General features: G+C 52.2%; 2 protein-coding genes across 2 annotated transcripts in view; one reads left to right on the forward strand and one right to left on the reverse strand.

Moving 5' to 3' along the window:
• Positions 1 to 7,463: 7,463 nt before the first annotated feature.
• ECHS1 (enoyl-CoA hydratase, short chain 1) lies at positions 7,464 to 26,609 on the forward strand. Its single transcript, XM_050960290.1, has 8 exons — positions 7,464 to 7,588; positions 13,921 to 14,118; positions 18,371 to 18,498; positions 19,158 to 19,257; positions 21,820 to 21,924; positions 23,904 to 24,023; positions 26,064 to 26,131; positions 26,227 to 26,609. Exons 1-8 carry the CDS (start codon positions 7,495 to 7,497, stop codon positions 26,290 to 26,292), a joined length of 879 nt encoding a protein of 292 aa, XP_050816247.1. The 5' UTR covers positions 7,464 to 7,494; the 3' UTR covers positions 26,293 to 26,609.
• Positions 26,610 to 69,531: 42,922 nt separating this feature from the next.
• LOC127054293 (proline-rich acidic protein 1-like) overlaps positions 69,532 to 70,453 on the reverse strand; it is a 12,015-nt gene continuing 11,093 nt past the window's right edge. The window contains exons 4-5 of the mRNA XM_050960380.1: positions 69,811 to 69,917; positions 69,532 to 69,725 (exon numbers count right to left, since the gene is read on the reverse strand). Of these exons, the coding sequence (XP_050816337.1) occupies positions 69,532 to 69,725; positions 69,811 to 69,917 (301 nt within the window). The remainder of the gene's footprint in view (positions 69,726 to 69,810; positions 69,918 to 70,453) is intronic.

Here is a 70,453-nt window from a genome sequence, read left to right on the forward strand (position 1 = left end):
GTTTTAACCAGCCGTTCAACCTGCAGACAGACGCCTCGGAGGTGGGGCTCGGGGCTGTCCTCTCCCAAGAGGTGGACGGGGAAGAGCATCTGGTCCTCTACATCAGCCAGAAGCTGTTCCCCCGAGAGGAAAATTACGCGGTGGTTGAGAAGGAAGCCCTCGTGGTGAAGTGGGCTTGTGACGCCCTACGGTACTACCTCCTTTGGGCCCTGTTCACCTTGGTCACCGACCACGCTGCCCTCCAGTGGTTGGCCTGCATGAAGGACCATAACATGCAGCTGCAGCGATGGTACCTGGCGCTGCAGCCCTATGCCTTCACCGTTTGCCATAGGGCCGGGAAGGATCACGCAAACGCGGACTTCCTTTCCTGCCTGGGGGGTATGGAAGGGTCTGGCCCCGTTGCACCGGAGCCAGCCTTGAGGGGGGGACATGTAGTGAGACGCCCTGGCTCCCGGCTGTGCCTGAGAGGGCCGAGCCACTACCGCCAGTTCCCGCCCCCCAGAAGTCTAGGAGCGGGACAGGAAGTATAAAAGCCCAGCCCCAGTGCTCACTTAGAGGCCAGTCGCCGAAGAGAACAGACGCAGGTGGCCGAGCTCCTGCCCAGCCTGGGCTTCCCCGTGCCCGGTATCCTGAGGAGCTGCCTGAGCTTCCCTGTGCCTGGTATCCTGAGGAACCCATGGTCTGGGACCCACCGGAAGACGCCAGTGAGACGCAGGTACCCGGAGAGGGGGAGGTCGGAAGTGGCCCAGGGGTAGACGATCCTGGTTTGGCTCCCGAAGAGCCTGAACCAATGTCAGTGTGTTGCGGCCAGGATCTCCACTGACAGCAGCGAGTCTTGGCGCTGCTAGGGCCCCAGGCTGGAACGCAGTGGAGTAGGAGGGCCTGTGTTCCCCCTGCCACCCTTCCAAGGGTGGCAGACTGCCCCTCTCGCTGGCCTGGGGAGGCCTTTCGCCTGGGCTTATAGAGATTATTTGTTTGCTCAACCCCTGCTGAAGGGCCTGAGCTCTGAACTGTTTATTGCCCCGCCCTGACTCAGGGCTTGGGCTGGTTGACTATTGCTGGCTTAGCTCCTGCTGAAGGGCCGGAATCCGGAACTATATGCCGCGTGTAGTGAGACGCCCTGGCTCCCGGCTGCGCCTGCGAGGGCCGAGCCCCAACACCGGACCGTTACACGGTCCCACGGGCAGGGCCCCTGCAGCTGGGGTTAGGGGGTCCCGTGGGCAGGGCCCCTGCAGCTGGGGTTAGGGAGTCCCATGGGCAGGGCCCCTGCAGCTAGGGTTAGGGGTCCCATGGGTAGGGCCCCTGGAGCTAGGGTTAGAGGCCGTTGGAGCGAGCATTAGGATTCCCATGTGTAGGGCATCTGGAGCTAGCCTTAGCGTTCCCATGGGTAGGGCCCCTGCAGCTCGGGTTGGGGGTCCCATGGGCAGAGCCCCTGCAGCTAGGGTTAGGGGTCCCAGAAGAATGAATGGATAAATATGGGGAGAAAGATGGGGGGAGCGGTAAAACAGGGTTACATCCAACATGATGTATAATGGCAGAGAGGAAGGAGGGTCAGGGCAAAGCTGGGAGGCAAAATCAAACCAGTATCTTAGATGCCTTTATACAAATGCAAGAAGTATGGGTAATAAGCAGGAAGAACTGGAAGTGCTAATAAACAAATACAACTATGACATTATTGGCATTACTGAAACTTGGTGGGATAATACACACGACTGGAATGTTGGTGTGGATGGGTATAGTTTGCTCAGGAAGGATAGACAGGGGAAAAAGGGAGGAGGTGTTGCCTTATATATTAAAAATGTACACACTTGGACTGAGGTGGAGATGGACATAGGAGACGGAAGGGTGGAGAGTCTCTGGGTTAGGCTAAAAGGGGTAAAAAACACAGGTGATGTCGTGCTGGGAGTCTACTACAGGCCACCTAATCAGGCGGAAGAGGTGGATGAGGCTTTTTTCAAACAACTAACAAAATCATCCAAAGCCCAAGATTTGGTGGTGATGGGGGACTTCAACTATCCAGATATATGTTGGGACAATAACACCGCGGGGCACAGACTATCCAATAAGTTCCTGGACTGCATTGCAGACAACTTTTTATTTCAGAAAGTTGAAAAAGCTACTAGGGGGGAAGCTGTTCTAGACTTGATTTTAACAAATAGGGAGGAACTTGTTGAGAATTTGAAAGTAGAAGGAAGCTTGGGTGAAAGTGATCATGAAATCATAGAATTTGCAATTCTAAGTAAGGGTAGAAGGGAGTACAGCAGAATAGAGACAATGGATTTCAGGAAGGCGGATTTTGGTAAGCTCAGAGAGCTGATAGGCAAGGTCCCATGGGAATTAAGACTGAGGGGAAAAACAACTGAGGAAAGTTGGCAGTTTTTCAAAGGGACGCTATTAAGGGCCCAAAAGCAAGTTATTCCAATGGTTAGGAAAGATAGAAAATGTGGCAAAAGACCACCTTGGCTTACCCTTGAGATCTTGCGTGACCTACAAAATAAAAAGGCATCATATAAAAAATGGAAACTAGGGCAGATCACGAAGGATGAATATAGGCAAATAACACAGGAATGCAGAGGCAAGATTAGAAAAGCAAAGGCACAAAATGAACTCAAACTAGCTATGGGAATAAAGGGAAACAAGAAGACTTTTTATCAATACATTCGAAGCAAGAGGAAGACTAAGGACAGGGTAGGCCCACTGCTCAATGAGGAGGGGGTAACAGTAACGGGAGACTTGGAAATGGCAGAGATGCTTAATGACTTCTTTGTTTCGGTCTTCACTGAGAAGTCTGAAGGAATGTCTAGTATAGTGAATGCTTACGGGAAGAGGGTAGATTTAGAAGAGAAAATAAGCAAAGAGCAAGTAAAAAATCACTTAGAAAAGTTGGATGCCTGCAAGTCACCAGGGCCTGATGAAATGCATCCTAGAATACTGAAGGAGTTAATAGAAGAGGTATCTGAGCCTCTAGCTATTATCTTTGGGAAATCATGGGAGACGGGGGAGATTCCAGAAGACTGGAAGGGGGCAAATATAGTGCCCATCTATAAAAAGGGAAATAAAAACAACCCAGGAAACTACAGACCAGTTAGTTTAACTTCTGTGCCAGGGAAGATAATGGAGCAGGTAATCAAAGAAATCATCTGCAAACATTTGGAAGGTGGTAAGGTGATAGGGAATAGCCAGCATGGATTTGTAAAGAACAAATCATGTCAAACTAATCTGATAACATTCTTTGATAGGATAACGAGCCTTGTGGATAAGGGAGAAGCGGTGGATGTGATATATCTAGACTTCAGTAAGGCATTTGATACAGTCTCGCATGATATTCTTATAGATAAGCTAGGAAAGTACAATTTAGATGGGGCTACTATAAGGTGGGTGCATAACTGGCTGGATAACCGTACTCAGAGAGTAGTTGTTAATGGCTCCCAATCCTGCTGGAAAGGTATAACAAGTGGGGTTCCGCAGGGTTCTGTTTTGGGACCGGTTCCGTTCAATATCTTCATCAACGATTTAGATGTTGGCATAGAAAGTACGCTTATTAAGTTTGCAGATGATACCAAACTGGGAGGGATTGCAACTGCTTTGGAGGACAGGGTCAAAATTCAAAATGATCTGGACAAGTTGGAGAAATGGTCTGAGGTAAACAGGATGAAGTTCAATAAAGATAAGTGCAAAGTGCTCCACTTAGGAAGGAACAATCAGTTTCACACATACAGAATGGGAGGAGACTGTCTAGGAAGGAGTATGGCAGAAAGAGATCTAGGGGTCATAGTGGACCACAAGCTTAATATGAGTCAACAGTGTGATACTGTTGCAAAAAAAGCAAACGTGATTCTGGGATGCATTAACAGGTGTGTTGTAAACAAGACACGAGAAGTCATTCTTCCGCTTTACTCTGCGCTGGTTAGGCCTCAACTGGAGTATTGTGTCCAGTTCTGGGCACCGCATTTCAAGAAAGATGTGGAGAAATTGGAGAGGGTCCAGAGAAGAGCAACGAGAATGATTAAAGGTCTTGAGAACATGACCTATGAAGGAAGGCTGAAGGAATTGGGTTTGTTTAGTTTGGAAAAGAGAAGACTGAGAGGGGACATGATAGCAGTTTTCAGGTATCTAAAAGGGTGTCATCAGGAGGAGGGAGAAAACTTGTTCACCTTAGCCTCCAATGATAGAACAAGAAGCAACGGGCTTAAACTGCAGCAAGGGAGATTTAGGTTGGACATTAGGAAAAAGTTCCTAACTGTCAGGGTAGTTAAACACTGGAATAGATTGCCTAGGGAAGTTGTGGAATCTCCATCTCTGGAGATATTTAAGAGTAGGTTAGATAAATGTCTATCAGGGATGGTCTAGACAGTATTTGGTCCTGCCATTAGGGCAGGGGACTGGACTCGATGACCTCTCGAGGTCCCTTCCAGTCCTAGAGTCTATGAGTCTATGAGTCTATGAGGACCCTCTGGTCCAGTGGTACCACAATATGGAGCGGCAGTCACTGAGCAGTGCATCTACACTCAGAATCCAGGAATCCTGGGTAGAGTTCCAGTTTGGCAGAGTCTTGAGTTCTCCTGGTTGTCTTTGGTGCCAGTAAAATTTTCCCAGCAAACCCCTCTAGTGCCCTCTTCTGCTGCTCTCTGCAAACCCACACACAGCAACAACCTTTATGTTTAACTAGCTACAGCCTCCCTCCTTATTGCAACACAAAGTAACAAGCCCCAGTACTCACGGCCCCATGCAACTCTGGATAACAGTGATATTGAGTTCAGCTCTGGAGCTGTGCTGCTGTAGTGCTTCAGTGTAGACTCCACCTTTGCCAATGGGAGGGGTTCTTCAATGTCTATAATTAATCCTCCTTACCAAGAACCTGCAGCTAGGTTGACAGAAGAATTCTTCCATGGACCTAACACTGTCCGCACCTGGGGTTAGGTAGACTTAATTACACCTCTCAGGGAGTGTAGCTGGGTCAACCTATCTTTGTAGTATCAGAAGGGGTAGCCATGTTAGTCTGTATCCACAAAAACAATGAGGAATCTGGTGGTACCTTAAAGACTAACAGATTTTTGTGGACATAAACTTTCGTGGGTAAAAAGTCCACTTCTGCAGATGCATCTGAAGAAGGGGGGTATATTACCCATGAAAGCTTATGCCCAAATCAATCTGTTAGTCTTAATGAGTCTGGTGGCACCTTAATCTTTTTAGTGTAGATCTAAGAAATGGCAAAACACTAGGAATAAGATATGGGATGTTCATCAAATTCTTCAGGTGCTTGTTCCACAGACAAGATCTGCATGTGGAAGAGCTTCCCACGTTTCTGATTGGCTCCAGGGAACCCCAGAGGTTGACAAACAAAGAGTAGCATCTTGCTTTCTGCTGTAGAGTGGACAATTGACCAATTGTGGGGAACTCTAAGTCAAATGAACTGGTTAAGAAATGGGAGGTAATGTTTAAGGAATAGCTTGCTGTGACACCCAGAAACCTTCCAGAGGTCACACTTTCTAATACCTCAGCAAATCCAAACCAAATAGCTTTAACTCCAAATCTATATCTGTACATTAGTCCACTGTAGGGATCAGGTAGACCCCCCCCCCATATGTGATTAACCTGTCTTGTTCCTTCAGCAGAATGTCTCTTGTTCTGCTGCAAGCACTGAAAGATGGGCAATTAATGGTACTATATAATCAAAGAATGTACAGGCTATGTCCATTTAACTTAGAGGCAATATGAAGGAGGTCTACTTTTCAAATGTCTGTTGTATTATAGAAGTGATACGAATTGCTATCACACCAGAAGGACAAAGCACATTGAAAGAGATAAGCACTTAATCAGTGTGTAACCCTGGAATATTAAAATAAATGGGTAAGTAAAGAGGGATTCCATTTAATAGTAGGGGTTAATAGATTATCCTTAAATGAAGAAAACAAAAAACCTTGCTAAGAAAAGGTGAGAGAAATCCTATCCAACATTGCCATCTAATGGGTACTGATGGAAGCAGCAGAGAAACTGAGCTGAAATCTAAGAGCTCTGATGGCAAGAGTCCAATAGAAATAAGAGGAAGGGGGTATAAAAACTGAAGTCACGAGGTGGGAGCTCCTAGGTGACCCAACCCACAAATAAGCTGCAGAATCTAAAAGTGGTACCAGATACTTGGCTGAATAGGGAGGGACCACCAGTGCTACAATTGGGTTAAGAGTCGTGCATCTGATCCTTCCCTTCCTGGAAACATGAGAACCTTTTAAGATGCTACGTTCCTGGCGACCTAAGATACAAGTAAGTGTTGTTGATGGGTGCATCAAGACTTCTCTGGCCCCTGCTGGAGTCGTTGCAGAGAGCTGACACACCAACCCGAAGGAAGACCAGTGCCTGCTGGGATAGAAGGGGAGGGAGCCTAGACCTCCCAGCACTGCCTAACATCACATGGTCCTCCAGCAGTTAGAAGGGCCGGGAGGGGACAGTACCCAATCAGGACCCATCAGGTGAGATAGGAAGGCCGGCCTCCTCCTCTCAAAGGGAGTGCTGGGTGGCGCTGTGCTGGGAGAGGAGCTGCCTGGTGCTTCCCCAGAGGGGCCAAGGTCTCATAGCCTGGCTGCCTCCACCCAGAGGATTCTGGGGAGCGGGGGAACAGCTGTTTATTGGCTGGGCAGTTCTGGGCCCAGACGGCTGAGCTGAATTTCAGTGCCCTGTCCCAGGATGCAACTAGGACGCCCTGCTCCCGGCACGGGCTGAGAAATGCTGCCCAAGGGCACAACAGATCCGGGAAGGGTCCAGCGTCGCATCAGTAACTAGTGTTCCGGCTCAGCCAGGGCTTTGCTAGTACAGGTGTGAGGGCTCGCACCCGGCCAGGCTAGCGGGAAGTCTGCAGCATCTACCGGCATCTCAGCAACAGCACGAAATTGGCCACATTGACCATGGCTCTCCGATCTTCCCCTCCCGTGAACCCACCCACTGCTCCCCAATATTCCTCATAGCCAATCCACGGCCCCTCGAGCCATCCCACTCCGCTGAACCCGCCCAATTCTCCCCTGAATCTCCCCACGGACCCCCGATCCTCCCCAACCCTCCCAATTCTCCCCCAAGCCCACCCATGGCCCCCTGATTCTACCCCTCTCCTCAGCCTACCAACACCCACCATTCTCCCCTGAACCCACCCACAGTCCCCTGACTCTCCCCCTCCACTGAACCCACCCACAGCCCATCATCCCTGATCGGGTGCTGGGGGCGGGGCAGGGGCGGGGCTATGCCGATCGGGCCCGGGGCAGGGGCGGGCCTATGCCGATCAGGTGCTGGGGGCGGGGAAGGGGCGGGGCTATGCCGATCGGGCCCGGGGCAGGGGCGTGGCTATGCCGATCAGGTGCTGGGGGCGGGGCAGGGGCGGGGCTATGCCGATCGGGCCCGGGGCAGGGGCGGGGCTATGCCGATCAAGTGCTGGGGGCGGGGAAGGGGCGGGCCTATGCCGATCGGGTGCTGGGGGCGGGGTTACGGGTCTCGTGGCTCAGCTCTGCCATGGCTGTCGTGCTCCGTGCGCTGCTCCGTCCGGCCCGGGCCCCAGCTCCAGCCCGCCTGCTGCTGCGAGCCCCGGCTCGGCTCAGCTCGGCGGGTGAGCGGCGGCTGCTGGCCCGGGGCGGGGGGTGGGTGTGCAGGTGCTGGGGACAGTGCGGGGGCGGTTGTGGGACCGGGGTGGGGACCCTTGGGGTCCCGGGGAATAGTGGGGGGCTGGGGGACAGTGGGGTGATTTAATCCCCTGCAGCGTGCTCGGCACACTAGCTCTACGCTCTGGAGCCTGCTGCCCCTCCCCGTCTGGCTCATCGGGCGATGGCTCTGCTCTCTGGCTAGATTTGCCAGTTGTGTGCGTGGTGGTGTGGGGAGCCCCTCTGGACCCTGGTGTGCTGTCTGTGTGTGCTCCCCCACCTCCCCGGGAGAGGGGCCTGCCCCACAGAACTGGCTCCCTGCACTGACCCATCCCGCTCTGTCAGCCTGAGCCTGCAGCCTGGGGATTCTTGCGGGTGGGGGGGTGGGGGCAGTGCCATGCTTTGAGATTGTTGTCTGGAAGTTCATGCCTCAGGCCCAGCCAGTTTGGCCAGCTCTGGAGTTACTGCCCAAAAGCAGAGGGCAAAGTTCTCCTGAGTTGAACTCTGCTCTGTCCAATCTATGTATTCCCCCAGAAGCTCCTGTCTCACTCCCTTGCTGCTTGCTGCCCACCCCTGGAGGTGCCACCCAGGAGCTCAGGGCTGCGTTGCACTGTGGACAGAAGTAATGCCAGAGCTGTGCCTGCTGCCCTATCTCCCCTCTGAGGTGATGGGGGAGCTGTCAGTCCTGTTGACTTCTGAGGCACTCTTTGCCCCCACTGTGCTTTGTGGGCATGGGGCCCTGTGCACCCATGACAACACCTCACAGCTGTCAGTGCCTCAGTCTGGTTCCAGGGGCGTGCCTGAGGACTGGCATGGGGCCACCTGGTCATACCTTCTTCCCTCACCCTGTGCAGACAGCTCCTGCAGGTGATGTGGATATGTTAAAGGCCATGCCAGCAGGGCGCAAGGTGACGGGAGCCTGTATGCGAGGCCTCCACATTCACTTCTTTCTCAGCTAATGCAGGGCTCGCGGAAGGGACCGAATGTGCTGCCCTGGAGAAGGAAAACCTGTATCTAAGGTCAGGTTTAGAATGGGCAGAAGGGCAAGCCTTCCCTGTCCTGCCCCACAGTGTGCCTCAGGCCTACTGAGAGGCAAGGTCAGTCTCCAGGCATGCTGGTAAGGGGACATTGTGATGGCTGTTGGGAGCTACACCCAGGTAGGTTCCTACTGGTCATCGTTTTGTACCGGATTCTTTTCTGACACCAGCCTCATAAAATTTACCAGCGGCCTAGGCCCAAATCTCCTCACCCACGATTGCTATGGTGAGGATGATGGAAAAATAAGGGTCTATTTTAATTGCAGACCAAAAGACTGACCTCTCACAGGCTGGGTTCTGCCACGCTGCTCTGGCGTAGTCGCGGGAATGTTAATTTCAGTTTTGCAGCACTAACTAGCTCAGTGTGTTCAGAGCCTTTTGCAGATTCCTCCTGCTTGTACTGTTGGTTCTCTGGGCATTTGTTGAATGCTCTGGAGAATAGTTTGTGTTGCTCTGTGAAGCGCAGACAACGTACCCGTCATAGTACAAGGCACACGTGACAACAGCCCCAAATAAAATACAGCGTAAACAAGACAGACACAGACTAGGCTGAACATAACTTAGGCTGTGTCTGCACTATACAGCTTTTAGCGACATGGCCATGTCGTGCCACTAAAAGGCACACAGTGTAGCCGTGGTTTGTTGGCAGGAGAGCGCTCCCCTGCTGACAAAAAAGTTCCACCCCCAATGAGTGGCTTGTCGGCAGGAGAGCGCTGCTGCCACTAAGCGCTGTTCACACCCACACTTGTCGTCAACAAAACTTTTGTCTTTCGAGGGTGTGTGTTTTGTTTTAACACCTCTGACCAACAAAAGTTTTGTCTTTCACATGCCAGTGGAGACAACGCCTTTGTTTCATGTGAAATTACTCACTTTTCAGGAGGAGAAGTGAGGCTTCAGGAGAGATTTACACAAAGCGCAGGTAGTGGCTTGGCAGATTGAAATAAGGGGAGGGGATGAGAAATGGAACTAAAATAGTAATGGAGGAAAAGACAGTGCATCCAAGTTGGCATTACTGACTAGGGGAGAGGGATGATGCAATAGGAGCTAATCTGCAGGACCTTGTATAAAAATATTTCTCACATCTTCTCAATTAACTTTTTTCTTTTTAATGTTTAGAAAAGAAATTAGAGCCAAATTCATTTGATTGTTGGTCTGCTGGGGAGTGTTAGTGAGTGGGTTAGAGCAAAGAGGCTTGCTATATTTAGTTTGTGTATATGTATCTGGCAGTTCTAGATATTGTAGCTGCTGGATAATCTATTCTCACAGCCTCTGTAATATGCTTGGTTTGCTTTTCCTCACACGTGTGTGGAAAGTCCTGTGGATTGGTTGTTACAAGGAGGAGGGAGAAGAATTGTTGCTCTTAACCTCTGAGGATAGGACAAGAAGCAATGGCGGTTTAGGCTATACATTAGGAAAAACTTCCTAATTGTCAAGGTGGTTAAGCACGGGAATAAATTGCCAAGGGAGGTTGTGGAATCTCCATCATTGAGGATTTTTAAGAGCAGGTTAGACAAGCACTGTCAGGGATGGGCTAGATAATACTTAGCCCTACCATGAGTGCAGGGGACTGGACTTGAAGACCTCCCAAGGTCCCTTCCAGTTCTATGATTTTATGGATGGGTGTCTGAATTGTGGGTGCATGTATGATTGGCTCCCATATCTTTTGGACAGGAAATGATTAACGTGATTTTTTTTTTAGGGCAGCATTCTTTCAAATCTGACCAATGAAGCAGGATTCAGGCATTGTGCTCTCTCAATGGAAGGTTGGTGCTGAGCAGCATATTTTAGTTGATGCTCCTGGCGTATTTGAGGGAAACTGTAGTCTGAGCTGGGTTGGAAGCTGGATCTGGTTATGCTTTCCTTTAAACTTGATTTCTCCATGTATTCTTTTCCCCTTTTTCGGTTACTCAAGGTAGATGCTAGCCATCATAATGCTTTTGGGCAATAAAACTTATTTAGCCTAACTAAACCTTCTGCGGGGCCTGATGTGTAAACTGGATGTTTGTTCCTTTAAGCATGTGCCTGCAAATGTCCTCACTTAAGGTCCTACTGATCTCACCAGTGGAGGGTTATGATGTCAGTTGTGGAGTAAGCGACCAGAACAATTGCAGCCCCTGCGCAGAAAAGCACACTTGCAATCATTTCCCCTCCTGTTTGTCATCTGTAAAGAGGCGTGATGATCCTGACCTTCCTTTGAAAATTGCTTTGAGAACTATAAAAGCTGTGTATGAATTACACTTAGCACTGGTTAGGTGCAATACAGAAATATTGAGAGACGTGTATGTAGAATGCTTTGATTCTGTTTACACAGGATGAGATCTGCTGGTCTTTTATGAGACTTTCATACTAATGGTGCATATATAGATCAGTTTATTCGATCAGTCCACTTCCATCCAGTTAATTCAGGAATTTGACTTCAAAGGTCACCAACGTCAAGGTCAACTTGAAAATCAACCTTACTGTTGTGCCATCTGTTGTTGAAGTTGTACATAAGGCTCCTGTCCTCCAATATGATGCAGGACTCCTGAACAGAGCCCCTTGTGCAGCACAACATTCCCACAACTGAAGGATTGATCGGGAAAACATATTTTCCTCTCCTTTCAGTTGTGCATTATGCATTTGACAGCATCTTGCAGAGTCAGTTTCACTGGTCTCCTGGCTAGTCAGAGAGGGGAAGACAGCTAATTGGAAAAAGATCCTTATAAAACTCAGCAGAGGAGCTGGAAAACTCTTAGACACTTTTAAATTGGAATTTAAGAATAAAGTCTGAATTTATGGTGCCCCTGCACAGAGCATCAGAAAATGGTTTTTTTGGTGTGGTGTTGTTTTTTTTTTTGACATTCCAATCGACAGTGCCCCTTTAATCAGTGCCTGCAGCCAGGCTCACTGATGGGTCTGTCATTGGTGGTGCTGCCAAAGGGGTCACAGCTGCTGTTGTGATGTAAAGCAGGATCGGGATAGAAAAATAGGTCCTGTCAAGGCCAGCTACAGTGAGGACAGAGCTTGAACCCCATCATTGTCCAGGTTCGCTCAAGCCTGAGGAGACGACTTTCATGAGTTAAAAAACAGAACAATTGAAGGGATTTCTATTCAAGTGCAATGCATTTTATTGGAGGTTCCTGGTTGTGGAGGCTGCACCTTTTAACCCAGAAGTATCTTGGATTATTGCTGCTTTTCTGCAGGCTGCAGGTACTTGGTGGAGGGCTTGGTTATGCCCCCTACCAATGGCATGGGAAGGGGATTGGGTTTACACCATCAGCTTCTGCAGAATTTACAATTTCATTTGTCACTTTTTGCTGGACTAGGATCCAGGACTCCTGGGTTCAGTGCCATGTTCTGCTATTGATTTTTGGTGTGATCTTAGGCTAGTCTTTACCCAGCAAGGCCCATCTGTAAAATGGGATAATGGTACAACCCGCCTTTGCAAAGTGCCTCTGTCCTCTGCTGACAATTGCTAAATAAGAGCTAAGTGTGAATGATTTTAAAGTAGTTTGCTGGCCTCAGTGATTTTGAACAAAACTTTCCAAATGGGATACCAGATTCAGCCCTATCTGCCTGAGACTGCAGACTCCCCAGTGCCTCTGCTGCTGCTGCCCAGAACTTTCCGGAGCAGCAATATAGTGAAATTATCTAGGCTCTGGTTGGTTTGAACCAGCCCCAGCTGTGAAATAGACAAGACTGTGTCCATGTCACTGCTCCCTGGGGAAGTTCTAAACCGAGACTGGCACTAGATAATCCGTGGGGAGGGGGCCAACGCTGAAGGCTGGGAGAAGGGACAGAATAATAGAGATCATCTCTCCCAACCCTCCCTACAACACAGGGCTAAGAGGCTCTAGGAGAGGGTACAGTAAGGGAGAGAGTCCTGCAGCAGTCGAGTGGAAAGACACAGAATGCTTCTCCGTTCTAGCAGGTAGGGAGGGCTTTAAAGAGCTGTCAGCCAGAGGCTGAAATGAAATGTGGAGCCACCTAAGGTACAAGGTGTTGTCACATGCTACCGGTGTGGTGCTCTGCTCTGTTCAACGTTGATATCACTTGGCTGCGTGCGTGTGTTCCCTCTGTGTGCTGTCCCGACTCTTCAAAGACAGCTGACACAGCAGACCCGAAGAGAACCCCCAGTGACCACAGACTCTAGTAAGGTACGAAGGCACGTCGGCCAGTTTTATTGTCAAAGAGAAACACAGTCTCCAGCTCCCTGGAAAACGAAGTCCAAGGTGCTGCTAAGGTGCAACTAGCCAGTACTTATGTGCTCCCTGGCAATGGACTCAGCTCAGTCAGTGGCGGGACTTTCCATTGCCCCCTAGGCTGGACAAAGACACCACCCCAGGGATGCATTCTTATACACAGGTACAAACAAGTTACACATCACTCCTGATGTATTGAGGTGCAACTCCTCTATGTAGCAAGGTACAACCCCTCTACGTAGTAAGGTGCCGCCTCTCACCTTGTACATATTAGTTCAAACAAAACAACTCTATCCATCATATTACCCTTTTGGCCCTGTCATTGGGATGGGTCAGCCTGTGCCTTGTTATCTGAATGTAGTGTACAAGTATGCAAATATTCTGATATCTGGTGTCCAGTACCTTTTTAGGTATGTCTCTTTTTGCAGCATCAGCCTCTTCCTTGCCAGCTTCTGTGAGCAGGGCCTGCCTCTGGCTCGCAGCTTAACTTTGCTTTATGTTAGCAAAGTCCTGACCATTACTTTAGTCAGGCCTTAGGCCTCATACCGGGCCTTGATACCAAGGTTTATATTCAGGGCCTCCTCTTACTACACAAGGTAGGAGATCCAGCAGTCTGGATATGGGATAGTTGAGCTGCATACCAGGCATTGCCCTGGAGAGGATGCCCCTACAACCTGCCCAGCTCCAACAGCCACTGGTCAGGCTGTGCAGTCCCCAGCTAGCAGGGGCAACCCCTGTGCATTGTAAAAATGCCAGGGAAAGCAGCAGGCGTGTGTTGACTTTGTGCTCGTAACCATAGGAAACCAGCCCTGTCCTGAGTTGCTCTCAGTGCAGGACATTAGCCAGCAGAGCAAACTTGTGAAGCCCAGAGTCAGCAAGCAACAGAACTGCTCCACACTGGTGCAGGGGCGTGGTCATGGTGGGCCCTGGAAGAAGTCCATTGTGGAGTGGCTTGGGCAGAGGAGGGGCGGGTGCTTGCCTTTGCAGGATAGGAGGGAGATCCCAGCCTGCCAGAAAGCAGGTCCATCCCATGCAGTCCTGCCCACTGCTGTAATGATGTGCCGGTGTCCCTTCCCCCGGCAGGCACTCAGTTCCAGTATCTTGTGGTGGAGAAGAAAGGGGCGAAGCAGAATGTAGGAGTGATCCAGCTGAACCGCCCCAAGGCCTTGAATGCCCTCTGCGATGGCCTGATGAATGAGATGAACCAGGCCCTGGACTTCTTCGAGAAGGACCCAGACGTGGGAGCCATCATCATCACCGGCAGCGAGAAAGCCTTCGCAGGTAGGCAGAGAGGGCACCCAAGGGCTCTCTGGGGAAGCTTGGTCAGCACGTCCCATAGCAACATGGGTGGGCTGGAAGCTGCTTTGCCTTAGCCACCCACTTGCCATTGGTAGGTGGGGGCTCACGATCTGCAAAGGCCTCGGGGTGACTGCTGCTGCTTTTAAATGCTTTGTCTCCCGGTGAAGAGGATGTGAGAACTATGGGAAAACTCTGAGCCCAACTGGGAGCTGCCCTCTGGATGCCCTCCCTTGTGGATGGCAGTGCTAGGGAGCTCTTCTGTTCCTAGTGGGAGCACTTGCAGAGGAAAATGAGGCTGGAGTTTGGGAAGGGGAATTGGTGACTTCTGTCATAGGTCTGGTTTCAGATGGAGGAGCCTCATTCCCGCTCCTCTTGGAAAGGGGAGAACCCAGCTGTGTGTGAGAGATGCAGGGCATGAAGCCACTGATAGTTCTGGGGATCCCAAGTGGTTGACTGCTCCCCCCAGAACATTCAGAGACTTGTGAGCATTAGAGATGGGAAAGGCCCCTCTTGTACCAAGGGCTAGTGAAGGATGCTTCCCAGGGCTGGCCTGCAATACAGAGCTAGATGGGCTTAACTGCGTTGCTCAGGGCTGTGAAAAACGTCATCCCCTATGCGATGTAATGAAGCTGACCTTCATCCCAGTGTAGACGCTGCCAGGTCAATGGGAGAATTCTTTAGTCAACCCAGCTGCTGCTTCGCAGAGGTGGATTTACTACAGCGATGAAAGTACCCCTTCTGTCACTGCAGGAAGTGTCTACACCTGAGCGTTGCGGCGGCACAGTCACAGCGTTTCTAGTGTAGACGTACCCTCAGTGTTTGTCCAGTTGGATTTTAAATGTCCAAACACTAGAGCTTCCAGTCCTTCCCCTGGGCAAAAAAACAATTCACACCTGAATCATGGCTAGGGTCTGGCTTTGCCACTGAGAACCCAGTGTGAAGCCCCAAGGATAGGGGATTATTTTTAAGGCCAAATACTATAACCATGACTTTCAAGCATGCAATGTGACAGGTGCTCTTGTTAAAGAAAAGCTCAACTTAAGCATCACACCTTTGTCTGAGCATATGTTATCTACTGCTCTTCCTACAAGTAACCCTTAAGATCACTGTATGGGAGAAAAAATAGAGAAAATATTTTTCTCTTTTTCAATGAGGGAGCTCGGAGTGTAGAGTCAGTTTTCTGGGTTCCCCAGTACAGTCTAAGGGTATGTCTATACTACGAAATTAGGTCGATTTTATAGAGGTCCATTTTTAGAAACCGATTTTATACAGTCGGCTGCATATGTCCACCCTAAGCACATTAAGTCAGCAGAGTGCGTCCTCACTACCGTGGCTAGCATTGACTTACAGAGCAGTGCACTGTGGGTAGCTATCCCACAGTTCCCGCAGTCTCCGCTGCCTGTTGGACTTCTGGGTTAAGCTCCCAATGCCTGATGGGGCAAAAACATTGTTTTGGGTGGTTTTGGGTACATGTCGTCAGGCCTCCCTCTGTAAAAGCAACGACAGACAATCGTTTCACGCCTTTTTTCCTGGATTGCCTATGCAGACGCCATACCACGGCAAGCTTGGAGCCCACTCAGCTCACTGTCACCGTTCGTCTCCTGGGTGCTACTGGCAGACGCAGTACTGCATTGCTACACAGCAGCAGCTCCTTGCCTTTGCGGCAGATGGTGCAGTAGGACTGATAGCCATCATACATCTTCTTGGTGCTCCTGGCAGACCTTGGTGAGGTCAATCAGGGACGCTTGGACAGACATGGCTATCCTCCTCTTAGAGCATCGAATGGGAGCCAGAGACTCCAGGTCATTCTCTTCTTTAAATTTTGTCTCATGGAGATTCAGTCCTGCCTGGAATATCATGCGAGCTGGAGGCTTCTGCCTCAGGCTGCTCTCCCACCCGGCAGCACCGCAGGGTCGCACCTACCCCAGCCTATCCCTTGCTCCCATGGCTCATGAAGCCTGCACAGTAGTAAGGAGCAGTTCAGCTATAGGCTGAGCAAGTGCAGAATGGAGGTAGAACTTGCCTTTGGACATTTAAAAGCTCGCTGGTGCTGTTTGCTGACTAGGTCAGACCTCAGAGTAACCAACATTCCCATTGTTATTGCTGCTTGCTGTGTGCTCCATAATATCTGTGAGAGGGGAGACGTTTATGGTGAGATGGAAGGTTGAGGCAAATCGCCTAGTGTCCGATTTTAAGCAACCAGACACCAGGGCAATTAGAAGATCACAGCAAGGCACATGCATCAAAGAGGCTTTGAAAACCAGTTTCATGACTGGCCAGGCTTCAGTGTGACAGTTGTGTGTGTTTCTGCTTGATGCAAACCTGCCCCCTTTGTTGATTTTAATTCCCTGTAAGCCAGCCACCCTTCTCCCATTGAAATAAAGTAACTATTGTTTTGAAACCATTCATTCTTTCTTAATTAAAAAAAATGAGATAACGGACAAGGTAGCCCAGGTGGGGTGGAGGAGGAGGGAAGGACAAGGCCACATTGCTTTTGTAGCCACACTAAAAATCAAACTGTTTGAATGACAGCCTTCTGTTGCTTGAGCCATCCTCTGGAGTGGAGTGGCTGGGTGCCCGGAGCCTCCCCCCGCGCGTTCTTGGGCATCCGGGTGAGGAGGCTATGAAACATGGGGAAGAGAGGAGGCAGTTATACGATGAGTGCAGTGGGGGTCTGTGCTCTTGTTGGCTTTCCTACAGCTCCAACAGATGCTTCATCATGTCAGTTTGCTCCCCCATTAGCCTCAGCATCGCATCCTACCTCCACTCTTCGCGCTCACTTAATTCTTTCCTGGCCTGTGCCACTGAATGCCTCCATGCGTTAAGCTGTGCCCAGGGTCGATGCAAGGATGTTTTGCACCCTAGGCGAAACTTCCACCTTGCGCCCTCCCATCCCCACCCTGAGGCACCCCCCATCCTTGTGGCAGCTCCCCACCCTCTGCCCTGAGGCACCCCCCTGCCGCAGCTCCCTCCTGCTCCACGCACGAGCACGCCGTCGCTGCTTCACTTCTGCCACCTCCCAGGCTTGCGATGTCTACGCTTATTGGCGCCGCAAGCCTGGGAGGCAGGAGAACTGAAGCAGCCACAGCGTGCTCGGGAAGGAGGCAGGCAGGGGTGAGCTGGGGCGGGGAGTTCCCCTGCATGTTGCCCCCTGCCACTTGCTGCAAGCAGCCCTCCCTGTGCTCCCCTGCCCCAGCTCCCGGCAGCGACCAGGGTGGCTGAAGATCCAGCTGCCATGGTTGCTGCCGAAGAAAATGGCGCCTCCCAAATGGCGGTTGCCTAAATGGTTGCACCGGCCCTGGCTATGCCCTATCAATGTGGGAGGACTGCATGAGCTCGGAAAACATGTCATCGCGAGTGCGTTTTTTTTTTCACCTTCTATTCTGCGATAACCTCAGAGATGGAGATGATAGGGGGAGCGTGGTAACATTCTACGCTCTACAATTCTGGGGGGACTGCATGGTCACCTGTGCTGCTGAGTTTGCCACGCTGACCAAACAGGGAATGAAATTCAAACGTTCCCAGGGGTTTTCTTGTGTACCTGGCTAGTGCATCGAAGTTCAAAGTGCTGTCTAGAGCAGTCACAATGGAGGACTCTGGGATAGCTCCTGGAGGCCAATACCATTGGTTTGTATACACACTGCCCCAAATTCGACCCAGCAAGGTCGATTTTAGTGCTACCTCGCTCACCGGGGAGGAGTACAGAAATCGATTTTAAGAGCCCTTTAAGTCGACGGAACAAGGTTGGTTGTGTGGATGCATTCATTTTAAAATTGACCTAACATGACTAAATTCGACCTAACCCCGTAGTGTAGACCAGAGCTAAGAGTCCTTTCCCCCATCTATCAGTTTTTCACATAGTAACAGGAGGAAAGAAAACTTTTACAAAATAGGATGATTTCTGTGACTTGTTTTTTTTTCTCCAAATCACAAATCTTATCAGGGCAACTTGGAGGCAGGAGTTGGACCTGAAACTAGTTCAAGAGGCCCCGAAAGCTTTAAACAAACCAATCTAGTGCTGACCACTTACTGATCAAGGGATGTTAGCGAGACAAAGTGAGAGAGGAGGTAATATTGTGTATTAGACCAGCCTCTGTTGGTGGGAGAGAGACGCTTTCGAGCTTACACAGAGCTCTTTCTCTGTTCTACTGGGACCAACAGGGCTACAACAACACATGGCCCAAGGATGGTCGTTTCCCAGTTCATCTTGTCTACACAATATTCTCTCTTTCAGCTGGAGCAGATATAAAGGAGATGCAGAACAGAACCTTCCAGGAATGTTACGGGGGCAGTTTCCTTGCACACTGGAACAGAGTCTCTCTGATCCGGAAGCCTGTCATAGCAGCTGTGAATGGATATGCTGTGAGTTTGGGTTTTCCGTTCCTTAATCTACCCTCGCAGCCTAGAATGTTTCTTGGTAAATATTGTACCATGGTTAACTTCTATGTCATTGTCTCAGCCAGCTCCAGGCAGACCCAAATGCCAGTCTTAACTGGGAATTGTGGTAGCCTTAATATACTTTTTATGCAGAGGGCTAATGGAAAATGTTTGAGTCAAAGCAGCAGGATAAACAGCATCCAAACACCCGCTCCTTCCCTGCAGCTCTGGCTGTGGAGTTTTTTGCTCCTGCTTTGCCCAGGAAGCAGCTCTGCCTTCCTCCCTTGCCCCCTGGGAGAATGTCCTATCCCTTGCCCCTAGTCTCTCCTGGAAGAGAGGAGTGGGCCTTGGAATGCTTCGTACTAAGCTGTTTCTCTTTGGGCTCCTTGAGTGAGTTCTATAGCTCTGTGCTGGTTAGGGCATCAGATGGGAACTTGGAATAAGGGGGTTCAGGCCCTGGATCAGCCATATGCTCCTTGGGTGACTGTGGGCAAGTGACTTTAGTTCCCCCTCCCCTGCTGTGGATGAGTACAGCACAGACTGCGAGGCCTCTGATCCCATGGGGCCTAGCTTGACTGCAAGAAACCCTCATGTGCTGGGTGTCACTGTACCAGTTCTAACCCATGCTCCTTTCTCCCCCGAAGCTTGGCGGTGGCTGTGAGCTGGCCATGATGTGCGATATCATCTATGCTGGTGAGAAGGCGCAGTTTGGGCAACCCGAAATCTTGCTGGGAACCATTCCAGGTAACCCATGTTGAGTACACTCCTGCCTGTGAGCATCTAGGGTGGCCAAGCCCCTTCCCAGCCTTTGCACTGGCTAGTGGCATTAGGGAAATGAACGCTTTTAAACAGACACGTTGAAAGTTACTGTGAGAGTCCCAGTGACACGTGGTAGATGGAGCATGGAAACTGTCCCATTCTGGTAACTCAGATAAAGACGTGAGAGTGATCAGTTCAGACCAAGGCATCTCTTATGGGCTTGGTTAGTTCAGAATCCCTAACTAGCAGGCTTTTGAATGCTGACAGCCCTCTTGTGGTGTGCAGAGACAAATATCACTGTCTGACAACTTCCTACTTCACAGTGAAAGCCCGCTCTGATCTCTGACATGCGTCTTCCTCCCTTTTTTAAAATGACCACACCAATCTCTGGTCCCATTCCTCCTTCACTGTTCCTGCTGCCTTTTAATGCTCTGGGCTTGGCTGGTATCGGTTTTTTCATGTATGTAGCTAACACAGGGGTCGACAACCTATGGCACGCGTGCCAAAGATGGCAAGCGGGGGCAGGCGTCAGAAGCTTGGTCCTGCTGGCTCCCCTGCCTCTTCCTGCAGTGTGCTGGATTCCTGCCCCTCCTCCTCCTCTTCTCTGTCCCTCCCTCCCTACTGGCTGATCAGCTGATGGCCCTTGTGAGGGAGGGGGTCGGAGTGGAGCGGAGTCAGCGTGCTCGCTGCTCCCAGCGGAGGCAGAGAAGAAAAAGGACAGGCCTTGGGGAAGGGGTGGTGGTGGTGGAATTGGGGCATATCCCCTCCAGCCCCCTGCTCTGAGCACCCCCAGCCCTCTGCCCTGACCCCCACCACACACACACACCCAGCCCTGAGCCCTGCAGCCCCGCATACCCCCCAGGCCGCTGCCCTGAGCCCTGTAGCCCCACTCCCCCAGGACCCTGCCCTGAGCCCTGTATCCCCCTTTCACACACCCAGCCCTCTGCTCAACTCCTTCACCCCTCCCCCAGACCCCAGCCCTGACTCTGGCACCCCCACACATACTCAGGCCCCCCATACCCTGACACCTGCACCTCCCTCACATGCCCCCAGCCCTCTGCCCTGACTCTTGCACCCCCCACACATACCCAGCCCACCCACACCCCATGCACCCCCCACATCCCCACCTCCACCCTGAGCACCAAATGGGAGCTCCTGCACCCCACCACGCACATTCTCACCTGCACCCCTCGCACCAAATGGGAGTTGCCCAGGTAAACGCTCCACACTCAAATCTCTTGCCCCCAACCCCTTCCCTCATTCTAGATCCTGGCCAGACTCTACACCCCAACCCCCAGCCAGCTCTTTAACCCCCAGCCCTGTGCTCAGTGCACTCCCACCCTCAGCTCAGTGCAGAGAGAGAGAATGAGTCAGAACCAGGGAGAAGATAGGTACCCACTGTATGTGAGCAGGGCCGGGACCCCAGATCGGTAGCGGGTTGAGCAGCTCTGGCAGATGGAACCCCTGAGCTGCAGTGGGCTGAGATGCTCATTCCACTGCCAGTCTGGTGTCCCGCTCGCCAGCCCTGCACAACTCGCTGCTGGTCTGGGGTTCTGGCCCCTGGCCCTTTACCAGCCGGGGTCCCGGCCGCAGGCTCCACTCAGCCCACTGCCGGCCTAGGTGAACAACCGACAGCAATGTAAGATCAACATTTTAATTTAATTTTAAATGAAGCTTCTTAAACATTTTGAAAACCTTATTTATTTTACAATACAACACTAGTTTAGTTATATAATGTATAGACTTGTAGAGAGACCTTCTAAAAAACATTAAACTGTATTACCGGCACGTGAAACCTTAAATTAAAGTGAATAAATGAAGAGTCGGCACAGCACTTCTGAAAGGTTGCCAACCCCAATCTAACACCAGGAATCTGTAGGTCTTGCACCTGCTAGATATGTTGTCAGGTTACTTTCTTGCCCATTAGACACTTCCTCATCTCCTCCAAGATCAGGTGGTGCTATTGTTGGGTCATCTGGAGCCTTGCGTTCAGTAATTAGCCTGATTTACCTTCTGGTTTTTGACTGGTAGCTATTGATAGACCTGCATGCCTGTGTCTGAGCACAGGGCAGCTGTCAATCACGTGCTCACTTTAAAGACCCATAAAAGGAAAAGGATTCCTGAGCTTTCCCCAATCTCAGATCCCAGATGCTCAAGAAATGTACTTGTAGCAGGGTCCCTTTGCCTACATCTGTGCAGAGAATAGTTCAAGTGGTTACATGCAGAGAGAATGGCAGGCAAGTGTGCCCCATAATTCCACGGGGCAGGGGTACAGGGTATGGTGACACCTTTAAGCCCCAGGACAAAGCTAGAGCCCTGTGATAAAATAACAGCAGCAGGTAGAAATGTGCTCATCTCTTACTGTGTGTTACATAAGGATCCAACAGCTTGTCTCCCTGCCCACCCCTTCCTCTTCTCCGTGCTGTGCTGCCGCCCCGTGTGCACAGACCTGACCCGTTGCACGTGTGTGATCAAGGTGTGTTTATTTAGGAAATTCCTCCTGACTGAGCCTTGCAAGCTAATTGCGGCCTTCCTAATTAACCACAGGAGCTGGTGGGACTCAGAGACTCACGAGAACAGTGGGCAAGTCCCTGGCAATGGAAATGGTCCTAACCGGAGACAGGATCTCTGCTCAGGAAGCCAAAGAAGCAGGTATGGGCACAGGCGTGTACGCCTTCCCGCCAGGCCCCTCCTGCGGCACTGGATGGGAAGGGAGGGGAGATTTCCTGTACCCGTGCTCTGGGTGAGAGGACAATCTGTGAGTGCTGCTCAGGCATCGTTTCTGGTCTGGATGAGGGTGGGTCTTGGCACTTGCCAGCTGACTAAAGCTGTCACTTCATGCCCTTCTCCGGAACGCATGGCTCCTGGGGAGGGCTCCCCATCTGAGGATCCATGGACGACTGAGACCCTCCTGGCTCGGTGCCTTGAGCATGTGTCAATTAACTAAACGAGTCAGGGGAGAGAGTGCATCCTCTGCTGCCACGCACAATGGGGCCTCACAGCCCTGCGGAGTGCAAATCCATCACTGTTCCTTAAAGCCAGCTATTCCCTGCTCCATGTGTGGCCTAGCCATCCCTGTAGCGTGGAGCAGGGGGTGGCTTCCCCAGGCTGCAGACTGGCCAGCACGCAAAGGTGTCCTCTAGGAACATACCTGGCTGGAGGCTGCTAGGGGCACATGGCTCTTCTCTCTTATGACTGATTCTTCCACGCTGATCCCATCTCTGTTGGACATTTGCCCAGCCGCTCTCCCTGGCGCTCCTAGTGCAGAGAGTCCACTGCCTGGCGTTGTGTCTCTTTGCCGTGTCCTGGGATAAACCATTCAGAGAGAAGGGGACATTACTGGGAAGGATTTCCTCCCCCAGGCATTCTCCCTTCACTGTTACTCCCTAGTTCCTGTGGGGAAGCTGATAGTGATAAATCAGTTCAAGAGCTCTTCAGCCCAACCCAGCAGGCGAGGGGTCCAGCAGGAAGCCAGCTCTTTGCACACCTTGGCCCTATGCAGGGTGGCCAGATCCCCATCGGGAAGGGATGCACTCAGCAGCTGATGATGTTGGGCAGAGGGGACCGCATTGCTCTCGACTGGAACATGGCACTGCGTAGACAGCCGCCCTCTGCCCCGTAGCTAGAATAGAATAGAAAGGGTAACAAGCCTCCCCCGTTCCATCTCCCGGGTGGAGTTTGGCCTTTGTCCCTGTAGCTGGACACACGCATATTGACAGCTCCGGATCCGGCGATTTCAATTGTACCTCCTGGCAGTGAGTCAAGGGGTGATAGGGAGCGAGGTGCCTGCTGCTGCTCAGTCTGAAGCACAGCGGGAGCTCGGCATGGGCTGGCCTTTGGATGGTGGTCTCCCATGTCCTCCGCACCCTTCACTCGGGCATTTCTCTGCTGCAGGGGGAAGCTACAAAGTGGGGTGACAGTGGGAGCTTTCTGTGGGCGCTGCAATGGCATCCCATGGCTCCATGCCAGTGTCTCCCTCAGCTGTGCTCGGTTTAGAAGGATGAGGGGTTTGCTAATGGGAAACACAGCCTGGGTTCAGAGTCCAGCTGGACCCTTTCTGGCTCAGGCCCCATCAGCAATAAAGATCCCACAGCTGGAGCTGACTTGGGGCCAAGACTCCAGCTGCCTTTTGCACAGCCTTGCAAATCCCACACACCTGAGGGCGAGAGGGCTGCGTGGCCAGGCCGAAGCTGCTGGATTTGAATGCTGCTCCCTGCTCTGCTTCCAGCCCCTCCACACTGTGGTGCTGGGCACTAGGAACTGTCCAGCTCAAGTGGTGGCAGCCGTGGCTCTGAATACACATGGGTGTGCGGGGATGGAAGGGGATACTCATGCCCAGTTGCCTCTTAGGCCATGCCCATGCTTTACTCCAGTGAGGCTTTCCACTGTGTTCAGAGCCTGCTAACTGACCCGAGGTTCATGGGCTGGATCTGCTGGCTGACAGCTGGTCTGCGTTACTGGTGTCAGACATTGGACCCTGGGCAAGACTGTCCGACAAGCACCATTGTTCTGCTCTGTGGCTGGTCAGAGGCTGGGAGTTGTGAACGTGTTCTCAAATGGTGGTGTCTGGGGAGGACACAGGAATGTTGAGTGCCAAGTGCTGATGGTCCAGTAACTTGCCTCCTCTTTAGGCCTGGTCAGCAAAATCTACCCCACAGAAAAGCTGCTGGAAGAAGCCATCAGCTGTGGGGAGAAGATTGCAGGGAATTCTAAACTCGTAACAGCAATGGCCAAGGAAGCTGTCAATGCAGGTACAGGCAGTTCTGAGTGATGGCTGAACATGGGGGTGGGTGCACTGGGCTGACATGGCTCCACCAGGCCTCAGTGGAAGGCTGAGGTGCTCTGGGTCCATAGCCATAGAGGGCAGCCTTGCTGAGGAATGGTTTCCCGCAATAGGCACTTGCATGAAAAAAATAGTACAATAACTCCTCAATGCTGTAGGTATGTTCCTGAAAAATGCTACTTTAAGCGAAATGATGTTAAGTGAATCCCATAAAAATTAATGTAAATGAGGGAAGTTAGGTTCCAGGGAATTTTTTTCACGCCCCCCCCCCCCCCACACACACACAGTATAAGTTTTAAACAAACAGTTTAATACTGTACACAGCAATGATGATTGTGAAGCTTGGTTGAGGTGGTGAAGTCAGAGGGTGGGATATTTCCCAGGGAATGCCTTAGTGCTGAATGATGAACCAGCACTCAGCTGAGCCCTCAAAGGTTAACACAGCACGAATGGAGGGAGGGGAAACAGCTTTGCAGAAAGAGATAGAGACACACAGGGTGTGTGAGACAGAGAGAGATGCGCATTGCCACTTTAAGTACGGTGACCCCCACTCTAAGTACATTGTCTTTTTAAATAGATCAGCAAGTTGAGACAGCAGCTGCTGCCAGCAAGCTCCCTCCCTCTTGAACCCTATCGTGTCCCCCACTGCTCTGTGGAGATGGGGTAACCGAGGGGCGGGGGGAGGGGGACACCCTGACATTAGCCCCTCTCTTCCCCCACCTCACAGCAAGCAGGAGGCTCCCAGGAGCAGCTCCAAGGCAGAGGGCAGGAGCAGCACACGGCAGTGGGGGAGGGGGACAGCTGATAGCCTGCTGGGCAGCTGCCTCACAGGGAACTTAGGGGTGTGGGGAGCTGATAAGGAGGCTGCTGGTCCACTCTGGTTCCAAGCCCCCACCAGCTAGCTCCAATGGGCTGCTCTTTCTGCAAGCAGTGGACAAAGCAGGCAGCTGCCAAACAACGTTATAAGGGAGCATTGCACAACTTTAAATGAGCATGTTCCCTAATTGATCAGCAATGTAACAACGTTAACCAGGATGACATTGAGTGAGGAGTTACTGTATCATGGTTTTAAGGGCACCTCCATGGCCCACTCCAGGAATGCCCCTCAAGTCCGAGGTGTCTAGCTGTCACCTGTCCCTCGTCTTTCCTGTTCCTTCCCTGTGGCACATGGCAGTCTAGCCTCCTATGGGCTGTAATACTTTGGTCTCGTTTTGGTTGCTGGGTTAGTGTGCGGGGGCTGGTTGGGGTTGGTGGCCTGTGATAGACAGGAGGCCAGATTAGGTGATCTGGGGGGCCCTTCTAACCTTCAGCTCTGTGACCCCTGCTCTGCAGGCTCATGTCTGGCCAATCGCAATGTAATGGTCTGTGAAGATAAGTCTGGGTTCATCAGATCTGCCAGTTGTGCCTAAAACCTTGCAAATGTGGCACGAGTGTAGCTGCTGCAGTGACGTGCGTGTGGGCAGCCTGGCATGCTAGCCCAGATGGGGTGACGGTCTGGGGTTAATGGGAACTATGGGCAGGCCGACGTTTACCCCTTCACTGCCAATGCTTTTCATGCAAACATCCAGCTGACATGCTCATCCTGCCATCCCAGCTGGCCTGCACACCTGCCAAAACCCCATCCTGCCACCGGAGATCTCAGACAGCGCAGTCCTGGGTTCATACAAACAGATGGAGATGGTGGGGAATCAAATGTGCTGTGGCTTCACGTGAGCGAGGGGTTCTTTGAAAGCTCCCCGGTTTAATGTCAGTTGGCTTCGGGTGCAGACTGGGGAGACCCCCTGCCCTGCCACCCAGGAGCTGGTAAAGAAACATGGATGGAGGGGATCAGAGGTCTGGAATGTGCATGATTCTGGCCTTCCCCCAGTGATGCTGCAGTGGGGCAGAACAAACCTTTTAGGTGTCCTTGGGGGACTCTCCTCTCAGGGAGCAGGCTAGATGTGATTGTTAAACACCCAGCCATCCCCTCCACTTTCACCCGCGTCTGCCACTGGCTCCTCTTTTTCAGCCTTTGAGATGACGCTTACTGAGGGAAATAAAATGGAGAAGAGGCTCTTCTATGCCACCTTTGCTACGGTGAGTATAGATGCTGCCTCATGGGCTGCTTGTCTGGAGAGTTACTGTTGTACAGACTGTGCCCTTGAGTCTCTCTCTCTCTCTCTCTCTCTCAGGATGACCGGAAAGAGGGGATGGCAGCCTTTGTGGAGAAGAGAAAGGCAAACTTCACAGACCATTGAATGCCAGCGTGCCTTGTCCTCTCGGAGCTGCTGAGACGGAGCCTCTGCCTTGATGGGACTGACAAATAACCATCGCTGCAGGTTGCGCCTGGCAGTAACCAATATGGGTGCCGAATCCTGTGCCACTGCCCTGGGAGGAAAGGCCCTTTGATTCACAAACGCTACATTACACGCGGTATTGGGGAAGGACCTGCCATAGGCTAGTCTAACAGTTTGGGCCCTTCCACGTAATCAGGTGATGAGGCTTAGGGAACACGTCTGATCTGAATCTCAGATGACCTGACGCTTTTGTTCACGATAAGAAAATTGGAAATGGAGATTGTCGTGTGATCTTTATTAAAGGGCTCCCCTGGCTGTGTTGGTGGCACTGACCTTGCCACAGGAGGGCTGGTTCGGACTGCATGTGACAAACGCTTTGGTGTGCTGGCTCCAAGAGCTGGAGACAAAGGAGGGCTCTGGGGTTTGGGTTGGTCACTAAGCAAAACCCCACTGCCCTGGCTATGCTGCTGTCCTCTCCCCAGGGCGGGGACTCGGGGCTCCAGCCTCGGAAGTGCTCTTGGTAAAATGAGTGTAACAGGATGAGTGTAATAGGAAACCTCCAACTCAAGAGACATTCTCCATCCTCAGCCTCCTTCCTGCTCTGACTTGGCCCAACTGAGCAGGAAACTGGCTCCCTCCTATCCCCTGGCTGGGCTGCGGGTCTCTGGCAGGGGGCTCTGGAGCCAGATCAGCCCCTCTGCCTGTGAGCTTCTTGTTGCAGTGCTCTCCTATGGGCTGGGGGGCAGTGGCCCCTGTGCTGAAGTGGGTCTGATTCCTAGTGCTGAGTGACCACGAGCTGATGCCTGGCTTCCAGCTGCTTTCCCCTGGCTCACAGATGGGATGGAAGAGCCGGTGGCCTGGCTCACAGACACACACTAAGGCGTTCTTACACAGGACGTAGGAGTGGGCAGGTTGGATCAGAGCAGGGGACCATCTCATCCCAGGGCCTGTCACCAACAGGAGAAGGTGTCAAGCAAAGAGACCGGCTAGTGGGAATAACCCTAAGGGTGTGGCTTCCTGACCCATCTGTTACTGGTTGGCTTGTGTCCCGGAGCACAGGCCTAATCACCAGGATGGTTGCACCGAATGTGCTAACAATATGTCTACACAGCAGCTGGGGTGTGTGAGCCATTCACGCCACCCACTGCCTGTGCCGCCATGGCCACACTGCTGTTTGTAGTGCGCTAGCTGGAGGAGAGCTAGCACATCTGCCTGCCTGTGCTGGCATCGATGCCTCCCCTCTGTGTGCAGGCATAACCTTATTGACAGTGTGGGAGGCTCCACCCCTGCTCAGATCATGAGTTCAGCCAATGGAGGGTAAATGGAGAGGGGAAACCACCTGGCCATTGAGTATCTCCATTTATCTGCCAGTGACCTAAACTCATTACTGGGGGATGATTGAACTAGTTGTGAGCTAAGGGGTGACGAGGAGGGGCAGAGTTAAGGATATTTGAGTGAGTGTAATGTAGAATTCCTTGGCTCTTTGAGTTTCTAAAGCTCCAGTGCTGTGTTATCACCTAGCCCTTTCAGTTACTCTCTCTGCCTGAACAGTTTAACCAAGTTTTTTCCCGGTGGGCATTTCGTTTGTTTTGTTATACAGTGGAGGACAAATTGTGGTACCGTTGCTGCAGGGAAGTATTGATCCTCTCCCAGGTGGGTACCTCACAGCTTATTGGTGTACCTCTGTCTCCAGCTCACTCTAACTGCCCCATCAGCTGCCTTATGGGTGTTCAGCCCACCCCTTTGACAGTGGTCTGTTAGGAGTCTGTCACCCCAGCAAGCTCTACTAGGGACTCCACCACATCCCTGGGGATTGTGGGGTGATGAGATGCCATCCATATCCTGACCCAACAAGTGCAATGCCTTCTAAGCCCCATCAGACTCCTGCTGTGGCTATCCGATCATGGCTGCCATAGCAGGTCTCCTGCCCTTGTTGCCAGCGGGTAGCGCTGCACAGGCTGGTTTGGACAGGCGTGAGTGTTTTACCACTGTGCGCGCTAACATGATGGTGCGCAAATTGGAGGGTGTGCCCTCCTGGGGACATTGGGGTGGGGAGGGTGAAAAGAAACTGGGATCTTGCAGGACCCACTGCCATAATAGCAGAAGCAGGATAAAAATAGAGTGGGCATTGCAGAGCAGGATTAAAAAAATAGTCCTCCCACACCACAACCACCATGAATGCCCTGGCCAGCAGCTGTCATTCTCCAGCCGCCCAGCTCTGAAGGCAGTGCCGCCGCCAGCAGCAGCAGCACAGAAGTAAGGGGTTACTTCAGATTACAAATAATGGTGGGGGTCATGACACATTCCATGGATGCCACTGGAAAAGTTTGTGCACCACTGCTCTAACACCAGGGTCAGATGCCCTCGTGGGAAGAATAGTGGAGCCCTGTGCACACTGCAGCCTTTGGCAGCAGTGCTACAGTGGTGGGGATCACAGCTAGAAGTGTGCTAGTGTAGACACAATCGGTGGTGCCAGATCAGCTGTGATTATTTGACAAGGGTTTTCTGACTGCCAGCCCAGGAGGACCAACCTGGGATCTGAGAGGACTTGTTGCCTTCCCATCTTCTGTGATTTCATGCTACTTTATCCCCTGTCTGAAGGAGGCCTGGGAGGGCATGTAAAGGGATTTTCTGGCTGTGTTTTGCTGTAGACATTCATGTCTTGGTGACCATAGAAGACTCTGTGGATAATTGCAGACCTGGTAGGTTTCTGACATCAGAGACACCTGTGCAATATTTTAGTGGGAGTTAATATGCTATTCCAGGTGTGCTACCACCCTCGATACCATAGTGCCTTCCAGAATTGCATTAAGCAACATGACTACTGGCATTTGTTATCTGGGATTTTCTCCTTATGGGGAAAATTACATGAGATTTTAAGGACTCTTTACTGAAGGTGGGTCAAAAAAAACATGCTGAGGACTATCCGGGCAGTTCTGTGGAATGCCACTAGGTGGGGCACAGAGCTCTCTATTGGGATTCCATTGGTCCTGGCCCCTTATAACTGGGCAAGAAACAACTGAGGCTTCTAGCTTTGTGCTAACTAAAGTAAATGAGCAAAATCATCAAATTGAAGATGTGCAAACAAATCAGAATAACAAAGCAGGTGAGTCTCAAGTAATCCGTCTAATCTAATTATCAAATGGGTGAAACCGTATACAATAAACCACCCATCCTTCATGAGCGCCATGTAATGGGCTGTCTCCCTCCACTACTAAAACGGGGGAAAAGAGAACAAACCCCAAAGACTTTGGCAGAAAGGGGGTTGTAACTGCATGTTGTAGGACTCCAGTGGCAAGATGGCAGGGTGCGGGGAGCAAGGCCTCTTTATCAGGCTGGAGACCCGTGTAGCCAGAAGCAAGCGATGGCCGGAGGCCAGCAGCCAGAAAGTGGTGGCTGTTGCTTTCCCTTTGGGTTGTGGGGATGGCGGCCTGGCCCTCAGAACTCCTTGGGAACGGTTTGTTGCCTCAGAGTGCCATGGCCTAACGCGGGTTGATTAGGTCACCTTAATGCAAACAATGAATCTTCCCCCTTGAAGTAATTTTGGGCTCAGAAAATCCCTGCATCTGCCGCTGATCCCCACAGGGTTTGAGGCATTTGAGATCCAGGGTCAGTTCGCAGACATGGTCACAACCACCTTCCGACAGTCCCGTCTCAAAGTGCAGAGCTAACAAAAAGTTGAAATCAGAGAAAAATCCCTGGCCCCTGCTTAGCACTTCACATATCACTGGGACAGACAGCAGCGGGGAGAACACTAGCTCTCCAGACCCCGGCAGAGCTGGCCGATGAGCAGTACAAAAACAAACGTTTGGGGGAACAGACCTCCGCAGGCAGCTGGGAACCAGCTGAGCACAGTGTGAGGGGAAAATGCTTTGTCTGCTTGCAGGCTGGGGTCTGAGCCATAGTCTCCCCACACCTCTGCACTTTTGGTATCCCAGGAGCACCAGCTGGGACCGGGGTCCCCTGTGTGAGGCACTGTTCAGGCAGCCATGAAACAGCGTCCTGATCCGAAAGAGCTTGCAGACTCCTAGGCAAGGCAGATGCAGGGACTGCTGCTGTCCCCCATGCACAGCTGGGAACTGAGGCCCAGGGAGAGGCAGGGACTTGGCCAAGGTTGCCTGGAGAGGTGGTGGCAGAGCGGGTGCCTAGAGCTCAGCTCAGCTCTCTCATGTGCCGGGTCACCACTCTGCTTCCCAACCCACCCTCTCCTATGTGTGCTGGCTTCCACCCCATGCTTCAGCATCTGACACGTGCACTGGAGCCATCAGAGTGCTCCAAAGCCATCTTCCAGTGCACTGCCGCTGGTTCTGTCTATTCCACAGGCCAGAGATTCCTGGCAGCTCAGGCTGCTCCAGTGGAACACGAGTGAAATCCTGCCCTGCTGCTGTCCTCAAAGGTACCCTCAGGCAGGAGCTGGCATCTCCTGTGTCCAGGGGGTGCTTGCTGGGGCTACTCTCAGCCTGCTCCTCTCTGGCCTGTGGCTGTTGGTGCTTTCCCCTTTGTGCACAGCTCTCCTATCGGAGAACCCGTGCCCCCTTCCAGCAGCACGGATTGCCTCTGCTGCCTTGCAAGTCACCTCCTGCAGTTACTGGAGTGTGAATTGGATCTAGGAAGGGCCAAACTCAACTCCACTGACTCAGTGGGGTTTTGCGGGAGAGGAATTGGGCCACTTGGGTCTACGTGACGTTCTCCACAGCATTTCCAGCTCTTGTGATTTCACGGCGAGTCTCATGCTCATTGGTGTGTTTTCTCAAGCTCCCAGATGCTTGCGATGAGCTGGGACTCTTAGTGGGTGTTGAAAACACAGTGCTGCTAGTGGCAGAGAAAAGCTTGAAACTGATTTGAGTGTGCGAGCTGCAGGTCCCCAAGCCGGCAGCCGAATATTGTATTTTTACAGAACCTCCTGCTTTTCGAGCCAGCCTCATGAGTTTCTGAGGCCTGGCTGATGAATTTTGAACACCAGCATTTGATGCTGGTTTCAGTGTAGGAAGCAAGCTGGCTGGGGGGACAGACTTCCCCGCTTCCCTCTTTCTAATTAGCATTAAGTCTAATTAGCTAAAACCACTTGGGCATTAACACCACTCCTGTCCCAGCCACCTATCCTGCCTTCCCTGCTGACGGATGCGGGGCGTGTTGGGTTTCGCTGCTGGGTGAGTGCCTTTCAGCGGCTGCAATCTGCAGCTCGTGTTACCCTCTGCCAAGGGGTTTGACATGCTAACCCAGGGGGGCCCATTGTTCCCCATCAATGGCCGACAGGAGGCGAGCCTGCTTCTCCGTTGCTTTTCATTAGCTGAAATTGCTGCCCGGGAGTGCTGGCAGGCGCTGTGCTCAGGCAGAGCAGGATTTCCTTTCAGGCTGTGGGAGGGGGGGCACACAGGATCAGCGAGGGGAGGCAGCGGCCTTTGGGGACAGCGGTGCTGCTTAGCCTCCATAGAGCGTGGAGCCCAGCGCTGTGACTAGAGGGGCCTGAGGTCTCCAGTGCACCCTGGGTGATCCATCCCTGGGCAGTTCCCCCTTATGGGCATGGACCTCATTTCAGCAGAATTGGTGGCCGGGAGGCAGTTGTCCCAGTGACTGCAGTGGCCCCGTGGGGGAAGAGGTAGCCAGGTGCTGGTGTGGGCAACCCTGAGGCTGCTCTGACCCCTGCCAGGGCTTGAAACAGCCCTGGCCAGCCCAGGTGCAGGAGGCACGAGGGTGGCAGGCAGCCCTGGCACAGGATGAAATGGCCCCAGGGAGCAGCTTTTCTAGCCGTCCTGCCCTGAGACCTGTGAAAGGGGTAGCTGCAGCAATACCTCAGAGCTGGGTGTGGAAATGCTGGGGCGGGTGCAGGGAGCCTAGGGCTGGGACTAGGGACTCCTGGGTTCTGCTCCTGTCTCTGGCCAGCTGGGTGACTGTGGGCAAGTCACAGTTCTACTTTGTGCCTCAGTTTCCCCTGGGTGTAAAGCAGGGAGAACAGCCCTTCCCTCCTCCACAGTGCTGGGCCTGAGCCTCAGGGAATGGTTTCATCCTAATGTTCTCTGTCATGGCTGTGGGGAAGGGAAGCTGGTTCCCATCCCTCCCCAAGGTGGGCAGCCTCTCCTTGCCAGCTGGGCCCTGACAGGCCTTCCAAGCCCACTGAGTTTCACCAGGCTTTCACTCGCCCGCAGGAGCCCTGCAGTGCTGCAGGCAATGCAGCTGGTGTTTGCCATGCGGGTCTGGCTGAGCACAGCCTGCCAGCAGCAATTAGTGTAACATACTGGGGGGAGGTTTGGAGCCAGGGACCAGGCTCCACGGGGTTAGGTGCTGCCCAATCTCCAGCCAAGGAGGCAGTCCCTGCAGGACTCCTAGGCCCTGTGCAGGCTGCACTAGGCAAAGCGCGGATGGATGCCTGTCTAAGGCCCTGAGTCCACTCCCAGCTGGGCCCTGAGCATTCACCAGTGCTAGCTGGAAGTGGGACTTGCACTGCCTGCTTGGGGTGCCAGCTGAGGCCTGGCTGAACTGCTGCCCTTTGCAATGCTTTGGGTCTGGTTAATAGAGTTGGGAAAGCAAATGTGGCACTGGGCCAGTCGTGCTGCCTCTGGCCCTGGGAGCTCACTCCCCACTATGGGGCTGCCCCATGCCCCAGTGGGCTCAGTCTGTTTCTCGCCGGTGCACTGCTAGGTAGCCAGGTTCCCTGGTTTGAGTCCTGGGCATGGTTTGGGGGGCAGCAGGAAGGGAGTGAGGTGTATTTAACAATGCACTGGGCCAGGCCCTTGCCAGCAGCCCTCCTGAGCCCCAGCAGGTGGGGATGCCGGCTGTTTGGTGGTCCTGGTGGAGCCTGCGCTGCCATGCAGTGTCTCTGTGCGGTGCAGTGGGAGCCCAGCATGTGGTGTCCCCGCTGCGGCAGGAAGGCCACAGCAGCACTGATGGCATGAAGTCCTGCTGCGGCAGCCAATGCTGGAACACCTGCAGCTCCTGCACTCAGGCACAGTGGACAGCCACTGAGGCTTCCCCTCTAAGCCCGCCCAGCTAGAGCACAGCCCCCCAGCGCATGCCACTCCAGGTGAGGAGAGAGAGAGGGAGTGTCTCCCCCCAACTCTGGCCCTGTTGGCCTGGCTGACGCTGCCCCCCAAATCTCACAGTCAAACCAAGCCTATGGTTTGAGTCCCGCCCTGTTCTTTTGCCCAGGCCACTATGGGCTCATGTGGAAGGTCCCTGCCCCTTTGTTTGTACAGCCAGCCCCTGGCCTCTCAGCTGCTGCCCCAGGGCTTTTACCCTGGTTGTTTCTGTGGAGCAGGAGCCAGCTGCTCAGGGAGAGGGCCTCTGCCTGGCTGCGCTCTTGGCAAGCCCAGCCCCAGAGCCTGGACTGGAGCCCCCTCTGGGATGCCCGCCTGGACTTGGGGATCCCACTGGCACCAGGAGGGCTAGATGTGCAGGGGCAGCAGGATTCTGGAGCCAGGTACCTCTGGGGCATTTACTGAAAAGCTTTGCCCTGCCCGAGTGGTGCCTGCAGAATGTTATAAAGCCCAAAGGCCAGCCCCTGTTGCCCGAGTGGTGCCTGCAGAATGTTATAAAGCCCAAAGGCCAGCCCCATTGCTGCCTTTTAATGATGGGGAAACTAAGGCACAGGGCAGAGGCTAAGGAGACTGGTGATGCAGCCAGGAACAGAACCTAGCTCTTCTGGACCTCAGGCCTGTGCTGCCCCCTAAACTATTCCCCTCCTGCCTCCAGAATGCCCTGCACCTGTGCGTGGAGCTGGGCGTTGGTGGGACACAGCAGGGGCCGGAGGTCAGCTCAGTGGGTCTGGTACTTTCTAACTGGGGCCAGCTGCTCCCAATGCTGGAGCCGCTGCCTGGGATGTATCGACCACCTACAACCTGGCCCCAGACTGGGCCCTTGGGCTAACAAAGCTTGGAAAGGCTCCTGGTGCCCTCCTGTGCTTCTGAACAGGCGCTGAGTGACCCAATCTCCCCTGCACATGCCACATCTGGGGTCACACATGTGCAGTTGGTCTGGCTTAATAGACTTTAAGGTCAGAAGGGACCATTATGATCATCTGGGCTGACCTCCTGCACAATGCAGGCCACAGAATCTCACCCACCCACGCCTGTATCAAACCTGCATCTGAGCCATTGAAGTCCTCAAATCATGGTTTAAAGACTTCAAGGTGCAGAGAATCTTCCAGCAAGTGACCCGTATCCCACGCTGCAGAGGAAAGCGAAACCCCCCCAGGGCTTCTGTCAATCTGCAATGGAGGAAAATTCTTTCCCAACCCGAAATATAGCAGTCAGCTAAACCCTGAGCATGTGGGCAAAACTCACCAGCCAGACACCCAGGAAAGAATTCTCTATAGTAACTCAGATCCCATCCCATCTAACATCCCATCACAAGCCATTGCGCATATTTACCGCTAGTAGTCAAAGATGAATTAATTGCCAAAATTAGGCTATCCCATCATACCATCCCCTCCATAAACTTATCAAGCTTAGTCTTGAAGCCAGATATATCTTTTGCCCCTACTGCTCCCCTTGGAAGGCTGTTCCAGAACTTCACTCCTCTGATGGTTAGAAACCTTCTTCTAATTTCAAGTCTAAACTTCCTGATAGCCAGTTTATATCCATTTGTTCTTGTGTCCACATTGGTATTGAGCTTAAATAATTCCTCTCCCTCCCTGGTATTTATCCCTCTGATATATTTATAGAGAACAATCATATCTCCCCCCAGTCTTCTTTTGGTTAGGCTAAACAAGTCAAGCTCTTTGAGTCTCCTTTCATATGACAGGTTTTCCATTCCTCGGATCATCCTAGTAGCCCTTCTCTGTACTTGTTCCAATTTGAATTCATCCTTCTTAAACATGGGAGACCAGAACTGCACACAGTATTTCAGATGAGGTCTCACCACGGCCTTGTATAACGGGTACTAACACCTCCTTATCTCTAGTGGAAATACCTCGTCTGATGCATCCCAAGTCCACGTTAGCTTTTTTAACAGCCATATCACATTGGCGGCTCATAGTCATCCTGTGATCAACCAATAATCTGAGGTCCTTCTCCTCTGTTACTTCCAACTGATGCCTCCCCAGCTTATAACAATAGTTCTTGTTATTAATCCCTAAACACATGACCTTGCACTTTTCACTATTAAATTTCATCCTATTACTATTACTCCAGTTTACAAGGTCATCCAGATCTTCCTGTATGATATCCCGGTCCTTCTCTGAATTGGCAATACCTCACAGCTTTGTGTCATCTGCAAACTTTATTAGCCCATTCCCACTTTTTGTGCCAAGGTCAGTAATAAAAAGATTAAATAAGATTGGGCCCAAAACCGATCACTGAGGAACTACACTAGTAACCTCCCTCCAGCCTGACAGTTCACCTTTCAGTATGACCAGTTGTAGTCTCTCCTTTAATCAGTTCCTTATCCACCTTTCAATTTTCATAGAGACCCATCTTTTCCAATTTAGCTAATAATTCCCCATGTGGAACCATATCAAATGCCTTACTGAAATCAAGGTAAATTAGATCCACTGCATTTCCTTTGTCTAAAAAATCTGTTACCTTCCCAAAGAAGGAGATCAGGTTGGTTTGGCATGATCTACCTTTTGTAAAACCATGTTTTATTTTGTCCCAATTACCATTGACCTCAATGTCCATGACTATTTTTTCATTCAAAATTTTTTCCAAGACCTTGCATACTACAGATGTCAAACTGACAGGCCTGTGGTTGCCCGAATCACATTTTTTTTCCTTTCTTAACATAGGAACCGTGTTAGCAATTCTCCAGTCATACGGTACAACCCCTGAGTTTACAGATTCATTACAAATTCTTGCTAATGGGCTTGCAATTTCATGTGCCATTTCCTTTAATACTCTTGGATGAAGATTATCTGGGCCCCCTGATTTCTTCTCATTAAGCTGTTCAAGTTTGGCTTCTACCTCGGATGTGGTAATATCTGCCTCCATATCCTCATTCCTATTTGTCATCCTACCATTATCCCTAAGCTCCTCATTAGCCTCATTAAAGACTGAGGCAAAGTATTTGTTTAGATGTTGGGCCATGCCTAGATTATCCTTAACCTCCACTCCATCCTCAGTGTTTAGCGGTCCCACTTCTTCTTTCTTTGTTTTCTTCTTCTTTATATGGCTATAGAACCTTTTACTATTGGTTTTAATTTCCTTTGTAAGGTCCAACTCTACATGGCTTTTGGCCTTTCTAACTTTATCCCTACATATTCTGACCTTAATAAGGTAGCTTTCCTAGCTGATCCCTCCCATCTTCCATTCTTTGTAGGATTTCTGCTTTTTCTTAATCACCTCTCTGAGATGCTTGCTCATCCAGCTTGGTCTACAACTCCTGTCTATGAATTTTTTCCCCTTTCTTGGGATGCAGGCTTCTGATAGTTTCTGCAACTTTGACCTGAAGTAATTCCAGGCTTCCTCCACCTTTAGATCCCCAAGTTCTTTAGTCCAATCCACTTAATTTTTTAAAGTTAGCCCTTTTGAAATAAAAAACCCTAGGCACAGATCTATTTTTGTTTATCTTCCATTTAGTTTAAACTGAATTAGCTCATGATCTCTCAAACCAAGGTTGTCCCCTACAACCATTTCTCCTATGAGGTCCTCACTACTCACCAAAATGAAATCTAAAATGGCATCCCCTCTTGTTGGTTCAGCAACTACTTGGTGAAGGAATCCATCAGCTATCGCATCCAGGAAAATCTGAGCCCTATTATTATTACTAGCATTTGTCCTCCAGTCTATATCTGGGAAGTTAAAGTCTCTCATAATCACACAATTCCCATTAGTATTTACTTCATTAAAAACATTAAAGAGGTCTCTATCCATATCCAAATCAGATCCAGGTGGTCTATAGCACACCCTAAGCACTATCCCAGTAGCTTTCTTCCCCAATGTGATTTTTGTCCAGATAGACTGTGTCTTATCCATTTCATCACTTCTTATTTCTTTACAGTCTACCTCACCATTGATATACAAGGCTACTCCACCACCTTTGCCTTTATTTCTGTCTTTCCTAAACAGCACATACCCTTCAATACCTGTACCCCAGTCATGACTACTATTCCACCATGTTTCTGTTATCCCTATAATATCCGGTTTCACTTCCTGCACCAGTAACTCTAGTTCCTCCATTTTGTTACCTAGGCTCCTCGGATTGGTGTACAAACATCTTTATTCCTGCTGCTTGGCTTCACTCACATTCTTTACCCGATTAGGCCCAGACATTCTACCGCCAGTATTACCTATTAGAATTGTATCTGCAGTACCCTTCCTCCATATGTCCATTCTCCTACCCACGGCAGTATCCTTTCTTGCTTCATTTTCTTCCCTCTCAATGTTAAAATCCGGTGTGGAGATTATCTGGACATCTCCCCACCATCTCCCCCCAATTCCTAGTTTAAAGCTCTTTTAATCAGTTGTGCCAGCCTCCATCCTAGAAACCTATTTCCCTCCCTACTCAGGTGAAGTCCATCCCAAGAGAACAGTCCTCTGTCCATGAATGCCTCCCAGTGGCCATACATCCCAAAGCCCTCCTTATAGCACCACTTCCTGAGCCATCTGTTGATCGCCATAATCTTGTCACATCTTTATTGCCCTTCTCTAGGAACAGGCAGAATCCCACTGAAGATCACCTGAGCCTCGATTTCCTGAAGTGTCTTCCCCAGCCTGGCATAGTCTCCCTTGATACATTCCAGTGAGAATCTAGCTTTATCATTCGTTCCCACATGAGGGACAATCAGCGGATTCTTTCCCGCTCCCGTTAGGATCCTCTTCAGCCTCAGGTCCACATCCTGTATCTTAGCACCCGGCAGACAGCACACCCTTCTGTTCTCTGGATCAGCTCTGGTTACAGGCCTGTCTATTCTTCTCAGTAAGGAGTCCCCAATCATGTAGACCTTCCTTTTCCTGGTGATGGTGCGATTCTCCGGTCTATCCCCTGTTCCCTGTGGCTGCAAGTCTTCTCGATTCCTATTCACCCTGCAATCCTCTGCAACCCATCCCGTATCCTCCTGGGGCTTAGGTTTGGTGTCATCTCCATTGACTCTTCCCTTCTCTTTATAGGACTAGCTGCTCTTCTCTTCTTCCTTGCCCTCTCACTTTCAGCGACCACCTGCTGTGCCACTTCATTTTCCAACTCCGCAAACCTGTTCCTGAGCTCTATTGCTCCTTCACTAGCCCGTCTTTTCCTCTGCCTGGTTCACTTAGTCACATGCTTCCACCGTCCACTTTCCTCACCCAGCAGTCTCCCCTCAGAGTTCTTTGGTCCTGCTTCCATCTGCAAGTCTAAGCTTATCCCTTCAGCCTCATCATGTCTTTGCTCCATCATCCGCTCGAACCCCCATCTAAACTCAGACAGAGTTTCCACCTGCATCTCCAGTCCTCAGATCTTTTCTTCCATCAGCTCTATCAGGTGGCAGTTCATGCAGACAAAACTCTTTTCAGGTACCCCCTCCAGGATCATGTACGTGCCGCAGCTTCCACATCCAGTCATCCTCATTGTGTCTTCCACTACTTGGGTCACTACAACTGCTGCCTCTGTATCTGTCATAGGCTTCCCACCTAAATCCTGTAAATCTGGGAAACAGAAACCAACCCAAAACACCACCACCCACAGCAAAACAAACACCCAACAAGCACTAAGACACTGCTAGAACACTGCACACTCACTCCCTTTAATAGGCTGTTTGTTCCTCTGCCTGCCTCTCTTAGTCTCCCCCCCAAACTCTCCCTGTAAACTCTCATTCAAACTCCCATTTATAGCTCGGTTTGCTGGCTCCTGTGCCACTACAGCTGTCTTGGCACTGGGAAGGTTGGTTTGGAGGCAGCTCCAGCCCAGTGCAGGATTCATTGGGACCATTCCCCCTGGGCTGAGCCCACTCAAATGGGGGCCTAGCCTTCCTCAGCATGAGCACCCAAACCGGCCCTCTGCCCCCAAACCAACTCGGGGGGGCAATGAATCACTGGCAACAGCTTGTGGGGTGGCCCCAGTTCATTTCTGGACAGGGATTGGGCGAGGCAGACAGCCCAGTTGGGTAGCCCCAAGCGCTCAGTGGAGCTGAGATTGCCCCACGACTCATTAAACATGGACTCTGTAAGGAACCGCTGCCAAGGGAGGGTGCCACCAAGTGACACAAGCTGCAGGAAGAGCAGAAGCCAGGCACATAGCTCATGTGCTGCCTGGTTCTGGCAGGAGCATGCAATGACCCAGCTGCAGCATGACAGGAGAGAGTCATTCCCACTGGGGGACACGGCACAGGCCAGCTGCCTCCGAGCAGAACATTTGTGGCTATAGAGTGGCCAGTGTTGGGCTACTGTACACAGGGCATCATGTCTGGGCTAGCATGCGAGGTCGGGAGTGCTGGAGGTGGCTCAGAGAGCCAGCAAGACCTGAGCCTGAATTGCCCGATGACCAAGAGACCTATGTGGGGTCTGCAGGTAAAGAGCCCTTGGTGATTCCTGAGCACCCCTTCATGCCAGGCACTGAATGGGCCCAGGAGGGCCCAACAGAGAGAAGGATCATTGTCTGCATTTTACAAATGGGGCAGCAAGGCCAAGGCCAAGGCCTGGAATTGACTCCATCTTAACTGGAGTCCCAGCTCAGCACCTTAACCCCAGAGCTACCCTCCTCCTGTTTGTGGGGGCAGAGCAGCCCCTGAAAGCCACAGGAAGTGGCCCAGCCCCAGGAAACGGGATTTGCCTTCCCCGGCTGACCCAGGGAAGATGGTTCATTTTGTTGCTGCTGCCCTGTGTGCTAGTCCCCCTTCCAGCAGTGCTCTCCTGCACCAGGGCCCCTAGGCCTTGAAGCCACTGCAGGGGGTGCACCCCTGGGGATCCCCATGTCCAGCCCCCAAGCCCCAGACTGTAGGGTTCTCTCCCATCCCCCAACTTGCATCTCTCCAAGCTGGGTCCTGCTCCCTCTGCATGTGCACAGGGCTGTCACTAGGTGGCGCCCAAGGCTCAGACGTGGTGTTGTGTGGCTGTTTGGGCTGGGCAGCCTGAGTCATTACAGGCTGCTGCCCCATGCTGGGCTTGTGCCCCCTGCTCCAGTCACTAGCCCCAGTGAGATGCCCCATGCAGGCCCAGTGCCCACTGCCCCAGTCACCAGCCCCAGCAACCTGCCCTCTGCTCACAGTCCTCTCTGCCCCCATTACCAGCCCTTTGCTCCCAGCCGTGGCCCCCAGGGCCCCCAACTACCTGCCCTGACCCCTGTGACCAGCCCTCTACCCACAGCTACCAGCCTCAGTGACCAGCCCCTGCCCTGTCCCCAGCAACCAGTGGCCTGCCCGTGACCAGTCCCTGTGTGATGGGTTGCTCACCCAATGGTAGTATAGAAGGAGTTAAGGAGGCTGAGACAGGACCAATTAACCAGTTAGGCAACAGCTGAGGGGAATTAGGTGATGATAGAGCCCACCTGAGAAGGAGCAGGCTGGGCTAATACAAAGCCAGGAACTTTGAAGTAAGGGACCTGTGCTCATGCTCAGGATGCTGGAGAGGAGAGAACAGGACTGGACCACACCACACCACCTGGTTGGCTGTGTGGGCCTCAGCCCTGCACGCAGGGTTTATCCAGGCAGGTGGTGGAGCTAAAGTCTGAGAGACAGAGTAGGAAAAGGCTCAGGGGGACATTGCAGACCGTGGCTGCTGATTGAAGGGTCCCTGAGCTGGAACCTGGAGTAGATGGTGGCCCTGGGTTCCCCTGCCAGCTGCTGGGGAAGTGGCACCACCAGGGCAGTGAGGGAGAAGACTGTCATTGTGGCTAAAGGGACTTTGATAACCCTTGTCAGGGGAAAACACATGGTGTCTTGGCTGGAGAGACAAGCCATGAAGGGTGAGCACTGAGTTGCAGGAAGGGTGTTAGACCTGGATGTAGCTAATAGCTAGGAGGAGGCACCCTAGCAGTGGGTGTATTCCATGACTCCCTGGCTCTGGCCATTTTCCTCCTAGCTGCTTCTCCAGTGCCTAGCCTGTTTCCCAGCTACAATGTTACACTCTCTGCATAGGTTTCTATGATATTCTGGGGTGCAATCCAGACCAGTGGGGAGCTGTGTCACCCCTCTCTTGCAAACTCAGCTGCCTCACAATCCTTTTCTGCTGTAGCTCCCACCTAAGCTGCTCACAGACAGCATGTAGATCACACCCTGAGTGTCTGTGTAACTGCAGCCTCAGCCACACTCTGTCTTCCACCAGCCTCGGTTACCACTTGCAGGGTGACCCCAGCACACGCCCGGCCCTGGACTTCCCCAAAATGTGTGTTGTGCATGGTCCAGCCTCTTCTGGGCCGGCCAGATATATTGGGTCTGTTGCCCCTCTGAAGGGATCAATATACAACCGTTTGCTACCCTAAACTGAGTTACCCACACAGTTCATGACAGCGGATTAATTTTGATTAAGCTTGTTTGCTTCTTTATTGAACTACAAGGAGACAGGTTTTAAGTGAGTACAAACGTAAGGTATTAAAGTAAGAAATGGTTACAAGAGAAACAAAGATAAAACGCTTCCTAGGACTAACACTTCACCAACTAGAGTTGGTTCAGAGGGAAGGGTGTCCAAGCTGTTTGCTGAGATGCGGTTTGTTCCTGCCTTCCTTCCTTCCTTCCTTCCTTAATTAGGTGACGCCCCATCAACTTTTATGGCACCTGGCTAGAAACATCATCCTGTCCTTTGTCTTTGAGAAACCGGTTTATCCCCTCCCCAGACTTGTCTGGTAAACACACTAAAGTTGCTATTTTAGGTTGTGTTTGTAACTTTACATGTAAGGTTGCTACACACCTTTCCCCATGAGGTCATTGACCAGCAAGTTGTTAGTTTTCAAATGATACCTCACAAGGCATATTTTGTAGCAAGGGGATTACAGGGGTGCCAGCTGTGAACACAGGGTGCATTCGATCACAGTTTCTGGCTCAGTGTCCTGCAAAGGGCACTCTAGCGGGCGAGACTCTCCCTCAGAGCAACAGACGACCAAATAAGTCCAGCCCCCTCCACCGGTCTCCCTTGTGTGCTATGCTGGGCCTTCCACAGGGTGGCGCCCTTCAGATACCCCTGGGTTCACAGAATGGATTAGGATGGCCTTGGGGGGAGATGGCACTGGCCCCATCAAGGTTGTCTGTGGTCCTATGGCTGCTCCCGTCCCACTATCTGCATCTGGAAAGCAATGGGGCTGAAAATGGGGGTGGGACAGAGGGATTTATTTGGAGCCCCCAGGGGTTAAACATTGGGAATAGTGGGCTCAGGAGATAGATTGGGAAGGACTGTGCTTCCCAGCTTTGACCAGGCCTTGGGGCCTTTTCTTGCCTGCCCAGAAGGTGACGTAAGGCTGGAGCCTGAGGTTGGGTGCATGGAATGTGCCCAGACTGTAGCTGGGAGGGGGCAGCGGGGCTATAACAGCAATAACAAATGCCCAGCTCCACTCCAGCCATTTCCACCCCAGCTCTTCCCACGCTTCAGCCAGGAAGGCTGGGCCGTTGTTCCCTGGCACAGGCAGGGAAGGGACTTGCCCAGGGTCCCCCAGCTGGGCAAGGGATAGGAGGGGAGTGGCAGAGCAGTGATCCCCCTGTGTGCTGGGAAGCTCTGGGGCTCTTCGCCCTCCCCAATGGACACATGCATCTGGCACTGCTTGGGCATTCTCTGTGCTTCCCCCTTGCAGTTTCCCTTCCCTCCTCAGCACAGGCTGAGGATATAGCTACCCTGAGCATGTGCAGTCCATGGGACCGTAGGTTAGCCTCTGTGCAAACACCCCTTGGCACACGTCTCAGCTTTGTGGCAGAGTCCAGGTTGCCGCCCTGAGCCCTGATCTGCATGGCGATCACTGGGCAAATGCTGTAGGCAGTGGGTATGTTGCTATAGCAGGAAAGATGTAGTCCCAGGTCCCTAACCAAGGCACCCCCCAAAGCACTGCCTACACTGTGAACCAGGGTCTGTCTTCCCAGTTCCTCTCCCCTGCCAGGGGTACCCCAGGTCACAGGCTCCCTCCCGGAGGATGGCAGGAACGCAGCCTCAGAGGCACTTGTGCAGATAAATGCAAGGAAATGGAGCCAATTGGGGCCATGCTTGCCCAGTGTTCCCTAGCTCCAGCCCCTGCATTGCTGACTGCAAATCTCACCACTGTAAAAGTGACACATGGGCTGGGGTAGGGGTCCCCTAGTGAGGGGGAAGGGAACTCTGCTCCCAGCTCCTCTGCAGGGGGTGCCTAGCCAGAGCCCAGTGTTCCTATTAAAACATTTCTAATCCATTCAGCGCCACTAAGAGCTGGGCATAAATATATGTGCAGAGGGCTCAGCTCCAGCTCACCATTATCCCCCATGGCAGAGCCATTAGGCGGCATTGGCTGGCATGGGCCTGGCACTTCCCCTGTGGTGCAGGGATGGAATGGCTGCCAGGGGGTGCCACTAGCTGCTGTGCAGTGAGTTTTGCGGGCCTCAGTCTGGTCCCTGGGGGAAGCTGCCCACAGCTCAGCAGAACCCCCCTCTGTCCGGGCTGCCTTGCTGGAGAACAGGGCAGAGTCTGGGGGCAGGGGAGGATGGGTAGGGCACGGCTGAGGCATCCACTGGTGTTGGGCATGCTTGGTAGCAGACTGGCCTGTCCTATGGGTAAACTCTCCCAAGGGGTCAGTCTGGGCCCTCTGCTGCCCCCATGACCCTGTGCTGGGTGCCGTGGGAGCAGAGGGTGCTCAGTGCTGGCATGGGGCTGGGACTTTTGCCTGTTCCTGTAGCCCTGGGCATGGGAAGCCAGTATGCCCATCAAGCAAGAGCTGACGGGGGGGAGTGCAGCCCTGCTCCTTTCTGCCTCTCCTGCGGAAGAGCCTGCAACAGCTCTTCCTTTGAACCCCCCGCCACCCCGGCACAGTTGGCCCCATGTGGTGCCCATTAACCCCCCCAGGCTGTGAGGCAGTGCTCTTGTAATTGCCTTTGTCCTCTCTGTATTCACAGCCTAATAGATCATGTGAGGCTGAATTCACGTCCTGGTGCAGCTATTGAAATACGTGTCAGATGGGGCCGGCTGCCTGGGCTAGCTGGACCAACCTCCATCCAGCCGGAGCCTGTGGTTACATCCCTCCCACCCTGGGCCGGGGCTGGCATTTCTCTCTGCTGCCCCCGACTGCTCCCAAGTCAGGTTTGTACCATGGCATCCCAGCCTGCTCCCTGCCACCACAGCCAGGGGCCAAAACTGGGTTAAGGGTCCTGGTTTAGAGGGAAGTAAGGGAGAGGCCCAGAGGGGCGGCCTGGCTGCCTGTGCCCAGCAGCATGGGCATCTCTTACTCCAATGAGAGCTAGATGTGCCCAGAGCAGAGTACTCCACTCTACGCCTGCTTTGCAGCTGCGGGCATGGCCACCCTTGGGAATTATCCCCTATGGCAGCCCCTGGGAGCTGGTGGCATGGGGAGCTGCCCAAGTGCTAACCCCACATGCAATTGGTGGAGCCAAGCCTTGCAGCTTCCCTTGTCTGCAGTGTGGCAGCTGCTTCCACGCCAGAAACCAGGTGCCGTGCCCAGTGTGTGGAGATGGGGCACCGCAACAGGCCAGGTGCCATCTCCACACCTAACGGAACTGGAGCCTCTAGCCCTCTCTGGGCAGGGACAGCTTTGTCTGCAGGGTCAGGCTCCAAATGATTAAAGGCAGAGACAGGGATTTGAAAATGACCTGCCTGTTCTGACTTTCCCGATTAACACCCACTGGCTCAGAGAGAAACCGGCCAGCTTTTCCAGCCACAGAGAAGGGGGGTGGGGGGAGGAAGCTTGAACAAAAATTGGCCCAATTTAATGACACCAGTGTAATCATACTGGTACAGTCCCTGGTGTGGGCATGATTATACTGGGGCTCTCTACTCCCATATGGAAAGGGGAATAAGCTCTGTTGTATAAGGCACCTTTCTATTGGGGTCACTATGCCCATGCTAGGGGGTGCTGGTGGAATTCTAGCAGTACCCTCCCAGCCCCCCTAGTTACGCCATACAAACGCAGCCGGTAGGCCAGGGATTGTCTCAGCCTAGAGAGTGCGGTGGGTGGCTGGGTTTTGCTTTTTGCACAGTGGCGATGCCAGTTACCTTGTAGTGAAGTGGGCAAAGGGCTGGGAACAGGCTGGTTCCCAGCAGTCCATGGGGCAGAATCACACATTTTTGTGCCTTTCCAGAAGCAGCAGATGAAAATCCATTGCGAGAGAAGGCTGACAGCCGTTACATGAGCAGGGCCTGGCGGACAGTGACCTGGACTGGCACGCAGGAGCCCAGGGTTCTGTTCCGGCCTCTACCTTGGGCATGTCACTGCCCCTCTGTGCCTTAGTTTCCCCATCTGTAGAATGGGGTTGATGCTGCTGACTTGCTGGGAGAGGCCTGAATGAAAAGCCGGGGATGACAGTGAGGGTGCAAACCATGCTGCTGTGTGTCAGGCACGAGGGCCTCAATCCTGCAAACACACGAGCCTGACTTTAGTTCTGCCACCTTCCCCCACATGTTGTGCCCATCAGGATCACAGTTCTCCTGCCCTGAGAGCCCGGGTATAGGGAAACTTGCTTGGGGGCTGCCCTTTGAAGTCTGCCTGTGCCATGTGTTTCCAACATCCGCCCAGCACCGGCTGCAGAGTGGAGAGCCTCCGGCTTGTTCAGCAAAGGGAAGGGGAGATGTTTTCAAAGGCACATCGGCCAAAAAAAGAGAAAGGGGCTTCTCAGGCAAGGACTGCTGTGTGCCCTTGTGTGAGGGGGAAGGGAAAGTGGGGAGGGGGCTTCCTAAAATAGAATGCTGACAAGAGAGCGGAGGGGCTTTGGTGTCTGGCACTTGTGCTGAATATTAACTGGCTGGGAAGTGGCAGGGAAAGGGGATGCATTGTCCTTGCAAAATCCAAGACAAAAATATCCAGGACTGGAGGCAGCCTTCTGGACAATGCAGACCCAGTTATCCCTGGCCACCCCAAACCTGCCTCCAGGACCCTCCTCAGCCCTGAGGGAACAGCCCAGCCCCCAGCACATGCTCTTTCTTTTCGTAAAAGCACTTGGTTGCAATATTTAGTGCCTGTGATCAGAGATGGCAACAGCTGGTGCAGGGAAATCACCTGCCAGTATCTGAAATTCAGCTAGAGAGAAAATCAGGAGCCATGGCAAGGAACGTGGGCACAGAAGGAAGCTGGCAGGGGAGAGACCAGGACAGGTTTTGGCAGTAAGAAACTGCCAAGCCCTGGCTCACCCTCTTACCCTGGCCATGACTTGTTAGAGGCAGAGGAATGAAGTCCATCTGATGGCTCCCTGTGAGGACCCACCAGAGGCCATGCCAGTGAGGGAGGCAGTGGGGTTACAATTGTTACTGATTATGGTTCATTACTAATAATTATCAGCCACTACTGATTCCTGGGTATTAACCCTTTTGTGTGTTCTTAATCACTAATATCCTCTACCCCCCATGTCCTGCTCCTGGATGCTCTGTGGGTCGGGGCTCAGCCTGGGTTGTCCTCCCTGCCTGCAGTGAAGTGGTGGCAGGTGTCTGGGTTCACCTCGCAGCTCAGGCCAGCTGGGTGAAACCATTGCCATGGATGTGAGGCTCTCAAAGCAGCCCAGTCCAAGCTCCATTAGCAGGAACTCAGGTAGAGGTAACAAAGGAGTGAGGGGGCAGCCTCGAGCCCATGTGCCAGACTGGCTTGCAGCCCAGGATCACAGCTGGGGTAGCGGGACCCACAGCAACCAGAGCCTGGGGCCCAAGCCCTGGGCACTGCAGGGAACCCAGCTGGGATAGGTCTTGGACTAGCAGGTGCCCTGTGCATTTGGTAGGCTGGGCCAGCTGGCAGGGCCAACGCCTCCTCGTTCCCTGTCTTACTGCCCCTCCCCCATCTATGCGATCCCCCCACTGGGGGTGACAGTCACCCCAGCCCCATTGACGTCAGAGCCCGGGGACCACACTCCTCCCCCCAGTGAGTCTTGGCTGAGCTGCCCTGTCTGCCTCACAGCAAGTGGCAGGCATGGCAGGATTGTCAGGGCAGCACCTGGCTTGGTCTTCCCAAAAAACACGGGGGAAAAGGGCACCCGGTGCCCTGCTGCCACCTGGCGGGCCAGGCAAGCTGTGTCAATTGCCAGCTCTGCCCATGCCAGGCCCGCCCACCCCCTTCTGCACAGCTCCGGCACCATGGAGGATCTGATTAGCGCGCAGCCCTGTTCTCACCCCGCTCCCCGCCTCTGCTGGCCCGGAGACGAATCGATTTGTATTGGCATTCAGGGCTGCCCCTGAGGGAGCTCTCTTCTCAGCGCCTGGGACAAAAGGCCCACGAAGGGGGGCGGGGCACTCCCGGCACAAAGCCCCTCACAAGAGAGCCAGAGCCCTGGCGGCTCCGCTTTGATGGCTCCCCTCCCCAGCTAAAGGTCAAACTAATAAATGTAGGGCCCTTGGCAGCGCTCGGGGCGCACAAAGGAGGGGGAGCATTGCAGCGGGGCCGGGCGGCCCCTCGGAGAGTAATAAACGCCTCTGGCAAAGGGCAAGCAGCATGGGGCCTGCGCCAAGAAAAGGCCTTTGAGCAGGCAGTGCAGACAGCCCCTCCGCTCCCTGGCCTCTCCCAGCCCAGCAGCTGCTTCCCAGGCAGAGAACGCAAGCGGGAGCCCTTCCCTTCCAGCCCTGGGGCTGCCAGCCGAGGTGCCTGCTGCATGGGCAACAGCTGCATGCTGGGCCTGGCTGGCTGGGTGGCACGTTGGCATGAGAGCCTTTGGTCTCACATTGGACTAGCACACCTGCTCCCCTCTCAGTGCCCCCAGGAAACCTGCTGCTTTCCCAGCATTGCCAGTGCCCCCCTCCCCTCCCAGTGTGCCCTGTACACCCTCCTCCCCCTGGACTAGGGTTCCTGAGTTTGGCATCCAGGTGACCATCCTGCCCCACTGCAGTCAGAGGCCACCTCCCCTTGGCTCCACAGAGCCAGGACTTTACTGCAGTCACAAGGCTGCTGCTGCTGTGACTCAGTTAGTTATAGCACGTGATGCTACCTCATTGCCCTTAGTCCCACTGCTCCCCAGCCCCACTGTTACACACTGCTCCCAGCCTGGCCCCCCAGCCCCTCGCCACCTTTACACACTGCCCCACCCCACTCCTATTCACAGACACTGCCCCCCTGCCCCACCCACATTCACATGCACAGCCTCCCAGCCTCACCTTACTATTACACACTGCCCCCTGCCTGACCCACAACCCCTCACCACCTTTACACACTGTCCCTCACTGTTACACACTGCCCCCAACCCAACCCCACTGCTCCAGCTTCACCCCACTGCCTCCCTAGCCCCACTGTTACATACTGCTCCCAGCCTGGCCCCCAGCCCCTCATCACCTTTACACACTGCCCTAACCCACCCCTATTCATAGACTCTTCCCCCCTGCCCCATCCCCATTCAAATACACAGCCTCACAGCCCCACCCCCCTGGTACATAGTGCCCCCAGCCCCACCCCTATTTGTAGACACTATTGCTGCCCCAGGGCACAGATCCCTTCTCCACCCCAGATCAGGGTTCCGTGGGGTTGTGCTATGGGAAAGGCCCCTCTTGCGGTGGCTTGGTGGGGCAGTTTGGGCGGCTGGAGCAAGGACAGTGCTAACCCTTCCCCCCTGATTAATGGCCAAACATGGGCGTGTAGATCTGGCCCATCCCCCGTGGTGCAGCACAGGGGCCTTTCACACAACAAATGAGACAAATAATTGCCGAGCTGTTCCCAGCGGAGATATGAGGGGCATGTCCCCTTGGAGAACTGGCCTGAGCTCGGGCCCCGGCAGCTGCAGGCCAGGCACTTGCTCACATGCTACTGGGATCCCCAGTGGGACTCAGAGTTTGGTCCCAGAGCCAGAGGACAGGGCTGGCAGGATCTCACCCTAACCCATCCCCCTTGTGCAGGCTGATTGTCCCACGGTAGGAGAGGCAGGAGGTCCTGAAGAGCAGGGCTGAGATTATTGCTTCACTGTGGGGATGAATGCTGAGTTTCAGGGCTTGTCTACACTAACAGCGCTGCAGCAGGGTCTATGCTGATGGGAGAGCTTCTCCCGCTGGCCTAGATACACCCCCTCCATGAGAGGCGGTGGCTATGTCAACAGGAGAAGCACTGTCTGCCTTGGGGGCTAGGTCGGTATAACTGCGTGGGGTGTGTGTGTGTGGATTGTCTATACCCCTGAGTGGTGTAGCCCTACCGCCGTAAGTTTCTAGTGCAGACCAAGCCTAAGTGAAAGGAAAGAGAGGGACTTTAGCTAGAAACTCCCAAGCCAGGCCAAGACTGCAGCTAGCCTCCCAGCAGAGCACAGCACAGCGGCCTGGCAGGGCCCGCAAGGACTGGCTTTGGGGAAAAGGGGGATGAGCAAAGCAAAGCAAATCTGCAGCTGCAATGGTGCATTTGGAGTGTAGACTGAGAGGACAGTAGCAGTGACATCAGGGCAGACACAAGGCTAGGATCAGGCGCTCCTGGATCTGTGGCAAGCATCCTGCAGGCTGGACAGGCTGTGAAGCAGCAGCAGCGCTCCCTGGTGAGGAAGCAAGGGGGCACTGTTGTCTTTTGAGAACTTCAGAGAGAACAGCCCGGTGCTTGTTTCAACCCCAGCCCTGAGCAAGCCCTCACAAGGCCACTTCCCTTGATCTAGTCTGGCCTGCCTGACAGCAGGTTATCTATGCAGGAGAGATTTAGACAACCCACCGCCTGAGCAGCAGAGGACTTTCCTCAGCCCCGCATCTGAGTCTGAGGTCTTGGCTACACTGGCGCTTTACAGCGCTGCAACTTTCTCGTTCAGGGGTGTGAAAAAAACACCCCCCTGAGCGCTGCATGATACAGCACTGTAAAGCTCCAGTGTAAACAGTGCCACAGCGCTGGGAGTGCGGCTCCCAGCGCTGCAAGCTAAACCCCACGAGGATGTGGAGTACGTGCCTAGCGCTGGCGCCACAACCACACTCGCACTTCAAAGCGCTGCTGCGGCAGCGCTTTGAAGTTTCAAGTGTAGCCATACCCTGAGTCCTGGAATAATTCTTGCTTGCTTTCCCCCTCCAGATGCTCTGTCCTCCTAGGCTGTGAAGCTGCAAGAGAACAATTCAAGTTCTTCTGCACACTGGCTGCAGCAGTGGGCCACACTGGGATGTCACAGATCGATTGGTTTCATTTGGGTGAGGGCGGGGAAATGTCCTTTGCTCTTGTTTCCTTTAGCCTGGCTTGAACTTGTTTCTAGACTGGCCAGGCCAGATGCCCTTGAATGTAAAGAAGCCCAGGTGAAAGCAGCCTTGACTATCCTCATCTGGGACAGAAAGTCACTCAACTAAAAAAGGTGGAACTAATTTGTTGTTCCAAGATGTGTACAAAAGAGGAACCGATATTTCTATGCTGGAAGGATGTCTGCTTGCCTGTCTATCTATCTCTCCAGCTAAAGTTTTTTCCACTGCCGCCATGTGTCAAAGTAAATTCATGCTGTAGTGAAAACTCAACTCTGTCAGCCCTAACGTGCTGAGCCCCAGGGGGCTGCAATCTGAGCTTCGCTGGCCACAGGAGGTGGCAGGGCTCTGATCCTCAGATCTCCTGGGGCAGCCCTGAGGGGTGGCTCTGTGCCACCTGTACACTTCCCCGGGGCAATGTGGACAAGCTCAAGGTTGCTCTAACTTATGCCCGCCACTTTGGCCCCAGTATGCATGCCCCATCTGCTAGGCATGCCTGTGACCTGCCCCTTGCTCAGGGGCAGGGGGACAGACCTTAGAGCTGTCCCAGCTGAGGCTTTTTTCCTAGTGCTGCGCTGGTGGAGCCATAGGGCCAGAGAGTGGGCCAGCATCGGGCACCCAGTCTGTGGAGACAGAGAGGCAGCAGGGGGAAAGGCACTTGGCAGCACTGGAGGGAGGGAAGCTGGCACCTGCTTCTCCCTGCTGGGAGTGTGATCTCCTCATCTGCAGTCTAATCTGCTCAGGTTTGTCTGGGCTCTCCTGGAGCCACCTCAGCCCTTGTCTAGCCAAAGGCTCCAGCCTTTCCTCCCAGGCTGGCTTCCTTTCCCAGCTCCTGTTCTGGGCAGAGGCCTACACACATGGGCTGGGCTTGCACATCTGGGGGCTGTGTGCTCGACGCTGGTGTCTCTGCATGTGAGTCTGTGTGCCTGGCCAGCTATCGCCGCAAAGCCTTCGGGGTCGGAGGTGCAGCTGGCTCCCAGGAGCTGTGGCTGTTCGGCAGGTGAGGAGCTGCCCAGGTGGTTCAAGGCAGGGGCCATGTCTAGGGTGAGGTCCGTGAAGTACAGTGAGGAGAGAGGAGCCTGCTTGGAGTGGGGTGCTGTAGGAGACAATGCTCAAGGCCAGCTCGGGCGATGGCTCTGAACATCAGGCAGCGACTGCCCCTTTGAAAGGCCCGTTCCAGGTCAGAGTCTCCGTAACTGGCAGAGCATGTCCTGGGTCACCATGGAGCCTAGGATCTAAGGTTCAGCTGAAACAATGTTCATAGTGTGAGATGAGGCAGCACGTGAATGGGAGGTGGAAAGTTCCTATGTCAACTCAAGAGCCCTGCAGCATCCCCCCCCCCCATCCCCGTTGCCCCCAACTCAGGTTGCAGAGGCCACATAGCACCACAAAGGCACTTTTCAATACCATGTTTCCCTCTGGAAACCCCTCCTGGCACCTCCTAGTGCCCCACCACCCCCCTGAGCCTGTGGCATTGCTGGGCCCCTTCGGGATGTCCTTAGCACACCAGGAGGTGCCAGGGGAGCACCCAGGCAAGGGGAGAATTTTAGAGAGGGAAGTTGCAACTGATTTCTGGGCAGAAAACTACCCCCATCACAGACAGCAGGGCCTTCAGCAGCCAGGAGATCTGGGATCCACTGTGTGTGAGACCTTTGGATACATCACTTCCACTCCCACTGCCTCCAATCCCCACCTGTGTGAGGTGAGAATAGCCCCTTTCTCCTCCTCCCTGTCTAGTTCATCTGGGAGCTCCCTGGGGTAGGGACTGGCTCCAACTACTTGCAGGGACAGCACCTGGCACGCTGGAGTCCACATCCCTTTGGGGTTCTGGCATAGACCAGACTCTGAACAAAATGGCAATCCCTGCCCCAAAGAGCTGACAATATTTATTAGACTCTATTAATTATTATTATAGAATTGGCTGGGGCATGTTGGGGCAGCTGCTCATTTACAATTGCCATTCTACAGGCCCCTTCCCTAGCTCCAGAATTTGTAGATGGGGAATTCTCCCAACCTGATGTAAAATTGTCAGATGTGCGAAAGGGCCAGATTTTCAAAGGCCCCTAAAAATGCAGCAAGGCGGCTGGTGGGATTTTCAAATGGGAGTTAGACACCTAGACGCATTTGAGAACCCCACCAGGCACCTATAAGCATCGTTAGGCACCTACATTTAAAACTCTGGAACACGGGATCCCAAGTCTCATTGAAGGTCAATTGAACTGAGACTTTTAAGTGCCTAATTCACATCTAAAGATGATCCCTAGGCCCTTTTGAAAGTGGTACTCCAGGTTGTTGCTCAAGGGTGAATTTTTCTACCAAGTTTTGCAAAAATAATGCAAAAAGTGACCAGGGGAAATAAAACATATGCCTTTACCCTTCAGAAATAACCACTTGCTTTCTGCATCCATCCATCTCCCATGGTGGCCTCTGATCACTGCCCTGACAAACCCAGCACACAGGGCTGGAAGTCCAGTCCTCTGCTGTCTCAGTCAGCTCCTCATCTCATCCTGGCTCCATCTTCAGACAAGTTTGGTTTCTTGCCCCACTGCTCCTGTTGACAGGCCGTTCCAGAACTGTCCCTCTGACAGTTAGAAACCTTCTTCTCATTTCCAGCCGCAATTTGTTCATGGCCAGATTATCCCTATTGGTTCTTGTGCCCACACTGTCCTTTAGCTTCAATAGCTCATTCCCCTCCCTGGTGTTTACCCTGGATGGATTTGTAGAGAGCAGTCAGAGCCCTTCTCAACCTGCATTTTGCTAGGCTCAACAAGCCAAGTTCTTGCAACCTCCTCTCATAAGACAGGCCCTTTGTTCCCTTGATCATCCTAGTAGCTCTTCTCTGCACCTGTTCCAGTGTGGATTCACCTGTTTCGAACATGGCTGTACACAGGATTCCAGATGAGAGCTCGCCAGTGCCTTGTACAGTGGCATTAATACTTCCATCTCTCTGCTAGAAGTGCCTTCCCTGATACATCCTGGGATTGCATTTGCCTTTTTCACATATCCTTATAGTCATCCTATGATCGACCCCCACACCCAGGTCTATCTCCTCCTCTGTCCACCCCAAACCCCTCAGCCCTGGCCCAACCCGAGAGCCCACACCTCCATAACCCAACCTTCTGCCCCAGTCCTGAGACCCCTCCTTCATCCGAAACCCCTCATCTCCAGCCCCACCCCAAAGTCCATCCCCCGCATCCGGAGTCCGCACCCCCTTCCATACTCTGAAACCCTCGGCCCCAGCCCAGAGCCCCTTCCTGCACTCCAAACCCCTCATCCCTGGGGTGGTGCATGAAACCCGCTCCCCAGAGAAGGACCTGGGTCAAGCCTCCTCCTTGGCTGTCAGGGGAGCCCTCTCCACTCTGGGATGAGGCACTGGACTCTGCTCTCCCTACTGTTAGCCATGGGGAGGGTCCCTGAAGGGCTTTCCTTGCAGCAGGTGTGGAGCAGAGTGGGATCCCTGCACCCTCCTCCTGAGCGTCTCTGCAGTGCCATCCAGATGGGTGCTGCATGGAGCCCTATGCAGGACTCCATGGCAGAGCTTTTCCCCATGCAAACCCTGCACACCTGCTTTAATCCCATCCAAACTGACCTGGAGCCCTCCCCACACGGGGAGTGATTTCCTCCCAGCAGACTGGGTGGAGCCGTGTTAATGGGCTTAGATCTGGCACTTGTTGCAGCTGGGGCATCTACTCACTGCTGGAGAAGGTTGAGTGTCTCCTGCCCACTGGACCATTCCCACCTCTTGCCCTCATCCATCCTCAGCTCCCGCAGCTGCCTCCTCTGATTCAGGGAACAGCCAAGTCGGGATCCCTTCTCCTTGCTTCTACCTCAGACAAGCCTTATGGAAATTTGGGCTTTTGTCCTGGAACCCAGCTGTGTAGGCCAGTCCCCAAAGTCATCCCCCTTGGGGCCCTGCCCTTCCTGGCTCTGAGATTCGAGACCCAAGCTACATTATCTGTTTCCCAGGTGACCAGAGACCGTGGCATCTTTTCCGTTGAGCAAAGGCTGGTTTCAGATTTCTCCTTGCACATTTCTGGGTGGGTCAGTTTCAGGCTGTAGAGATTCCACAAGGGCCAGCTGATTCCAAGCTCGCTTGTTCCTCTTTGGGAGCTCAGACAAGAAGGTGGCAGGAGCATCAGGACAATGTGGCTGAAGGAATTGTGATACAATGGTGTCTCAGGGTGGGCCCATGGAGGAGAATATTGTGACTGCAAGAGGGGGGAACGTCAACAGGCAGGTGGATGGGAGAGAAACAAGTATGTCTGGTGGCTTGGAAGAGTGTATGTGTGCAATGTTTTTGTGTGTGTGTGTGGCGAGGGGGTGTTTTTGTATGTGGGTGCGTGTGTTTACATGGGAGTGTGTCTGTGTTAGGATGACATGGTGGGGGAGGCAATATTTTTTGTTGGCCCAACTTCTGTTGGTGAGAGACGAGCTTTCAAATGTTCTGTGTTAGTGTGTTTATCTTCTGTCTATGTCTGTGTTTGTCTATGCGTGGTTGTGTCTGTCTAAGGGTGTGGGAAGCGAGTGTCTATGTGTGCATGTGCCTGTATAAGTGTGTGTGTTTAGCTGCATGCAGAGTTTTTGAACGTGCGTGTGTGTCTGGGTGTGTTGGTCTAGGTGTGTGCTGCAAGCGTGCGGTGTGTTTGTCTATGTGTGTGTTCATTAGTTTGCATCTGTGTGCGGAGTTTTTGAATGTGCTTGTGTGTAGTGTGGGTGTGTGCTGTGAGTGTGTGGTGTGTTGTCTATGTGCGGAGAGACAGATCTATTTATTACATCAGGTTACAAACTACAGCTGGCTCAAAGGCCCCCGAACTGGGCTCCCAGGCAGGTTCCTTGCTGTCCCTGCACAGCTGACGCTGGCTGGCTGTTTCATAGGATACGATTCATCTGCAAATCTCTTCAGTAACGCCCCATATGCTGATTCCATGCTGCTCATTCCTGTCCTTACCACAGCCCCCGGTAATTAGCCTTGTTACTAAGGCATCATTCCCTGTAATCCCCACATGCGGCAGGACTGTCTCCAGTCCATGGCGCCAGGCTGAGGCCCTGAACTCACACAGAAGCTGCTTGGTTTGACTGCAGTGGTTTCCCCATACAGCGGGGCCTGGCCTAGCTTTTCCTGCTGACACACCCTGTTACTGCCAGTGCACCAGCGTCTCTGGGGAGTTCCCTGATGTGCCCAGGGCATACTGGGCCCCTGGGAATGGGAAACATGGAGGGAGGTCGGAAATGGACACGGACAGAGGGGCAGGAGGGCTGAGAGGCGCTTGCACTCTAACCATGCAGACACAGAGCAAAGTGAAGGTGCTGAGGACCGCACTGGGCACCACTACTCAGCAGCAGCAGGAAGCATGTCAGCGGCAGGAGGCATTGTTTGCTCCCTTGTGAGGAGAAAGGGTGTTTACGTCTGGCCCCCTGGAATGAGGATCTGTCATACAGGGCACTGGCAAGGAACAGCACTGGATCACCTAACTCCAGTCTCATGAACTGGGTTGGGCCTGTACTTCTTCCCCATAGCAGGGCAGTATCCCCTGGCTGCAGGACTGCCAGCAGGCAAGTCGCCCACCAAGGCCCTGCTCTGATGTTCTGCAGTTTATTTTGGAGGACTTCATCTTTGGTGTTCTCCCCCGGGACCTCGAGTGTGTCTCAAACTGAGCACACACTCATGGAAGCGCCCCCAATTAGCAGCCACTTTTGATAGTGCAGAAAAGTGAGGCTCCTGCTCCCCATCTGTGCCATGGGGAGCCGAGGGTGTGTGCTCAGTGCTAGGGCTCGGTGTCAAGCTGTCTGGAATGTCATGAGTGCCAGCCTCAGGGCAGACTGTTAGGAAGCAGGACACACACCCAGACTAGCTGAACTCACTTTGGGCTAATGGTGCACTAGCACTGGGGCTCCCCTACTATGAGCTGGAACCACTAAGAGCTGAAAATCACTAAAGAGCTGAAATTACTGAGCTGAGAGCACTGAGTACTGTGCTAACTAGTGGGGAGCCCAAAGCTATACTGTGGAACAGAGCCGCTGGCGGAGTGGAGCAGTTTGTGGGCACGGCTGGAGTGGATCACGGGACAGCTGGTGGAGCAGAGCGGCTGGCAGAGCGGAGTAGCTGTGAGACGGGTGGAGCGGCCCACAGAGCGAGCAGAGCAGAGCAGCTGGTGGAGCGGAGCAGTTTGTAAGGATGGCTGGAGGAGCAGAGTGGAGCGGCTGGTAAAGCGGAGCAGTTCGTGAAGAAGGTGGGAGCAGAACCCACGGAGAGGCAGGGCAGTTGGCCCCGGACCACGTAAGGTGCCCCTTTCTACCCAGGCTGGGGGGGGGACCTCTGCAGATAGACCCTCGAACTTTGGGGCTGCACTGACCCAGGACAGAGACTTTTGGGATTGTGGGACTTTTGGGACTGTGGGTGATTTGGGGGTTGCTGGACTCAAGAGCCCAGGAAAGAGGACACAGCCCAATTTCCTGGGGTGGGTCTTTGCTCACGGTTTGGTCTATGAACTCTAGTTGAGGTGTTTTCCCCAATTTAGTGTTTGTTGTTTATCTCATGTATTAAACCTTTTCTGCTACACCGAGACTCTGTGCTTGCGAGAGGGGAAGCATTGCCTCTTTGAGGCACCTAGGGGTGTGTGTAAGATTTTCCCAGGTCACTGGGTGGGGGCTCGAGCTGGTTTGGCATTGGGTTATTGAAACGGAACCCCTGGATACTGAACCCGGCCCTTGTTGCTGCCAACTCAGAGGGGCAGAAGGGTTACAAAAGCAGCAGAGTCCTGTGGCACCTTATAGACTAACAGACATATTGGAGCATGAGCTTTCGTGGGTGAATACCCTCTTTGTCAACGACAGGATTCTTTGCTGCTTTTACAGATCCAGACTAACACGGCTACCCCTCTGATACTTGGCAATATTCAGATTACTCCTAGTCCCAATGGGCCACGCATTTACCCCAGGTCAAGTGCACCCTACATCTTTCACCAAAGACAACACTTGTAGCCAATCTTATAATAAAACTAGCTAAAGGTTTATTAACTAGGAAAAAGAAATTTGAGTTACGTGCAAGGTGAAAGCAGGTAAACATACGCACACAAATGAGTAACAGTCTCAGGTTTCAAAAAGTAATGGAAGCTGCTGTAATGTGCAAACTCTATGTCTCCTTTAGGGCTAACCCAAGCTGAACAGCTGGGGATCTCTTGCTTGTGCTTAGACTGCTTCTCTCCTGGCTGTGTACAGTTTTAGAGCAAACACATTTATATTACCTTATAATGTGAGTTTCAACGACCCATTAGCATTTCATAAAGTCCAAACACTAAACATAGCTCTGTGAATCTAATACCTATTTTAACACTACTAACACACTGGGTGTCAGACTGGTTCCAGCATTTGTCAGCAGTCAGTGAGAACTAGGGGCCTTGGCATGAACTGGCACATGGTCTGCCAGTGTCACACTGGACAAACATCTTCTGTCTAAACCATTTTTCGATGAAAAATGGGGTGGTTTCAGCTCAGTGACCTGATTCCTGACAGGTGCTCGCTTTTTAGGCAAAATTTTGTTTTTCATCAAAACCCCAAATGCCTGAAAATGAAAAAAAAATCAGTTTGGTTATCCTGTGTGCCTCTGTCCCCACAACCCAGCCTCCATGAAGGAGCCACCATCTTTCCTGAGGTCAGCCTGGCTTCAGGACCACTGGGAAACAACAAGAGCTGGTGACCATCTTTACTGGGGGCAGCCTCACCTTCCCCTGCAAAGGCTGTTGGGTAAGGGCCTCCATGTTGGCAGAGGGCAACCTGTGGTTCCAGTCCCATTGACGGTGGTGGGTGATGGCAGCCATTCTGGCCTGGACAGCAAACCTCTGAGTTTGAAGACAGAAATCGGGAGAGGATGAAGAGGCTGAAATAAGCACCTGCCATGAAAGGACTCATGTTGAACCTGGGAGAGGCGGCCTGGCAACAGCAGCATAATTAGCAGGAGAAAAAGCTGGCTCCATCCGCCAAGTATTGCCTGGTCAAACTGTGCCCCCATCCCCGTGATAGCTGAACACTCCCGCTCTGTGAGGTGTTTGCCCACTAGGAGCCAGGGATGGGGGATGTGGCAATGAGAAACTAAGGCCCAGGGCCTGAAAAGTTTGCAGGCACCTAACTCCACAGCAATCCTAAATACCTTTGAGGATCCAGGGCTAAGGGACTTGCCCCAGGGGGGCCTATGAACCTAGGCTCCCCAGTCCCAGGCCAGCACCTGAATCATCCTTCCTCCTTAATCTCCCCAAATTAATGGATCAGCTGTGGCTGGCAAAAGCCAAGCCTTGTCTGCATAAGGGATTCAACTAGCGGGCCGGGACTGCATGCTCCGCCTCCTGCCCCTCTCAGCTCAGGGTAACCTCCACTACCTGGTCTTGCAGGTCAGCTGGGCAGTACAGAGAGAAAGGCAAAATGCTCATATCCTGCTCTCCCCAAAGCATCTGGCCCTCCCCCTGCAACGTGATGGCTTGGTCGTGACACATCATGTTTTATAAAGATGCGTTTGAGCAGCCTATTAGTAACCAAACTCTATGTGGCGGCGCAGAGCCCCGCTGCAAGGGGGCCACAAACCGCAAAGCCAGACTGAAGACTTGTCAATTAAAGAGGAGTCGGCATCAAAGGCCGGGAGTCATCTCTGGGAAAATGTGCCAAAACATGGTTTGAATCACTCTGAACTAGCCAGAGTATCTCTGCTCCCAGCCAGCCAATGGGAAGCAGCAGCATTTATTTCATATTCAGCTTATCTCTTTGCACTGGAGATTAAGATGACTTTAATGGACTGGCATTTCAGAATGGATTTATTGTGCACATTTTGACAGAAACCAGAGGTCTGTGTCCGTGGGAATGAGTTACTCGGGAATGGCCTGGGGCTGCTGGAGGACTGGGTGATGGGAAAGGTTTTGTCAATCTCTGTCTTTCCACAGCCTTTGTAGGCAATACAATTACCAAAGACTGCCCGTACTGCGTGTTGGCTGTGGTTCAGGCCATGTGCGTTGGAAAGGCGTGTCATGTGCCCAGCTCATCAGGGCCTCACTCTGACGGCCCACCATGTCCCATGCCTGGAGACCAGGGTGAGAGGGGAGCAGCTGGAGAGTCGGCTCTCTGAGGGAAGTGCTGGCAGTGAATGCTGCCTGGGCTAGAGCTGTAGGAATATTCAGTGCAAGTGCTGGGACCTGCAGCTGGCAGATGGGGGGAGCCTGGATGCAGCTGGAATTGAGATCCCTTTTCTGACCTCAGTTACCCACAAGCCACCTCTCCGAAGCCTTTGGGCCCAGCCCTCACCAGGTCAAACATCAGAGGTGCCAGAACAGGGGGAGTCAGCGGGCCATGGCCCCCGCATCTTTTACTGGCCATAAGGGTGAGTGACAGGAGAGGAGGCAGAGAGGAGTGAATGGGGGGCAAGGTCTTGGGGCAAGAGGCGATGTGGGAAGGGGTCTTTGGGGAAGAGGCAGCATGGAGGTGGAGCCTTGGGGGGGCAGCATGGCATAAGGGGTGGGGCCACAATTTGGGTTCCTCTGGCTCCCCCCACATTTAGGGCACTTCCTCCGCTCCTGCCAGTGACTCCTGGCAGCTCATTTCACCCAGGGAAGGGGGGATGTAAATTGGTATAGAATCAGCCTGGTGCCGAGTGCAAGGACAGAGTGGAGGAGCTTGTTTGGGTTCAAAGAAGGGCTGGTTTGGGGGAGAAGGGGGGCTAAGGGGTCTGGTGGGTTATGGAGTCACCATGGCTGTGGGAGCAGGATTTTATAATTGTACTATGAGAATTAATGTATGATTTGATTTCATCCTGCCAGCTACCCTTTTTGAATAGCAGAAAGGAATGACAGACCAGAACAATCTTTATGACTGATTATGGTCACCCTTTTGTTTTAGGATAAGTTATAATGTCTACTAGGGTTTCCTATATGTATTACAAATTAGGCACTCTAGTTAAATATACATTTCTTCATTTTAAGATTTAGAAAGTAAGAGACAGGATCTTGTATTGTGTCTACATTAAGGAGATTAGAGGAATGTTGAAGGCCTGGGCCCCAATGAGAATTGTTTTGATTATAAGATTTAGAAAGGCTTAATTTACAGTGCCTTTTCTTGCTCAACATAAAAACTGCTGTAAACCTTTGAAGATCTCTGTAAAAGACTGTTCATGTGAGTGAGAAATGCATGCATCAGGAAAAGATAAGGTGTGAAGGCCATTGTTATAACCAGATGATCAAGAAAGAAGGAGTGAAGAGACTTAAGGACACCAGAGAACCATCAGTGTGCATCCATAAAGAAGGAAGGGCAGACCCTGAGGTAAGGCTGGCACCCCTAAGGACAAAACAAATTAATTGAATCAAAACCAGGACAGGATGACCCTCTCGGAGGTGTATTGGAATGTTTACATCAGAAGATAACAGAGACTGACACAGCAAAATCCATAGACTTCAACAGAGAAAAAAGACTATAAGAACAGGGTGCTTTGCCATGAGACTTTGGGTTCGTTTTGCCACACTCCAGGAGTATCGGATCACAACCGACAGAGCCCGGCTCCCCTCTGCGACCAATCTGACTGGCCACTAGATTGATCCAGACTGTGGAATGGTAACTATAAACATCAACTGGCAGGACTCTGTGTGTGTGTATGTGTCTGTCTGTGACTGAAAAGCATATGCTAACTGCTGTATTCTCAATAAATGCGGCGTTTTTGCCTTCTCCTCTATAAAAGATCTCGTGTGCTTTGTATAGCATAACATGGCAACAAGCCACATGAGAGGCAGACCCTAATGGACTATTGGGATTGGTTCTGACTGGGTGGCTTGGAGACACCAAGTAGACCCCAGCCCACTCTGGGACACTGCTGTTCTGAGCAGCACTCCCCATGCCAGCCATCAGCAGTGCCACTGTGGCACTGCCCCAGGGGGATCCACTGAGCAACTGCTGGGCATCGCTGTCCCCTGGTTGTGTCCTGGCCAGTTCCTCTGGAGGGAGCTGGGGAGGTTGCATCAACCAGGCATGCAGCAACTTCTTTATTGTCTTTACATTCCAGCAACACACACGTATCTTGGCAATAGCTCCACAGACCCACACGTCTGGGGTTCACAGCTCCAACAATGCACACCACATCCCTGGACCAGCCACTCATTTCCTTGTTTAACTAGCTGCCTACTCCTCCTAGTGCCTGGGGCATTAAATACGTGATAAAAGAGGGTCAGTTTTAATGATTTACTACACAACTTACAAAACCAACCATAATAATAAGTAATGCACTTCAAATTGAAATACACCTCTACCCCGATATAATGCCACCCTATATAACATGAATTCGGATATAATGCGGTAAAGCAGCGCTCCGGGGGGGTGGGGCTGTGCACTCCAGCCGATCAAATCAAGTTCAATATAACCCGGTTTCACCTATAACGCGGTAAGATTTTTTGGCTCCCAAGGACAGCATTATATCGGGGTAGAGGTGTAATAATAATTCTAAATAAACAGGCATTCCATCACTGTTATGCTGTATCACCTCTTAAACAGGTAAATAAATGTTTCTCCAGTGCAGAATGCCTCAGGTCAACCTTGGCGAAAGAGAATTCCCACCCTCAATGCTGCATTTTCAGGAACAACGTCTGTCTGCAAGGAGGTCACGTGACCAGTCAATCCAGGAGGTCTATCTGTAACAGCTGATATTGTGTCCAATGGACACCGTTCTAGACCTCCAGAAACCAGTGCTGAACCCCACTGGGCACCCTCAGACAGCAGTTCCATTGCAGCAATACTAGCATGTCCATAGTTTACCACACCCTTTTACTCAGTGTCGGCACTCAGCCCTGCTGTCCCCCAGCATGACTGTGCAGGACACGGGTCCTGTGCTATCTTGAATGATAGCTGGCACCCATTGCTACCCAGGCCGAAGTTTTTAGTATAAACAGCTTCTCCAACAATAAAACTATGTGCTTTAGCATATTTGTCGTGTTGCTGCTTTTGGCTTCTGTTATTTTTGCTGTATTTGCCCAGTAAGTATGGATGGATAAGAGCTAACTTTGACCTTCATTTCCTTCCATTAACATCTCTGCTGGGGACAGACTGTGGTTGACTGCAGTCTTTTCTTACAATTAAACAGGTAATGAGACACTTTCATATCTATAGTACCTCTAGCTATTCTTTAAATACCTTCTTTAAGTGACTGAATTGCTTATTCAGCTAACCTATTTGATGATGAATGATAAGGTGCCATTGTAATGTGTTGAATGCTGTTTTGCTTCATACATTTTTGGAATTTCCATACTAGTAAATGAACTTCCATTATCTGATACAAGCTTTTTGTGTAAACTACAGATACCAAAAGTGGGCCTTAGTTTTTCTGTGGTGGCTTCACTAGTGCATTATTTATGGGTTAGATGTCTACCCATTTGGAATGTGCATCCACTAGTACGAAAAATATTTTTCCTAGGAATGGTCCAGCATAATCCCTATGTACTCTCCTCCATGGCTTCTCTGGCCACTGACAAAGATGATATGGAGCCACAGTAGAAGCCTTGTGACTCTCTTGACAGACAGAACAGTATGTACCTCACTCTCAATATCAGTATCCCTCTTTGGTCAGCACATGTAACTCTGGGCTAATGCTTTCATTTTAGCGATACCTGGGTGTATCTGATGTAGTTCATCCTTTATTTCGACACGTCCTTGCTTTGAAACGATGACCTGTGCTCCTCATAATACACACTCGTCTTGCACACTAAGTTCACTGTGTCACTTATAATCAGATGTGAGCTCCTGAAGCACTTTGGTCTGGGACCATCCCCTTAGCACCACTTTTGTGAATACTGGATCTACACCAGTCCATGATTTTACCTGTAACACTGTCACTGAAGGTGTATTGAGACAGTCCATTAGTAACGCTGTCTCTTCACTTTTGTCTTTTTCGTATGTCTCTGCTAAAGACAAATGGCATAAAGCAGCTGCATTTCCCAGCCTCTTTCCAGCTTGGTAGGCAATGGCATATTCATAGGCTCTTAATGTCACTGCCCATCTTTGGATTCTGGGTGATGTCATTTGTGGCACAGCCTTCATCTCAGGAATCAGTGAGATCAGGGGTTTGAGTTCAATGCAAATTGTTAACCTATGCTCATACATATATTTGTGAAATTTCTGCACTCCAAAATAACAGCTGATCCTTCTCTCTCTAACTGTGAATAAGTATGTTCAGCAAAAGACCAAGTCTGGGATACAAAGCCACCTGGTTTCTCTGGCAAATCTTCCATCCCGTGAGCTAAAATCACTCCAGGAGATGCATCACAAGTCAAAATTAGTTCTTTGTCAGATTGATAGTGGATCAGGACTTATGAGAACTGCAGCAATAGTTAGAATCCTGAAACATTTGTTCCTGAGCTGATTTCCAATACCATTTAACCCCATTTTTAAGTAAGATATACAGAGGTGTGATGGGATGGACTAGGCCCAGAGGCCCCCTGCTGGAGGCCTCAGGGTCCCGCCACACCTGTCCCAGGAAAGGAGCAGTGGAAGAGTCCTCCAAGCAGCCTAGAGTAGCTCCAGGGAGCAGCCAATCAGGTCCCAGGAGGGCCATATAAAAAGGAGCTGCAGAGCCAGAGACAGTCAGTTCTTTTCTGGAGCCAGAGGAGTGCAGCTGGTGCTCCTGGCTGACCAAAAGGAACTGCAACACCATGGACAGCTCAGTGCGGGCAGGGACTTGGGGAATAAGGAAGAGCTCCTGGCAGACTACTGAGCCTGAACATAGAAGAGCCCTGAGGTCAGAGTGAAGCCTTGGCAAAGACTGGGGCTGCGGGGAGATGGCCCAGAGAACTGAAAGCAGTTTAGTTAAAGAGATACAGTGGCATGAGACTGTTTTTCTTAGGGTCACTGGGCTGGGATCTGGAGTAGTGGGTGGGCCTGGGTCTCCTCCCATAACTGCTGGGGAAGTGACCTACAATTGAACAGTGATAAGCCTCCAGAAGGGGTTCAGAACTACTTAGTGGCTGAGCTGGGGCCAGAAAAGACCAGAGAGGGTGAAACCATTGCCTCCCAGGAGGAATCCCTTGGGGTATGGCTTGATATCAGGGCTGGAACTGGTTTAAAGACTGCAGACACATATGACCAGAAGGCTTGCCTGTGAGAGGTGGGTGCCAGGCTGTTACAGAAAGCATTAGAAGTTTTGATAAGTTTGGCAAAAGCTTCCTGTAGTTCAATAAGCCTTCAGATCTGAAATATTCATAGGTGCTGGGGCATTCCAAATTGCTTTGACTTTCACTCTGATGAGTGTAGCCCCTGGGCATCCACTTTATAACCCACGAATATCACTTCATGTGCCTTGAGGGAACACTGCACCCCCTTTTTGGTGCACACCTGCATCCTTTAGCCTGTTGAGCAAATCTGCTAAACATTGTAAGTGTTCTGTGTCTGTGGTAACTGTAATTAGTGTATCGTCCAGATATCCTGCCACACGTGGAACTCCCTGGTCAATCTATCCATGGTTCTTTGGAAAAAAGCAGGGGCCGAGGACACATCAAAAGGCAACCAATTATATTTCAACAGTCCTTTGTGAGGATTTGCACAGATGTACTGCTTGGACTGTTCTTCCAGGATGATCTGTTGGTGGGCATGGCTCATATAATTTTATGAACAATCGCCCTCCTGCTCAAACTGCAAACAGATCCTCAGTTTTTGGAATTGGTTATTGTTCCAACTGTGAGACTACGTACAGTTAACTTAAAGTCACTACATAGGCATATGGAGACATCTGGCTTCAACACTGATACTATTGGCACAGCCCGTTCAAAGAACTGCACAAGTTCAATAATACCAGTTGCCTGTAATCTTTTTAACTTAACTTCAACTTTTTGTTTCATGGCAACAGGGCCACCCAGAGCGAAGGCAAGTGGGGCAATTTGCCTCAGGCCCCCACGAGAGTTTTTTAGGGCCTCTGGAGCAGGGTCCTTCACTCGCTCCGGGGGCCCTGGAAAACTTCGGGTCTGATAGCTGTTGGGATCTGTTTCCCAAGCTGCCTTGCAATTCTGTACGTAGTACCATGTGTTTCCTGCTATTTCCATCTACCCCAGCTCTTGTAGCTTGGGTTTGTAAATCCTGTACATTATTTGCAGTCTCCATAGACTGGGCCAATTTCAGAGCTGTTTCAAATGCTAATTATGGTTCAGACTGCAATCTCCTTTGCATTTCATCATTAATGCTGCAAATTAATTTGTCTCTTGTCATTTGTGTCAGTCGCACCATAATTACAACCTTGAGTGCTTCCTTGGTTCTGCCACAAATTCTCCTACTGCCTCCCTGGATTTCCTTCACCGATCTTTAAACTAAAATTGTTCTACTAAATTGCCGGAGGTTGGGCTGAAATAGATTTATGAGCTCATCAAAAGTTGTAGCTTCAGGTTTTTCAGAGGCTAACAGATTTCTCATTAAACTGTAAACACATTTACACTGCCAGATATAATAGCTCTTGTCTTACCTGTAATATCATTAACAGTCAAAAAACAAAATAATTTGTTGCAGTTTTCGTCCAAGTCCGGTGTTGTGAATTAAATGGTGAAATAGGGAAACCAGCCACAACTTCTGGGACTGTGTTTGTAAGGGCATGTAGGCCCTCCTTACAGATAACTTCCCAGGCCTTTCCTTTTTCTGCTCTTGTGTGGTTGATTCCACTTTGTTGCCCTATGCTGTCGTGTAAAACAGCTGTACTCCGTCTTGGAGCACTAACATTCTTTTTATTCAGGCAACATGCATGTATCTTGGCAATAGCTCCACACTTTCACAGATCCAACAGTGCACAACACAGCCCTGAAACAGCCCCATATTTCCTTGTTTAAATATCTGCCTCCTCCCCCTAGTGGCTGGTTTAATAGACACATTGAAACATCCAGCCTGTTAGTTCTATCCTGGCCTTGGATCAGTTGCCACCTGTCCCCTACCCCACTACTCTCATCCCTGTCTTACTTTCCTTTGGCCTGGACAGCCCTAAGCACCCAGCACCCTTCTGTGAGCAGCCTGGCAAGATGGATGCAGCTTCTACGTGCCCCACAGACTGGCCAGAGCAACCCATGGAGAGCAACCCAGCTGAGCGATTCCAGGCCCAGGGAGCATAGCCAAGGGCCAGCAAAGACTAAAAATGGGATGGGGGCCCGTTGTCTTCTCCCCTGCCCCATGAGCACGCTTATCTTCCACAGAAACAGGGTCAGGTTTTAGGCCAGTAGAATGGGAGAATTGGGGCAGCCAACTCCAAGGGTGCACTTGGAGAAACCTCTGTGCAAAGGCTTCCCCATGAAAACAGCACAGAGAGAGCAAGAGAGATTTAGGGAGGTGGGATGGTCAAACCTGTGTTAGCTTGGGGAGTGCACCGTGTCTCACTAAATCTCTCTCACACACACACACACCTCTCCCTACCTTTACTGTAATAAATCATTGCCAGAATTTCTTGTGAAGCAAGTAACTGGTTCGGGCAGCTGACTTTGGGACCCTGGTCCTTTGTATAGCCATGGCAGTCAGAACAGCTGTGAATAGGTTAATGCAAAGCCCTGTCCCAACTCCCCTCTGCATTGCATGGGGCGTTCGGGTGAGAAATGGCCCTGTCCAGCCCTGATTAGTTAAGGATTGTCTGTCGCCAATACTGACCCAACCCTGGATCTGTTGCTCAGCCATGATGTCAGAGGCTCTTGTAGGGTATTTGTTCAGATGGAGCTAGGCAGAGCAATTGTAAACCGAACCGACCGAACCCCGTGTGTGTGTGTGTGTGTGTGTGTGTGTGTGTGTGTGTGTTCGTTCTTTCTCTCCATTAACACCTGCAGTGAGTTAAGAAGCACAAGGTCCCAGGGAGTCAAAGGCCACGGCCTAGAAGAGACCCAGAGGCGCTAACCCAGCCCTCATGCCCCTGCACAAAGGCTTGTAGAAAATCTCAGGGGCCCCAACCTGCTATCAGCCCAGCAGCAGCCCATTATAGGGCCTGGCCTCCTCACTCGGGGGTGAGTGAGCAGGAGAGCAGGCCCAGCAAAGGAAGAGACTTTCCCCCAAAGCGTCAGTTGAACCGGGCCCATTCTGCTCGGCCTCAGCCCTGAGGAGCCCTGGGGTGAAGGGTATCTGCTCATCACACCCCCACCCTGCCAAGCCCTTTGGTGGCAGCAGGACCCATAGGCCATAACCCAGCAGGACAGGGCTATTGGGCCAGTAAGAGCCAGCACTGAAAAGTGCCCCATTGGTTCTTGATGGCCCTTTAGCTCATGGGGTGTCATGTGACTTGACTAGAGGCCTTGGTGCCCTGAGGAGAGGACTAGAGGGTGTGGGAGAGTTAGAATAATAGAATATCAGGGTTGTAAGGGACCTCAGAAGGTCATCTAGTCCAACCCCTGCTCAAAGCAGGACCAACCCCAACTAAATGAACTCAGCCAGGGCTTTGTCAAGTTGAGACTTAAAAACCTGTAAGGATGGAGATTCTACCACCTCCCCAGGTAACCCACAGCAAGGGGGAGGGTGAATGTGAGGAGTGTACCGTGTGTAGGGGCACACGGTGTGGGAGAAGGGGGTGGGTGTAGGGCACACAGAGTGGAGGGAAGGAGTGTGTGGGGGGTGCACAGTGGGGAGGAGGAGTGGGTGTGGGATGGAGCGGGGCTCTGTGTGGGGTGCACAGTGCGGGGGGTAGGGGTGGGTGGGAAGCACGGGGGTGGGGGTGGGGTGTAATGTGTGGGGGAAGGTCCCTGGGGTTTGCAGGGCAATGATTCTTTCTGGGACACATAGGGTGTGTCCACACTGCAGCAGGGGGATTCTCCTGGCCTGGGCAGACAGACTTTTGCTGGCTGGGCCTGAACCGGTGCACCAAAAATAGCCATGTGGCCCTTGGCTCTGGTGCAGACCTGGGCTAGCTACCTGAGCTCAGACCCAGGGCACAAGGGGGGCTTCAGAGCCCAAGCAGCTGCCTGAGCTGCTTGGCCACAAAGTCCAAGCTGCTATTTTTAGCTGCTAGCTTGAGCCGAGCTAACACAAGCCTCTGTAACTGGGCTAACTCCCCCTGCAGTGTAGACATGGCCACGGTGCCCTGTGCCTTCCTGGATTCCCCTCTGGCTGAAGCGTGTGAAGCTGGGAGCAGGCCTGGCTCTAGCAGCTGTCCCTGCATTCTCACGAATACCCTTCCTTTTCCCACCACTGCCTGCCCTGTGAGTGGGTGCATCTGAGGGTGATGAGGTCCCATGCTGGAGAGACAGTAGCCCCCTCTGCAGCCTCCTCCAGCGAGGGATGGATATTTATTAAGCCTTCCAGCTGAGGCTAGTGTCACTAAGGGGATGTCTATGCTGCAATTAGACCTGCATGGCTGGTGTGTGCCAGCTGATTCAGGCTGGGGGCTGTTTCATTGCAGTGTAGCCGTTTGGGCTCAGTCTGCAGCCCGGATTCTGGGATCCTTCCATCTCACAGTGTCCCAGCAGCCCATGAGCCTGAGTCAGCTGGTATGGGCCAGCCACGGGTATCTAGCTGCAGTGTAGACATGTCCCAGAATCCCCAAGTTGGGGGGGAAGGGCATTCTGTACACAGGGGCTGCCAGCTCCCTGTGGGTGCAAACTGATTCCAGGACTGCTGCAATTCCAAGCTTTCAGCTGCCTCGAATCAGCATGTAGATACCGTTCAGCATGAATGAATAACAGCAGCAAGCTGCTCTCCAGAAGCAGCTCCCTGCCTAGGGCATTGCTACAGCAAATGCCTCTCCTAACCCCACGCTGGGGTCACAGCTGGGTCACTGGGGATGCCTGACACTTCACAGCCATGACACTCAGGGAAGGGCAGATTTCATAATGATGCTTTCTTGCCAAGAGACCTCAGCCAGCCGACCATCTTCCCGCACACTTGCCGGTCCCAGCAACTGCCATCTGAGTGATAGCTCAGAATAGAGCCTGACATAGCCTGAAGCCAGAGCCTTCTTATTAGCCAAGACTCAGGGTCTGATAGGACAGGCAGGAGGAGAGAGGCTGGTACACTCCCCATCCTGGGAAGGAAAGGGCCAAGGGAACATACAGCCAAGGAGAGAGGGTAGAGGGGACACTCAGCACAATCACTCTTCCTTTATTACAGGTGAGTAGACAGGATCAACTCTCCTCCCCTAGCCATGATAGAGATGGTCTCTGTCTTCTTCTGGGCCACTGACAGCTTCAGCATACAGTTCTGCTATCTGCAAAGGGCCTTCCTTTTTCAGAGCAGCATCTGGCGGGTGATAGATGTGGTTTCGGTCTTCCTCCGGCACCACTGCAGACTTGGCACCCAGCGGGGCTGGCAGGTCTCCAGCACTCCTGGGCGCTGCAAATGGAGGAGACAGGGGAAGCATTAGCTTTTTGGGCATGCTGAGGATGCCAGCAGGAGAAAGTTCCCTCAGCTTGCTTACCTCTTCTGCCTTGTGCGCCATCACGAGACAACAACCTCATTCCAGGATCAATATCCGCTGTTTGTTCTTCATTCTGGGGTGGCTCAATAGCTATTATGCCCAGAATACTGTAGAAAAAGAAATATTAATAATAATAGTTAGCTCTTATGTAGCCCTTTCCAGCTGTGCTTTACAAAGGAGGTTAGCCTCATTGTACAGCTGGGGAAACTGAGGCACAGAGAAAGGAAGTGACTTGCCCAAGGTCACCCAATGGGGCAGTGGCAGAGCTCACAATAGAAGCCAAGTCTCCTGACTCTGAGAGTTTTGTAACCCCCCCTCTTCTCCTCCCCAGTTTCAGCCAGGAAATCCCAAACCACATACATGGAGTAATTAGCCTCATTAGCATTTCAAACATCTTCTTGCAGGAACATTTCACCAAAGATCCCCTTAGAAGAGGCCTAGTTCCTTCCCAAAACTTCTACACACTGATGAGTCCCCACATACATGTCCAGAACAGCGCTGCCCCGTTAAGAACATGTCCCAGCTCCTGGTGCCCATGTGACATTCCCTCACTCTGTGACTGGACAGGAGTAAAGCTGGGTGCATTATTCATTGTGAACAATATTAGATGCACCAGAATTCATTCTGTTTTGATTGCATAGTC

Source organism: Gopherus flavomarginatus, chromosome 6 (genome assembly GCF_025201925.1).
Source record: "Gopherus flavomarginatus isolate rGopFla2 chromosome 6, rGopFla2.mat.asm, whole genome shotgun sequence".
Classification (NCBI taxonomy): domain Eukaryota; kingdom Metazoa; phylum Chordata; order Testudines; family Testudinidae; genus Gopherus; species Gopherus flavomarginatus.

Bases quoted from the DNA above. Each gene is read 5' to 3' on its own strand.
- ECHS1 (XM_050960290.1), top strand. From the start codon at position 7,495: ATGGCTGTCGTGCTCCGTGCGCTGCTCCGTCCGGCCCGGGCCCCAGCT. The intron at 7,589-13,920 runs GTGAGCGGCGGC...TTCCCCCGGCAG, and splicing joins GGCTCGGCTCAGCTCGGCGG to GCACTCAGTTCCAGTATCTT. The intron at 24,024-26,063 runs GTACAGGCAGTT...CCTCTTTTTCAG, and splicing joins CAAGGAAGCTGTCAATGCAG to CCTTTGAGATGACGCTTACT.